At 35.2% G+C, this 72,089-nt stretch overlaps 1 protein-coding gene across 1 annotated transcript; it reads right to left on the bottom strand.

Annotated features, from left to right (window-relative positions):
• Positions 1-17,441: 17,441 nt before the first annotated feature.
• On the bottom strand, positions 17,442-70,788 carry GLRB (glycine receptor beta). Its single transcript, XM_045830687.1, has 10 exons — positions 70,681-70,788; positions 68,866-69,016; positions 50,599-50,705; positions 48,704-48,771; positions 33,166-33,395; positions 32,972-33,054; positions 31,323-31,463; positions 27,338-27,490; positions 24,972-25,264; positions 17,442-19,710 (listed from the first exon to the last, which is right to left on the bottom strand). The coding sequence occupies exons 2-10, from the start codon at positions 68,985-68,987 to the stop codon at positions 19,414-19,416; spliced, it is 1,494 nt and encodes a 497-aa protein (XP_045686643.1). The 5' UTR covers positions 68,988-69,016; positions 70,681-70,788; the 3' UTR covers positions 17,442-19,413.
• Between the last annotated feature and the right edge of the window lie 1,301 nt (positions 70,789-72,089).

Genomic DNA, 72,089 nt, shown 5'->3' with positions numbered 1-72,089 from the left:
TGGGGGTAATGAGAATCTGGATTAAGAGAATAATAGTACAGATAGGAAGAAAAGGTTAGTTTCAGAAAATATTTAAGATGGAAATTTAGTAGAACTTGTTTGTGAACTTGCATGAGACAAGGTAAAGGATACAGAGAAACAAAACCAATTCCCAGGGTACAAGACTGGGTGCCCGACAATGTCTTCTCATCTCAGAGTGAGATGAGAGCAATGGAAAGCAGATATGTAGGCAAGGTTATGTGTTCGCTTTTCGACGTGTTGGGTTCTCAGGGTCTGTGGGCCACAGCCACACAAGCTGCTGCATTGGCAATTGACATTGATTCTGACACTAAGACGATAGGCTTCCTCTAGATGTTACTTTTGAGAATCATCAGCCCTGGGAGGTTTCATGATAGCTACTATTTCCTGCAAAAGTCAGTTAACATGATAAAAGAAAAGAAAAAAAGAGAAGATATGCACACTTTGAAAATCCCAATTTCACTTTACAGTGATAAATGTCCAGTCATTATCCACTCATTGGAAGTGGTACAAGGCTGTCCTTGAGCGCGTGTCTCCTGAATAATTCCCATTTCACTCTCTTTAAAGTAGAACAAGAACTTAAGAATATTTGTGAAAAAATCTGAACAATAAGTTATTTTGAATAAAACAACTTACTTACTTGCATCTGATCCTTTCCAGAACACCCAACATGGTTTTTAACAATTCTCTTTTCACATGTTAATATTTTCTTCTTTTAAAATACACTTGACTCTCACTCAATGGGTAATAGCAAAACTTAGAAGGGCAGGCTGCTAGGACAAAGTATTCCTCCACTCTTGTTTTTCAAATAATATAAACAGGGACAAAAGGAAGAAAAAAGAAACAAATAGCATAAAACATAGCTACACACTTTGCAAATCTATAGATGGTTAAAAGACTTAAGTGGGTTAATCATAACCGCTTTCTTCAAACACTCCTTTCCTATCCACATTACTTCTGTCAGCACTTTAGTTAGAATTTTGTTTGGTGTATGTGACCCAGACCTTCATTTCTGCAGGATCTGAGTCCTTGATGTTCTTGTTTTTAGGCTTTTTGTAGTTTTCTTTTGACTGATTACTGGACAAGAGACTACTAAGAGGCCCTGTAGTGAATAGTGAACTTTCTCACTCCTTTACTGTCCTTCACATTTTCCCTCCCCCAGTCCAGCGTATCATTTCTATTTTATTGTGGGTGCTTCACTGCATGTACATGTTTATGGTTCAGTGGATCAGGTGATGGGAAGTTCAGGTTGTCAAATCATGTGGTATCCTCTGGACAGAAGCTTAGTATGTACCAGGTTCCATTGAAAGTCAGAAGCTAATTTTGAAATGGAAAACAGTTGCCAGAAAAGAGGAGCATGGTGTGACTTCAAACCCTAGGCACCTCTTCTGTGATTCCCTTACTGGAACCTGCCATTTTCTTCATGTTAGCATCTCTCTCTGCCCACCCACCCACCCCCCTTACCCCTGCCCCATGCTTCAAATACCATTGGGTTTGCTTGGTGTGAAGACTCAAATATCAGCTTGTGTTCCAGCCTGAAACTGCCATTATAGTTTGTTTCCTTTGGTCAAACTGGCTGCCTTATAGGTTAATATTAGCAAATGTGTCAGAACATCATGCCCAAATGTGGTACACATTGTTGCAAAATCCAAGATCTACCAAGAATTGCTTCTTTTTTTTTTTTTGCTTTGAAAAATGAAATAAATATATTGATTCATAGAGCTATAATTCCAGAGTTATAGTAGGATTTGGGTGACCCAATGACTCTGATTTTCTTTGATCAAATTTAGTCTAAGATTAATTCTTGTTATGTTTGCAGCAACTGGTGTTTGCTCCAGCTGGCTGCAGCATTCCAACGATAAGTTCTAAAGTTTGTCCTAATTGGCTTACTTAGGTCACATGGCCAGCTTTAATCTATGTGTATGTCCAGAGAAGAAGGAATGCAGTGTTGGGATCTGGGACCTACCACAAAAAGTAGGAGTTAATGAAATGTGTGGGTACTTTTAACAATGGAGAGGAAGGAGAATGTAATGCTGAGTCAAGAGATAAGCATGTCCACTAGAGTAGATAGAGGTGTATGAAAATAAGGGTAATTGCAACAAAGGAAAAATTCTATGACTTTATACATAAACATGCTTACTCTAATCCAGAAACTTTCAAATTCATTTGATCACATAGATATAATTTGCTATGACTATAGCTTTGTACTCATTTCAAAAGCTATTCTCTAAACTTTGTATAAATTCTGGTAACACTGTAAATTCACTTGGAATAACATCATTTGCAACTACATATACAACTTGAGAGAATTTCAAGGCCTTGAAAGTAGTTTGAAGCCCAAATAAACCCTGAATTGCACTGAATAGCCCCTCTGTTTTCAGAAGTTTTATAACATCATAAATATTTTTGTGTCTGATACTGCTAATGAGTTCCATAAAAGAATTTTTAGCCCACAAACATCCGAGTTCAGTACTCTCCTTTTGGTAACGGTAATTAGGTTTTTTTATGTGGCTGTGCAAAAATACATCATGGCTGGATAGCTAGTTTAAAAATGAAAGTAAACAAAATTTTATTACATTCTAACAAAAAGAGACAGATTTTTGTTTTTGTGATTCAGTTGGTTTTTGTTTGTTTGCTTCCTTCCACCCCAACATTAAAATAGCAGTAGTGTCTGACTGGGGTACAATCAATGGCAGATTTTTGTCACTCTATATTGGGTGTGGATGAAGGCATTAAAGTTGCAACCCCAAATGTTTTTCAGATGGCAACATTAAAGCAAAAGTTCCAGTTAGGGTACATTTTATTAAAGTACATTCACCTCAGGATGAATGTTACTTACTGAAATAAGAAACCTCAGATAAATCTCATCAACTATAATTAACTTTGGCAACTGAAGTTTTAAAAGTTAATTATAAATTAGCACAATCTTATAATTCATGATTAATTTTAGAAAAATACTTCTGTCAGATTTACACGAAAGCCTAATTCAGATGGGCCATTAACATTCCTTTCCATTGAAATGCATTACAGAGCATATCTTAATGTTGGGCAGTCCTGGTACCATTAGCGGCAAGATAATTTATAGAGATAAATAATTGATGCTTTGTTCCCCCTGTTATAAAATAATCTTAAAGAATGAGAACTATTTTCTTTCTTGTGCAAACCCCTTTTGAAATGTTTTGCTGGGCTTTGAGGCCTAGACACAGAAGGATGCCCTTGCCCTAGGGTCAAATATAATGGGCTTTGGATTAAATTGTCATAAATGGAAGGGTGTGTTTCTAAAGTAAGTAGAAAAGTTAAGGCTGAAATGTCTAAACTTCTAGACAGTTTCTTTAAGGTAAAGGATAGAGATGGATATTTTGTTTACTTTAGTTCTGATTATTATTATGAGAGTTGCAGAGAATGGAATTCTTCACAAAAACAGGGAAAAATATGAAAGGATTTAAGAGATCATAGAACAATGTGTGGCATGTGGGGGAAGACAGATGGAGAGTTCTAGGAACCATGGCCTTGGAATTTGGGCACAGGATTCTGTGTTCATGCTTCCATGGAAGGGGAGAGTGGCTCACATATGGAAATCAATCACTTGATGCACTGGAGATTATTATGCAGCTCCTTCTCCCATTTTCCAGTTTGTCCTGGAGCCTAGGAAAGGGAAGGGTCCCGTAAGTTATGACAAAACTGAATTTCTCACCACCCTAGTGCCGTGAAGCTATAGAGTCCAATTAAATTTAATTTAGCAAAATAAGGGTACTACAACTGTTCTTACACCTTTCTTACAATTGTGAGTGGAAATCATATCCTCTATTTGTTATTGTACTTTTGGTTAGTGCTACACCCATCAAAATTTTCTCTCAGTTTTCACATTTCCAAGTGTGAAAATAATCTCCATCTTCCAAATCTAAATAAAGGACAGAAAAATAACTACTTAGCTAAAATGGAGACATTAAAACCCCCTTTAATGTAGAAACAAAATAAGATGAAAACAGAACTTATTTATTGGGATAAAAACAATCACAGGCTCAAATAAGGGCTACCTTTAGCACACTTGGCTTCCAAGCAGCTCTTAGAGTTAACGAGAGAGTGAATTGGTAGGAACAAGGTACCTGACCTTCTCAAATAACATTTCCTGCAAATGCAGACATACACAGATTCCAGTTAAACTACTTGTTTTCCAACTATGATAAAAACATGATAAAAGAAAGCTAAGGTTAACCCAAATAAAATTTATACACCTCAAGTTTCTCCACAGATTAGAAAGAAAGAGGATTTGGATCTAAAGTAGTCATACATACCCGTGACATTCTCAAAATGCTGGCTTCATTTCCTATTTGGTGTATTGATTTCCAATAAGCTGTGATGTTTACAAAAATGTTATTTGAAAAATAAAATCTTGATTCTAAAATGAGATGTAAAGGACTGGAAACCATCTAACCCATCATCCCACTAGACAATTTCAAGACTAAATAATCAAGATTTGTTGTTCATATTCCTTTGGCAACTTATAACATAAGTTTAAAACATGGCTGGATTTTAAAAGCTGCTGTATAATTGTATTATATATAGGAGTGGTAATAATTTACTCCATCTGTCCTCCTAATACATTAAAAAGGAAAACATATTATATGCTGAAAGTTCTGAAATAGCCATCTTTATTGAGTTCTTACTGTGTGCCAGATACTACCTGTTTAAATGTTTTACCTCATTATTGTAACCCTAGTAGATTTAATGTTATTTTAACAAACTATAGGAATCATCCCTGAAAGTATAATCTGAGACATAATGTTATTTTAAAGATGAACAAGTTGGGTCCTGAAATTTAAGTCACACTAAACTAGAATGTGATCAACCAAGGATTGTTGATCACTCCTAAAGCTCGGTGTGGCCCACTATTCTATAATGGACATAAAATGATACTAGTGAGAAATAGGGTGTGATTCTCAATTTCTGAAGTATGTTTTCAATCTGCCACCCAGATGAGCCTTACACATGCTTCTTCCTACTTGTTTCATTCATCATTAACTTGTTCACCAATCATCTTCTGAGTCTTCTCCTGTGTGTCAGACAGTGGGTTTTGGGAAGTATAATAGTAAACAGGTCAGGTCAGATGTGGTCCCTGTTCTCATGAAATTTTTATTCAGTATTTTCTTTTTTTTAAAGCATTGTTATTATTTACTTTTTTTAAGATTTTATTTATTTTAGAGAGGGAAGGGAGGGAGATAGAGAGAGAGAGAGAGAGAGAGAAACATCAATGTGCAGTTGCTGGGGGTCATGGCCTGCAACCCAGGCATGTACCGTGGCTGGGAATCGAACCTGGGACACTTTGGTTCCCAGCCCGCGCTCAATCCACAGAGCTATGCCAGCCAGAGCTCAGTATTTTCTTATAATTAGGAAGAAAACAATAACAAGTTAATATACAAGCTTACAAAAAAGTTTCAGACTGTGGTAATTAACAAGAAAAACTAAACAGAGATACAAGCTCCCTTTTAAAAAATCCTGTCTACCCAGTATGCTAAATAGGAATTAAAGACAAACAGTAGATTATGAAGGATTAAACATGGTGAATCCTCTGATTCACTCCGTTTCCCCAATATGTATAGGCACAAAATCATCTTCCTTATGTAGGAGTCCTATTGGCTTTGAATCACAAAGTCAACCAGAAGGAAATCTGAGTTCCAATTGGCCTTGAGAAGAAACAAGCATTACATAGTTCCAGAGCGTGTTGTCACATGCAATCCCATTGGGCCCTTCGAACCCAACTGCTCATATTACATTAGAGGTACCTGAAGCCAGAATATGCACAGAGTAGACCCTTTTGCAAAATTTGAATAAGGCTACCCAGCTGAGGCCTCTTCAGCTTTGGATATGAGAACTACCTAACATAGCTGCTAATTCTAGCCTACCTGTAAGGACATTGCTTGTTTATTACTGGATATTAATCAAAACTTTGCCTACAACAGAAGGGGTCATATCAATCTAAGACTAGAAATTTCAATAAGCATTTTAATAGAGAGAACAACACAATCCAATTCAATCATAAAATGGAAATGGTACTTTAAGAGCAGCACAGGGGTGGGGGGAATTCAGCAGGATGTACCACATACACGAATAGACTGCCTCACTGCTCACAGATCTTATGGCCTTTGAGGAACACTTTCCCTCCAACATTATGTAGTCAGAACCTTGTTATCTCCACGCTGAGCAAAAGTAAGTTTCCTGGTCACTGGTGGGAATTCCCAATCTTAGGAAGTCCCCATTCCTAAAGCCATATTGATATTTGGAAATCAACCACTATATGCCCAGCAGAGGGTAAAACTTTGATGGGAAAAAGCAAGGGCAAGTTCACACAATAGGTAGAACTAAAAGATGTTTAATTAAAAGCAAGAGGAATTAGGCCCAAGTATTCTAAAGAGTATTTGAATAGTTATAGACTCAAGCTGTAGCCAAGACCTTTGCTCTGAGGTCAGGCAGGTGACCTACAGATGACTGAGCAAGAAAGAAAAATGGAGCAGTCAGTTATAAAATTCTCTTTGGGAAATTTAGATAAAGACAAAAATTGGGTCATGTATATGCCCACCAATGAAATACTGTTGCTATCTAAGGAGGGGATGGAAAAATGAAGGTAGGTTTCTTCCTAGCATACGAGTCCATGAATGTATGAGCACACAGGTGCTCAGGCCATGTACGTGTGCGCTGGGAGGTGTTATGTCCTCTGGCATCTGACGAAATAGTTAATGTAACAAGAACTGCCTAATGTCAGCGGAAAAGGAATCAATACCTACAATTCTGATTACCCTGGATGTCAACCACTAGTCATCGGGGCCTACAAACAGGTTTTAACTGGAACTGACATAGGTTCTACTCTCGGCATTTTCTTTCTTTTCTTCCTCTATTTTTGTTGATGTCCTTTTTTCAATAATTTTATTGTGAAAAACATACATAACACAGAGTTTACCATCTGTGGGAATAATTTTTATGTGTATCAGTTATATTAAATATATTCTCTTTTTAAAAGATTTTATTTATTTATTTTTAGAGAGGGAAGGGAGGGAGAAAGAGAGAGAGAAAAACATCAATGTGTGGTTGCTGGGGGTCATGTCCTGCAACCCAGGCATGTACCCTGACTGGGAATTGAACCTGCGACACTTTGGTTTGCAGCCGGAGCTCAATCCACTGAGCTACACCAGCCAGGGCTTATATTAAATATACTCTTAATGCTGTGCAACTATCATCACTATCATCTGCATAACTTGTTGTCTTGTAAAACTGAAACTCTCTACCTATTAAATGATAACTTCCGGTTTACCCCTCTCCCAGCTGCTGGTTACTGCTCTTCCACTATTCTGCTTTCTGTCGCTATGATTGTGACTCCTCTAAGTATCTCATATACATACACTCATTCAATATTTATTGCTTCGTGACCTGCTTATTTCACATAGCACAGTGTCCTCAAGGCTCATCTCTGTTGCCGCTTATATCACAATTTCCATCAAGGAAAGAATACTGTTAGCAATCCTGAGACTCTGCTTTCTGTGTTTTGTGATTACTGGTGTCATTGACAATATTAGCATAGCTTGATGCTAGGTAATTTTTAAAGTGAAAATTTAAAGAAGATTACAGGAGTTTTAGAAAGAGAGAATAAGAAAATGATGGTAAAGCTGTAATTTAAAAAAAACAATAAAAATTTCACTAAACTAAGAAAGACAGATCCCTCAATCTAGAAAAAAAGTATCTAGTAATAATTTAGACTATCAAGGAAAAAGAATATCCTAAAATTTGTTAATCTGTTAGTAAGAAAATGTAGATCACCTACAAAAAAACCCCACACTAGTATCAGGTACTTCATCAGAAACATTAGTGGGAAAAGAGCTTTAAATTTAAAATACTATGCACAGTTAAAGAGTCATTTAAAAATAAGGGAGAAATGTAGACATTTTCAGATGTATATGAACTTCTAAATGTTATCAGAGTATATTGTACCTTGATACAAAACTTCTAAATATATTAAAATAAGAAGAACAAAAGATAGGAATGGGACATAAAGAAAGAATAATAGACAAGTCAGTAAGAAAAATATATTGACAAATTTTCATAAGTACTGAATTCAACAATAAATATGTATGTTTTTAACAGCATACTAGAATGAAAATTTCAGGCAATAATAAGAGTTGAGAGATTAATGTTAAAAGGAGAAAATACTTGTGAATATTTTTTTCTTGTTCAGAGAATCATTGCAGATATTACATACATTTAGGTGCACTTAAAATTTTTACACTTACAGAATATAATATATATTTCTATTCAATAGATAAATAAATAGTATCAGTAAAACTTTATCAAAGCAACAGAGGTGGGGAAGAGGAGACAGAATGATAACGCACTACATAAAGTGGCAGAAGTATCTTCATATTTATCACTAAAAACAAGAAATATAAATCAGCCAAACATGCCTAATAATAGAGAAACTCAAATTATATTACACATTTTAAATGAGCTCAGAACCATAAATATCCCCTGCCCTACCCTCAAATAGCACAAGGCTGGATCTGTTTTATGGAAGTTCTAGAAAACTCAAAGAACCATTAATTATAGACTTTTAACATTTCTTCCAGAGTTTAGAAGTAAGCAGGAAGATATTGCATTCATTTTATGAGACTAGTGTAACCCTGATGCATAAACAGAACATGACGACATTAGAAAATGATATTATTGGCCAATCTCACTTAAAATGATGATTTTATATAACTCTTAAAAGACTGTATTAAATATAAAAGTGTTTAAAATAATATCACAGACAAAAGAGTTTACCCTAGGAATACCGGTATTATTTCAAATTACAATTTTTTTTACATTGTAACTACATAATAGCTTATAAGAGAAAAACAATATGATCATTTTAAAAATTGCAAACTGCAACAATGAGTATATTCAGCTTTTCTGCTTGTCATAATTTCTGAATGTTAAGTTCTGACTCTGCCACTTGTTGGAAGGACAATGGGAAGTGAGTCCTCTCATACAGTCTTGGGCCAGAATGGGAACTGGTACAGGCCCTTTGCAGAAAATTTTTTACATTATCCATTAATTTGTGTAATTGCACGGTGGTTCTAGAAATTGTTATCTATTACACAGAATCAATTTTACATAAATGCTAGGGTTGATACACAAGTATGTTTATTTCAGCTTAGACTGAAATAATGAAAAATGTGAAGTAACATACATATTCTGAGATGAAATATGATACATGCGTATGATTAAATAATTTGGTTATCTATGTGAATAGCTCTCAAATAACCTGCTGCTGTGAGTGATGCATATAGTTAGATATCACTTATGAAATTTAAAAACAGTAATGTTCATGAATTTTTTATAATAATATAAATTTTGGGCAGAGAAATACAAACTGATAATCACAGTTGCCTCCAGGTATAACTGCAGAGAATCAAGATAAAGACTTGTATGTGATGTTTATTTCAAGTCTATCTTTAAGGTTCTAATTTTTTAAAAATAAGACAAAATATTCATATGTTACTTATTGATAAAAAGAATAAAAATAAACAAAATTCGAACCAAATATGTCAGAATGTTAAAGTGATTTAATTCTGTGTTGGAATAGGGATAATTATTTTATTTCCTTTGACACTTTTTCTGATTTTTTTATTCCTACTTATATTTCTTTCTCTCTCTCACACACACATGTGCACACACATGTTTAAAAGAATAACATAGGAAGATAGTTCAAACTTCAAAAGAAAGGAGTTTTAGATAGTGCAATGGTGAGAATATTTGTGCCTCTAAAAATCCATATGGCAAAATCTTAATCCCAATGTGAGTGTATTAGGTGGTGGAGCCTTAGGGAGGTATAAGTGCTCTTACAAGAAGAGGCCAGGGAACTAGCTAGGTTTCTCCCCAGTATGTGAGGACACCACAAGAAGAAGGCCTTCAGTAACTCAGGAGGAGGGCACGCATCTAGTCCTGGCCGCGCTGGCATCAGCCTCCAGAACTGTGAGAAGTAAAGCTCCACTGTTTCAGTCTCCTAATCTATGGTAACATGTTATAGCAGCTCAAACTGACCAGGATGCATAGGTAGAGAAATAATGTTGGAGCATTATTAGGCAGCTAGAAAAATGTTAATCACAGTTCCGTACCCCATATGGAAGAATAAATATGGGCCACTTGAAATAGATACAGTTTCATATCTATTTCACAGTTTGATATTTAACTTAAACAGTTCACTTGAGAGCTCTGGTTGAGTACAAGCATGGCAGGGGAAGAATGAATACCTAACTGAGGATGTGAAGTTTTGTGTACAACAGTGAGGGCGTTCCAGAGGGCACAGAAGTAACAAACAGAAAGAAGGGAACCAGGGGAGGCTTGAAACATGGGAGTGGAAGAATGAAAAGACCAGAAGAGTTGGAATCTGACTGTGATCAAGGATGATGGCTCACGAATAGATACTAAGATGGGATATTCTGCAGGTGCCAAAACCCCCTGGAGGACAGGAGTGAGTTGGCCTATTTGGAAGGAGTTGGATTCGGCCTGTATTATGTGTAAATACAAAAGAACTAGATTATGTGACCAGAGAGGTGACTGGGTGTGTTTCTTCCTGGAACCATTTGGCATGTAGAAAACAGTTGTTCTTGATGTATAGACTGATGGGGTGAGAGAGGGTGTAGTTCATTTTATGAGGTGGGGTCAGAATAAACCTGGGATATGTACAAAAATGAGAGTGTTTCTCAATGAATAGCATACAAATAAATAAATGGAACAATCTGTTGAGACTAAGTTTTTCTCTGGGGGCCATCTGGTTCATATCAATTAGCACACACTTATTTTATTTGATCTTTAAATAGGCATTCTCTCAAAGAGCTCCTAATATAACCTTAATGTGAAACTGTTCCATATATACATAAAATAGGTACCCTAAAGAACTTCCAAAGTACAAAAAATATAGTATATCTTAATTGAAAATAAAGCATCAATTAATTTTATTATAATATATGTATGTGTATATATGCATGTGCATATGCAAATACACATACAAATATATATATTCATCTACACTTATTCACACACATTGTTTCATACATACACATTTATTTTAGTGCCTTCCTAAAATTATACTTGTCATGTGTCAAGTGTTTAACAAATATTTCTTTAATACATAGATACATATTATGACTATCATATAAAATATATATTAGTCTTAAGAAAAGTAGAATATGATTTTATTACCTACAGAGGTTGGTCACATACATTTTTAATATGAGTTTAGAATAAAACACATTATTATTTATACAGATCATGTTATTTGGAAATTCCGATTAATTCAGAATAACCATTCTGTTCGGCAGTTGGATTACCAATCTTCAGAGAATTAGAATATAATAAAATGTGCCACCACTATAATTCTACTGCACATAATAACTTAACATTCCTCAGTGTTAGAATTTCAGAATCACGCAGTGTCCCAGGATAATCAGTCCGGGCACTATCTTTTGTTAATACCAACTGTGCTGAATTGTGAGATGGAGCTCAATTTATACAGCACATCACATGTGTCTAGGAAAGTCTTCCTCTCCTTATTCCTTTTTAAAAGAAATGCTATTATTTACTCATTTTACTTTTTACAGAATAAATATAAAATACACCATATTTTTCAGACTATAAGATGCATCCCCCCAAATTTGGGATGAATAATGGTTGTTAATGCTGCTGTTGAATTCTGTTTACATTTACATTGGTGAAATATTATGTTATTTATGTTATTAAATATTTTACCACATTTTTTGCTTCAAATATCTTATTTTCCTCCTCTAAAACCTAGGTGTGTGATATGGTCCAAAATGTGGGCAACTCTTAAATATGTGGATTCTGAATTTTGGGCTTTAACATATTGCATTACCCAAACCTAATTTTTAAACTATGGATTTCCAAGTAAATACTGCAATAATTCTTTTTTTCACTTGAAGAGTATTTCAGTATGCAGTTTATAGTTCCTGTGAATATTCTGTCTTAACCTTAAATTATTTCATATTCTAAATGGATCTTGATGATGATGGATGCTGAGATACCTAAAGGTCATAAATAATATGTAACTGTTGTTAAAGTGTCAATGCATTTTTTAGCCTAACCCCCCAAATTAATTTAAAAGTTTTGAAAAGCTTAAATATAATTAAAAATAGTTTTAGTGCTGTAATAGTGTAGTAGTGGTAGTAAGAGGTAAAATGAGATGGTCATTATAATTTGTTGTATACTGACATGTTCTGGAAACTTTGCTGACCACTTTACATTTAATAATAGGTTAAATCCGCCCTGGCTGGCGTAGCTCAGTGGATTGAGCACGAGCTGGGAACTAAAGTGTCCCAGGTTCGATTCCCAGACAGGGTACATTCCTGGGTTGCAGGCCATAACCCCCAGCAACCGCACATTGATGTTTCTCTCTCTCTCTCTCTCTCTCTCTCTCTCTCTCTCTCTCTCTCTCCCCCTTCCCTCCCTAAAAATGGATGAATAAAATCTTAAAAAAAATTAGAAATTTAAAAAAAAAATAATAGGTTAAATCCTCACAGTCATGTTGTGAGATTGTTATTATTATCAGTGTAGAATCGGGGAAACTGAGGCTCACAGATGTCAAATAATTTGCCAAGACTTGCACAAGTAAATCCAGGACTTCAGCCTAGACTGTGTTTCCACGTCCTTGCTTACAATCACTATGAAGGACAGACTTACACAGTGTACTTGGTAACTCTGATATTATTTTTATCCCTTCTTTAAAATATAGGGTAGCTGAGCAAAGCATTTTTTGACAAGGTTTTCAAGTTGTAAATGGCAAACCCAAAACTATAACCTGGGTACTGTTATTCCAGTACCAGAGTCTTTCTACTACCCTCTTCTGCCTTCCTGCATGTTTACATGTAATACTGGCTTTTGCTTCCTTTTAGACGCTTAGATTATTTCTATTTAATGTATGCCCTACACATATTACTTACAAATCTTCACATTTATATCTGCACGCTTAAATCGATTCATCTAGAAATTTGAAAGTTTCTAAGATGCCAGTGGGTAGATTGGAAACTAGTGATATTGAATGAAAGGGCTTTTGACTGTGCAAATGAATGAACCAGAAAAGTGCAGCTGTGTTTAGAAAGAGGCTTTATAATAGTCCAAGGCAGAATTTATTAGGTATTCCCTCTTAATGAGTTCCATATAATATTTTCTCTGCTAATAAGTTAAAGATCATCTGTATAGCTGACAAGCCTATAGATTCTCACTTAGAGTTCTATTAGAAAATGCTTACATTTGTTAGTAAAGTGAGCTGATAAGATGCTACCATTATGTCTCTAATTCGTGTCCTAAGCAATAGTTTTCTCAGATCTAGATGGCATGAGATTGAAGTCCTCAAAGAGAAGCAGATGTATGTTTACTATTGGTCAATGCCATTTTCTTCCTGCTACATTTCCAACTCTCATAAACACTTAAAAGAACATCCATGAGAATATACAATAAACTGAGCTGAGCTTTTCAAAAGCTAAATTTATTTGCCCCTTCATCTCGTTTGCCATTTCACAACATGGTGTTTCTGTTCTGTGTCAACAATGACATAGGGCGAGGCAATGCTAATTGACTAATAAAACCCGTACTTGATGAGGTAATTGAAAAAGGACCTGTGGTTGGACTGCAATTCTTGCTGAACCAGGAGGGCTCTGCCCCCTCTTGGCTGCCTCACTGTGAATGATATTAATTGAACTGCAATTGCCTCAGGCTACAAATTGGGATTTACTGAAAATTGTTTCAAGTTATAAGATTACAATCAGATGGGATTTTTAGTTAAGAAACAAACACGAGGTAAAATACATGACATCATCAGCTAAGGAAAATGTGCTTTTCTGCTCATTATTTCCTCAGCAATGCTAACTGGGAAATAAAATTCAAACAGTGCTTTAACATTTTCTATTACAATGTTTCTGCTCTTTACAATTCATTATTTTTCTTTTAGTTAACATCTACCTTCAAAATTGTGTGCTGTATAATAAAATGACCTTTATTTAGCTTTATCAAAGTGTTTCTCACTCATTATTCTTTAAGACGGTTGTTTTTCTTTTAGATAAATGATAGATTCAGTTTGTGCTTTCTTATGCTTTTTAATGCATTATATTCTGATTTATATTATAGTGATTTGTATATTTAGCATATCTTTCCTTCTCATTCTATTGACTATTATTTAAGGGTGGAACTCATGTTTTATTCCTCTCTACACTTCTTGTCTAACACAAAACCTTTAATATATTAAATACTCAATAAGCATTTACTGATTTACATTTTTTTTTGGTTTAGTTTTCTACTCTTAGAAGGCTTAGCAAGAACTGTTTTGGGTGTGATACATGATATTCGATAAATTTAAGAATATTTGTGGGAGTAAGAATGCATTTATTTGTTGGACTACAGAAATTCCAACTTAAATGGAATTCATTCATTTTCTCTTTGTTCCTGCTGGTTAAAGGCAAAATAAAGTAACATGTAGGTGCATCTATGTCACACACGTGTGTGTATATAAGTAGAGAGAATGCACAATGTATTGAAACATCAAATACCAAGTTTATGCATATGTGTATTTATACACACTAAGGGCATTACCAACCTTGAGCATAACATCCATATTGCCTATTAACATTAATTATAAGAAAGTTTATAAAGTATTTTTACTTCATTGATGTGGCCAATCCTTTGAAAGAACTTGACATTAACCTCTGAAAATGTTAAGGCTAGCTTCATGAAAAGAAAGAAGTTAGTGAATGATAAATTATTGATATATTGTGCAAACACATGTATTTGATTTGAAAATATAATTAAAATAAATCTGCTGATATAAAACAAGGTGATAATATTTATCAAGAAAGCCTTGCTTAAAAATTATAAAAATATTTCAAATTATTTCTCATCTCAGTCTTGCAATTTTAAAACTTTATATTCACCTACTTATGTAAACTGAAACTTTCAGATGATGATAAATTCAGTTGTTTTTAGATGAGAAAGGAAGGAAGTTTTAATGTCTGGCTGTGATGTTGATGGCCTTAACAGAATTAGAAAATAAGAGAACCTACTGATTTATGAGAAGATAATTTTTATTTTAGAGACACTGAATTTGACATACTGATATCCAAGTTGATATACTGCAAAACTCCTAGAAAGGTATAGTGTTTCAAATACACAGATTGAAACTACCTTGTGGCTAAGTGACTAAATGCTTGAGATGATGATTATAAAGCAATAGTAGGTGGATGCTGATCATACTTCTTTGTTATGACCAGTGTCTAATTTGCCATTTGTAGTTATATATACACATTTAGTCCTAGGATAGCTACTTATATCTACTTAGGTATCAAAATTGGTCCTAAAAGGCTACAATATTATATTAAAGAAAATAATTCATTGAACAAATAAATTCTTACAATAATGAGGCCTGTTTCCCACTTGGTACATTTCCCACTCGAAACTCTACCTAAGTCAAACTCCCTAAAATAAGTAAGATTTGCAAGTATAAAGAAGATATATGCACATATAATTCTTATAAATAAAATAATTTAAATGGTTTACATCCTGTTGAAGACTTTTTCTTTTCTACCACAGTTCCATTAACATGTTGTTGCCTGAGTTCTCACAGTATATTCAAGTCCATCAAAAGGGTTGCTTGTAGCATTTTAAAAACTATTCAAATAACTAAGTTTTTATAACTATGAGGTGCTGAAGAACTAGAGGATTAGGTTACATCCCATTTTTTAAAAAATTAGTAATCAGTAAGAATGTGTTTATTACTTTTTAAAAAATAATTATTGAATTTGATGAGTTGACATTGGTTAATAAAATTGTTTAGGTTTTTAGTTGTACAATTCGATAAGACATCATCTGTATATTGTATTGAGAGTTAACCGCCCTCCCACCCACCAAGTCAAGTCTCCTTCCATCAAAAATTTTCCCCCTTTACCCTCTTCTACCTTTCCATAACCCCTCTCCCCTCTGGTCACCACCATACTTTTTTCTGTGTCTAGGAGTTATTTTCTTTGCTTAGTCCTTTCACCTTTTTCAACCAGCCTCCCAAACTTCTTCTCTCTGACAGCTGTCTATCCATACTCTGTACCTGTGAGTCTGTTTCTATTCTGTATATTAGATTCCACATGTAAGTGACTGGCTTATTTCATTTAGCATAATACTTTCCAGGTCCATTCATGTTGTTGCAAAAGGTAAGGTTTCCTTCTTTTTTTAGGGCGAAGTAGTATTCCATTGTACAAATGTACCACAGTTTTTTTATCCACTCATCTACTAATGGGCACTTGGGCTGCTTCCAAATCTTGGCTATTGCAAGGCTATCATTTCAAACTGAAGGTGAAATAGAGTTCCCCAGACAAAAACAAGCTAAAGAAGTTTGTTACCATCAAACCAGTATTAAAAGAAATGTTAAAGGGTCTTCTTTAAGAAGAAGAAGAAATAATAAAGAACACAGTTAAAGGAATAAAATGTCAATAATGACTTACCTATCAATAATTACTTTAAATGTAAATGGATTTCAGGGGTGTCCAACCTTTTGGTGTCTCTGGGCCACAATAGAAGAGCTGCCTTGGCCACACATTAAATACATTGCTACATGTAATCACAAAAAACATCTCAATGTTTTAAATAAATGTACAATTTTGCATTGGGCCGCATTCACAGCCATCCTAGGTTGCATACAGCCCACGGGCTGCAGCTTGAACACACCTGGGCCAAATGCTTCAATCAAAAGACATAGTGTAGTGAATATATAAGAAAACAAGACCTATATAAATGCTGTCTACAATTGTAGAAACCCACCTTAGATTGAAAGACACACACAAACTAAAAGTAAAGGGATGGTAAAAGGTATTTCATGAAAAAGAAAATGAAAAAAAAGCTGGGTTATCAATACGTATATCTGACAGAACAAATACTAAGAATGACACTACACAGTGATAAAGGGAACAATCCAACAAGAGTTTATAACCTTAGTAAACATTTATGTACTCAACATAGGAACACCTAAATATGTAAAGCAAATCTTGAGGGACATAAAAAGAGACACTGAAAGAAATACAGTCATAGTAGGGGATTTTAACACCCCATTGACTTCACTGGATAGATGTTACAGGCAGAAAATCAACACGGACACAGCAGCCTTAAATGACACACTGGATCAAATGGATTTAATTGATATATTCAGAGTGTTTCACCTCAAAGCAGCAGGATATACATTCTTTTCACATGCACATGGAAAGTTTTCTAGGATAGACCACATGTTAGGCCACAGAATGTCTCAATAAATTTAAAAAGATTGTATCATATCAAGCATTTTCTCTGATCACAATGCTATAAAACTAGAAATCAATCAGAAGAATGAAAACTGAAAAACACACAAAGATATGGAGACTAAATAACATGTTACTAAATAATGAGTGGGTTAACAATGAGATCAAGGAAGAAATCAAAAGATACTTTGAAGAAAATGAAAAGTAGGACACAACAACCCCAAATGAATGGGACAGAACAAAAACATTTCTCAGAGAGAAAATCACAGCACAACAGGCCCACCTCAAGAAACAAGAAGCTCAGATAAACAATCTAACTTTACACACAAAGGGACTGGACAAAGAACAAAAGACATAAATTCAAATGAGTAGAAGAAAGGAAGTAATAAAGATCAGAGCAGAAGTAAACAAAATAGAGCCTAAAAAAACAACACAAAATAGCAGTGAAACCAAGAGCTTGTTTTTTGAAAAGATTAACAATATTGAGAAGTCTTTAACCAAACTCATGAAGAGAATAGAGGACCCAAACAAGTAAAATCAGAAATGAAAGAGAAGTAACAACTGACACCAAAAAAATGAAAAGGATTGTAAAAAAATATTAAGAACAACTATATACTATCCTTTAAAAAGTAAAGTCTTCAGTAAAATAGCATTAAATTACATATTGAAATTTGCATAAACAATATTTAAATACATTTTATTATTGAACTGGCCATACAAATTTCAGCTGCAATAAAACTCTTCAAATAATGTAAATATATTTATTTGGTCTTATGTGTATGTTATGTGAATTACTGATAGCTCTAATTTCCACTATGGAATAATAAAAAAAGTACATTGGCTGTAATATTACTAGGAAATGGAAGTCTTAGAGACCGTAAAGTGCCTTTTTCAGGTTGGAACAAGATAAAAGTAACTAAATTTAAGTAGTCCAGACTTTCAGCAAGAAAGAAAATACAAATAGAACATAAACAAAGATATTTACTTAATCTTCAAATATGTTGTGACAAATCAAAGAATATTTAAATGCAGAAAGAAGAAATTCAGAAACATTTTAATTTTACTTAAAATATGTAAGCATTTTAATAAAATAAAAAAGTTAAAATACTTAAATTATTATGGGCTTTAACCCCCCTCCTGCAATACAAGTTACTTCTAGTAATAGGGTATTTTCCTTCTGGTTTCTTAAAAATGATGTGAAATCACATATCCTTTACTATATTTCTATTTAAAATATTTACCACTCTTTGTAAGGCACAATGATTGGGTATACTCTGTATCAACAAAGTAAAGTCCATGAAAATATATTTAGGTTTTATGTGGATTAAACATAATTTCTTTTTTATCAGAAATATTTAATCAATATATCTGTCCTTTATTTTCAGTTTATCAGAAGCCAGAATTCAGCATGCCTTTACATAAATCCAGATTTCTTTTTGTTTCAAAAAAATGATTGCTACATTTTATCATCTGGCATTTTGACAACACAGGCACTCTTTAAAATGAGTTGATTTTACAAATTAGTAAATTTTTGAACTTTATTTTTCCACAGAGCCCACATAATTATAGCCGATATACTTCTTCTTACAAAGTTTAAATGATATGTAATATAATTTTGCTTAATCTGTGATAATACCTACTAAAATTATACAAGAATAAGATGGCTTTCTCTGAAGGGTATGAGGAAGGGAATTTGAAATACCATGTTAGAATGGTGATCATAACAGGACTCAGCGTGCACGTGACTCTATCATCGGTATTATCTGAAGTGCTTGCAGTTTATGCTAACTGAAGAGAATTGTTTGAAGTTTATTTTATGCAGTATGCTTATCCTTCATTTGTTCCTAAAGCAATATGTTTGCTATACATATATACATCATTATTTAGCACATATGGAACAAGACCATGCTGCCATTCAACATGAAAGTACCACATGTTTTGTTTTGTTTTGTTTTACAATCAAATGGCATCCAAAATGCAATATATTGCTATGAAAATGCAAACATTTTCACAGGCTGGCATTTATGAATGAGGTTGGTCACAATGAAATGGGATTTTATTTTATACCAGTGGAAATGATTTATCATAAATATATAGACCAATATATAACATTGAAGAACAGGAAGCAGAATGGAAACAATGCTCTTGCATAAAGATCAATTCTCTTTGCTGCTGTTGGAATAACGGGTTTGGCAGGGGGAGGCTTCTTGTTGCTCTTTGCCTGAGATTTGCCAAGTCCATTGTTGACTTCAATGGGTTTTCCATAGCAGTCATAATTGGATAATTCAAAATCTCTGGGTAAGCTTCCAACAATGCTGAAGTCATTAGATCTCAGGTCAGACTTAGAAGTACAAACTTTTTTGCACCTTGTCTCACCAACCTGGAAGGAAAAATTAAACACAGAATGTGTCTAGAATTTTCTATTTATACCAAAAAAACACACATCTCTTCAAAAGGATGTTTTAAAAATCAGATATAATAGTCATCTGATGAAACCACCAGACTGCCTGAACCTTAAAGTCTAAAATGCGGCATATATAACAAGGCTTATGCCATGGAATGAACATTAAATAGGTTATTTTATATTAAGGTATCAAAATACAAAGAAATATTTATTTTAGGTGTTCCCAGGCTTGTGAGTCCTCAATTGAAAGACCAATAAGTATACATCCACTATTTAACCAAACCTCAGATCAGAGTCCTACGATACATGGCTTACAGAAACCTTCTGGTGCTTCTAACCTTTGACTTCCCTATGGACCCTATTTCCAAATAGGGTGGTTTTCAAATGACCAAGACACTTATCAAACCAATGAGATAGACTGTTGTCTCTAAACCACACTTACAAATAAGGACTAAAAGGTGGTCATAATTATCGTGAACTAAAGATTTGCTAGTGAAAGGCATTCCTAACGTCGGCCAAAGTTGAATAGCCAACCACTCGGATAATCAAAAGAAATTGTGTATGCTATAGAGATTAGTCTGTTAATAATCTGAGTTATTAAATTGGAATTCACTCCTAAATGCATACACATGACTTTGAGATATCATTCATAGATAAATGGATAGATAGATGATACATAGATAATTTCCAGACCTTCCATTTAAATTCCCCAATTTGAAATTTTATTTTTTTTAAGATTTTATTTATTTATTTTTAGAAAGGGAAGAGAGGGAGAAAGAGAGAAGGAGAAACATCAATGTGCGGTTGCTGGGGGTCATGGCCTGCAACCCAGGCATGTACCCTGACTTGGAATCGAACCTGCAACACTTTGGTTCACAGCCTGCGCTCAATCCACTGAGCTATGCCAGCCAGGGCTCCAATTTGAAATTTTAAAAGGCCACTTTCAGCAAGCAGTGTGTCATCCAAGTTCCCTCATCATGCACACACCCAGACTCACACATTCTCGCTCATAAGCCTTTCCTGTAAGTGTTCCAGACAGAAGACCCCACGTAAAGCTCCAGCTTTTCAGGGGTCTGTTTGAGGAATGTGTAATTCTCAACATGTGTCAATGAATTTCTGTATAGAGTATGTCATCACCCTGATTGGAAGAGAGGTTGAGAACAGACTCTACATACCAAATCTTTGTTTCATCCTCAATCTATCAAAGAACCTTCAAAGTCTGGGACACTGTGTGGGTATCTCAGTCTTTGTCTCTTTAGTATTCTCCACTCCAAAAGCATTAGATGCACTAACTCTGCTTTAGAATCCACTCATCAAAACAAAGAACTCTAGCTTTGGACTTAAGAAGCATGACTTCCTATTTTACATATAAAAGGTCAAATGCATTTACCACAGAAATGTGTCCACTATAAATCATATTTTATATGTAGCTTTAGGTGTGGTTTTAGTTGTAAATAACCAAACAAGAAGTCAAATTTACATGGTATTATAACTCATCACACACAAATACTTGAAATTTTCTAACCTGTTTTATTTACTTAAACAGATTCTTAGATTCTGCTAGCAATTTTAATGATGTTAGAATTTTATCTACCATATAATTTATTCAAATGTTGGTATAGAATGTTTATCTAGAGAGATTATTTAAATATAGTAAATATGTCAGTAAAAGAAGAATAATTTTGTCAATGAAAAAAATATTGTAAAAGCACTCCAAGAACTTCAATTTGGTTATACTAAATTTATGACCATTTATTTTATTAAAACCTTTTCCCGAGAGGTAGTTGAAGATTTCTGTAGTACAGTAGGATTGCATGTGTGTGTGTATGTGTGTATGTGTTGGTGGAGAGAATTTCTAACTGCTACGGAAGTGATTTTTAATGACATGACACAACTAAATAAAGTATAAGATTAAGTTTCTACTGGGAAGTCTTCAGGTCCCTTAAACAGCTCATGATTCATTAACTAATTGGCTGGGCTCACCTTGCCCCATTCATCAGAGATTTGATACAGACAACTTTCTTTCTTAGTTACTTTCTACACATAAGTATTGTATCATCTTTGTACATGAAAGCACAAAAGAGTTTATGATCTAAGTACTATTTTAAAGAATTATAATATCACATGAAGAGGGATTCAATACACTGCTTATAAATAAAACAGTAATTCTACTTAACATTTTTAAAAGTGATCTTGGTTATATTAATCTTTAATTTATGATTTCTCACTTTTTCTTCATATGAATATATGTCTCTTTCATATAAACTTGTCACTTCTCAAAATTGCTCGTAGCAAAAATGAAGTAGTATGATAATGAAATTGTCAAAAATGTTGAAAAGTAATGTTGAAATGCAGATAGAAAACCACCTAGTGCTACAAATTTTAACCTCTAAGATTTTCCTTCTAGTCCTTTTCAGTATGCATCTATATACATTTAAGAGCAATAACCTTATATGATATTTCTTGAACAGAAGACTTAGGCATGATTTCAATGTGATAGTGGTATTTCTACAGAAGGTAAAAATATGCTCAGAAGTTAATAAACTCTCTATATTATACTAACTTTAAATCAACCCTTAATTTTAAAACCATATTATTCCCATAAAGAAAGACCTGACTCATTCATGTGTGAACAGGAGCTTTTATGATTTAATTTATTCAAATCCATAGGCACAGATATTATTTTGTCTTTTACTCAAAATAACTGTTGTAAATGGCACATGCCACAAACTAGGTGTTGAGAAGATGACGATATGACAGCAGTGGGTCCTCAACCTTACTTATTGAATGAAAAAGAAATATGTGAGTAAACAAATTAGTAACCAAAGTATTGGAATGGCTGAGGAAGAACAAAATTTAGGGAGGGGAAACCCAGACAATTATAAATGTATAATAGTATATTTTTATATGTAGTCAAAATTATGAAAACTTCTTACTAAAAGCTAGGGTAAATTATCATTGATCTTTCTTAAATTTTTTAATCATTCCTTTCCTTAGCAAGAGCAACATTATTTTAAAATCAGCATTGTATTTTTTTCTACAACCCCAATTTTATTATGCTTACATTAATTAATACTGTATCTATCTAAAAATAAAGGACATATTATCTGATTGAAATTACTCAGCAAAAGCTTATATCCTGGAAGCGAAATATACTGAAACAAATATATTTTGAAACCAAAATTATAATCAATTTTTTCACAGGAAAACCACTAAATTAAAAAGGCAACATTTTTATATTTCTTTTTTATACTTTCTTTCATGTGTCAGTGTGTAACCATCTTACAAAGTTACCATGCTTACATATTTACTGTAAGTTTGATGTGACATTAAAGCTAAGTTATTTTTGGACATATATTCTCATTTTGAAGCCTGTCTGAGGGTACAACTATTACATAGTTACACAGTCTTAATTTTGGTAACTGCATTTTGACCTGTAAGAAATAAGAGTAATCTACATTTATTTCTGGATATTAAAATTTTTGGTCAATGTTTAAAATCCCTAAGCATCACTGTATGATTTTTATAGTAAAATGTCATTGCAATTTCAGAATCCAGACAGAATCCAATGTATTTCTATTAGCAACTGAAAACATAGAGATTTAAAATATAGAAGCTCTTAATTAGGTTGAATTTCTGTTCACTGGGTAATTATTGCAGTGCTTGAAAGGTGAATTTAAATAATTCAATTCAGTCTAATATTCTGGATCCTATTTCTTCTTTATATTTATGTTCATGAATAATCTTCATATGTTTTCCAGTACTCTGAAAATCTGGTTCTCTTGTGTCTCCTTCCCTCCATACCCCACTTCACAGAATATATTAAAATTCCAAGCTCATCCACACATTGGTGGTGTGTGTTGCTAGAGAACTGCTACAGTTATTGAGGTCCCGTCACACACCAGAGAATGGAGCTGAGTGTGGCACTACTGGAAATCTACAGAACACCTTTGCTTTCAGTCTCCTGATCTCATCCCCAGGGTTCAGGTTAGAGGGAGGGAGGATTAATTGGTTGGAAACATGAGGAAGTGGTAAAAGATTATGAGATGTAAATGGAGGGGCTCCATATGTCATATACAAGACTTCTTTAAAGGACGAGAGTTCTGCATTAATGAAAATTTTATACTTATTCCTCATAAAGTAGATCACAGTATTAAAGAGTTATAAGGTCTGAAGAACCCTCCTGCAAGTTTACAACTAAGAATTTGCAGAAGTCTTGGCTATAGGTTCTGAATATGAGTTTAATGTCTTAACAAAAAGAAAAAAGAAAATCCATAGGCAGCACCATATAGGAACTGTGCTTTTGTACCTGAAGATACATATGCCAAAAACTTGTTCAATTAAGTAAGAGGAGTGGTAGTGGTCAACAGACTAACAAGGTATGGGGCCAGGACACACACAGAGCAAGCAAGATTTTCCCAGGCTGTAGGATGCTATGGACCTACTAGTCTCTTGGGGAATTTACCATGCAAAGCTCAATAGAAATGATTGCCTCATTTATTAGTCCTCTTAACCAGAGGTCATCAACAGAGGCACTTCGGGGAGAGTGGACAGCTATCCCTAATCCGTGCAGCAGCCTGTTGCTCCGGTATTTATCAATACCTGAATTTATAAACATCACCCACTATCCTGAGAATTATGACCAAGAACAAGACAACATGAGGGGTTAAACCTGTCCAATTCTTCTCCAAGCACTCAATGTTGGGCAGGGTGGATCCATAACTATGGGCATAGCTTCCCTATGGGCCAGGCGTCCAAGGAGTAAGTAACCTGCCTGTCACGTTCTGTGTGAAACTCTCTAACCTGACAGAGAGTTTGTAGGGAATTAATCAAGAGCCTGCCCCTCTAAGCCTTCACTGTTGGCACAAGGTCAGTGCTTCCCTAAGAGTGCTCCAGCCTTTCCCTAAGGCTTATCAAATGAGACACAGTAAGGAGGTCTGTAGTTCTGGCAAGACCTCCACATTGGATGGTGTCCATCACAGCAGAAGGGTATCGTTAAGCTCAGTGAAAAGTCCTGAAGAAATTTGGTGTTGATTTTTTCCTTAATTAGTATGTGATCTAAGTGTTTTCTATTTGTTTTCCAAAAAGTATGCTGTGCTTAGTTCCTTTTCATCTATGAGAGAAAAATGAGTGAATACAAATTCTGTCAAGCCTTTACACCCACAGAAGGTATCTCTCCTGACACTACAGAGAGCCATGCCAGGGGAAATAATTTCGTTGGAGAATTTCATTCTTACCTGCAAAGTGCTAATGTGAACCGGAGTCCCTGTACCATTCACGGTGTTCTTTTTAGCCACATTTCCACCTTTTCCATCTGCTTGCTCAGCTTTAGCAATTCTGGCTTTTTCTGCTTCAACTCGTTTTGGGTTATTTAGCATCACCTGGACGACTGCATACTCCACAAGGGAAGCAAACCCAAAGAGCAGGCAAGCAATGAGCCAGACATCAAGAGCCTTCACGTAGGATACCTTGGGTAGTTCAGCAGCAAGCGTTGTGCACTCAGAGGCCAAGCTGAGTACTGAGAAGATGCCTACAGAAACAGCAGTGGGGATTAGAGTTGCTAATGAGCCCTGTGAAAAAATATCCTGCAATCATTACTCCTTGAGTAATCCCTCTCCAGTACCCTCCAAAGACCCATGGACAATTCATCAGGTCCCTTTAAAGCACAAAGAGTAGAAGACATAATATGTACATACCTTTTATGGAAGCATTATTAAAAGTTACTGGGGATGTTTGTAAGTTTGCAGCATTTTAAATAAAGAAGTATAAATTTAAACAGGTATAAAGCACATTTTGGAGCTGGTTTAAATATTAAAGCTATCTAAAATTATTCTATCATATCTCTGAGGAAGCCACACAGCTTATTTTATTTTTCAGCATTATTTTAGGCAGCTATAGAGTTGAATTTTATTCCATGAACAACTAAATCAGAACAAGAACATATAAAGCAATTTTCTGATAAGGGTCACAATTTAAAAATATAATAGAAAAGACAAAGTAGAGAATATCCCTGGTTATTTCAAGGAAAACAAATGATTCCAGTTTTCAAGGAAATAGTAAAATTCTGCTACATGCATTATTAACAGCACAAGGAAAGCTAGCTCCAAAGTACCTCTGGAAGCCTGTCATTTCAACTTACACAGGTGTGGGCAAAAGTCGGCTTACAGTTGTTCATATGGAAAAAGGCATACAGGTTATGACTATTACAATAGCTATACTAACTTGGAAGAATGTCACAGTAGCAAGAAATCCTACTTTTCCCACCCCTTACTGCATGAGAGTAAGATATTCCTAAAAAGCAAGAAAATATTGACTATTTTGAGAAATGCATAATGTTCTCAACAAGTCTAAAAATTTAAGTCTAGTTTTGGGTGTTTTATTTCCAGAACATTATACTTCATAGTTAATTCTCATTCTCTAAAACAGGGGTGTCAAACCCATTTTCACCAGTGGCCACATCAGCCTTTTGGTTGCCTTCAAAGGGCCGAATGTAATTTTAGGAGTGTATAAATGTGACTACTCCTTAACTAGGGGCAAGGAGCTCTATATTTGGCCCTTTGAAGGCAACCACAAGGCTGATGTGGCCACTGGTGAAAATGGGTTTGACACCCTGCTCTAAAAGAATTAATTTATCAGCTGTCAATGTCTTCAATACAGACACATAAAGCTTAGAATAAAATTTCCCACATTTTTTGGTTATTAAAATATAGATTTGGTCTTTGTGGTATTTATTAGATGTAAGCTACCATATTCAGACAAAGTTGTGATTTTCTTTGCTTCTTTCCCAGTTCCCTTCTTCCTAAAATCTGTATGTTATTTAATTTTTCCAATAAGTCAGGAGGGAGGTTGGCAGGAGGCCTTTCTGATGGAGAAAAAAATGAAATGAGACAACCAGTCAGTCACTGAGATGTCAGATATGTCACATTTTACCCATGTGAGTTCCAGGTGATGTTCAGAACACACACACACACACACACACACACACACACACACACACACGGTAATGAAAAATTTTAAAAACACTCCAAACAATCAAAACTTGTTACAGTGTCCTTATTTTGAAGTTTATTCACTTAACCTAGAAGAAGGATTCCTATAGCGACACGATTTTCAAGTCTGACTAAGGTGTTTCTATGTCACAGAGCATTACAAACAACAAATTGGAAAGTGTGGGTAACCAGCCCTTACCCTCTCCAGCCACTGCTGATGATACAGCACACTGTACCTGATGTTTAGGGAAATGATGCTTAGTCATTTTTAAAGGAATTATATTTTATATCCTCTGATTATAAGAGTATGAGAATATAAAATATTACTTGGATGATTTGCATTACAATGATTGTTTCTAAGCTTGTCACTATTAGCGATTTTAGAGTTTAGTTATCTGTGAATATCACAGAAAATACCCCAAGGACACAAAAAGAAAAAACTTAGTTTAATTACAGAGGACACAAATAATGAGAAAATCTAGTTTAGTGCCATGTTTTGAAGGAAGTAAAAAATAAGTGGAAGAAAAAGGTTGCTGATAATTCCCAAACTCATTATTTCAAAATACTTGATTGTATACTTGGTCATATAAAGAGACAAGTGTGGGGCACTTTACCCAGCGGCACTCGGGCAGCACTGGCGTCCGGGTTGATCCAGAAGGAAAGCCAGGACAGAACCACGATCAGCAGGGTCGGCGCATAGACGCCCATCATGTAAAACCCGACCTGTCTCCTGAGGGTGAAGATGACTTCCACACATGTGTAGTACCCTTTCCAAAACAAACATGGAAAGTATGAGGTTCTCACCCACATACAACATCAAAATCAATAAGGGACCTATAAGTCACTTTTATTTGAGGCAATTTCACAAAGTAAACTCAACCAAAAAAAAGTTGGTTTTTTCCCCTATAAATATATGACATTGATGTGATCTAAGAGGATGACATTATGGAATCGGGTTCACCTGACCTTACACAACTTCATTATGACATTGAGAAATAGATACCACATGTGGCTCCACTAGTGCCTGTCTTGGCTTTTATGCTTTTGTTCAGAGAATCTTCAATGGACTTGCTTGGAATTGTCATTACCCACGGCTACTCTCCAAGTCAATGGTCCAAAAAGGAACTCTGCAGGGAGCAGTGAATCAAAATGGGGCATGTCCAAAAGAAACACTCCTGGGCTGTGCATGACCATATTAATTTTTCAGTCACCTATACCACTTCTTATCTAGGAAGGATGGCAGTCTCCAATGAGTTACATGCATGTTTAAGCCTTAAAAAGTAACAAAGTATTGGAAGTAAACGTTAGCAAGAATAAGAAATGTGTTTTCATGTCCTGGATGGTATAGCTCAGTGGATTGATTGTGGGCTGTGAACCAAAGGGTTGCTGGTTCGATTCCCAGTCAGGGCACATGCCTGGGTTGCAGGCCAGGTCCCCAGTGGGGGCCATGTAAGAGGCAACCACACATTGATATTTCTCTCCTCTTTCTCCTTCCCTTCCCCTCTCTCAGAAAAATGAAGAAATAAAATATTTTTTAAAAATAAATGTGTTTTCATTTTATATAGATACAATATTACAAAGTGCAAGCACCTGAGGTTCTTCTCAATTCTCCCTTCCTCTGCTCCAGGCCCTCAAATGTCAATTTCGCTAGCCGAGACAAATGCAGAAATTGCTTTACAACATAATTCTAGAGCTGCCCTGTCCTCAGCTAGTCCCCAAACCTAATCACAAATTATGAGAAGCCTCATAATAGCCTTTGCTGACTTGAGACAGAAAATAAGTGACACAAACTTTGCCTAGCACTGGAATATATTCAGGTGTTTTTTTTTTTTAATGTTTTAAGCCTTTCAGTCAGCAATTTAAATACAATCTTTAATGCCTAAAGTACTTAATTTAAATAAAAATGTCATTTACCCTTCAACATATGTAGGGTTATATAAAATACCAAGAAGTTAAATATCTTCCATTGTGTTCAGCTTAAACTGTACATTATTACTTATAAATGTTGAGACAGATAACAATGAAAAAAATAATTCTAGGGAAAGGACAATATTACATTTAACTAGTTTATATTTTAAAAGTAATATGTATCTGTTATTCTTGGTTGGGAAGGCTGTATATACTTCTGACACTAGAATGATCTTTACATTTATTCATTAATAGTACCTAAGCATACTCACATACATTAGGGTTTTAATACATGCAAATAAAGATTGCCATTCACATCATCTTATCAAATAATTTAGATTAAGAATTTTCCAATGTGAATTATATTATTGCTACCTCTGTGAAATTAGAAACATATTAAAGCTAATATGTAAGAATACTAAATAGTTGATTTGACAGAAGCAAATTCTAATTATGCCAAATGTTTCCATATTATATCAAACAACTATAAATGCAGTGTTTTTTCTTTTTAAATTTTCTTTAAAAATAGGCAATTCATTTAAAGTTTACACAGGTTTTAAAAAGATACAAAAGTCAATATAATAAAAAATTTCCCTCCCTTTTCTGTTCCCAGCCACTCATCCTAACTTCCTGCCTGAACAAGCAAGAGCATATGTTTCTAACTAACAATCATATGCAAAATATCCAAAATACGATCTTTCATAAATTCAATATGCTGTGGTTAAGAAGCTCACGGTACTTTCTACATGTGGTTCTGAAGTACCTGGCTTTATAATAGCATCACTTGCTCAAGTTAAATTTATATTTACCAGTCGTGTGGAAAATAGAGAATGACACAATGTACTTATGTACGTAGGGGTAGCCTAAGTGGTCGCAAATGTGGTAACAATTTACTGCAGAGTTGTTCACTTGAAGACGAATATTTGCATTCGATCCCATCATGTTTAAATGACAGCCTAAATAACATGAGTCCTGTATTCTGAAGCAGGTTTCCACTGTGTCCCTTTATGAAGCCACCTCTGGGGGAACTTCCCAAGATTTGGATGCACTTGGCAATAAATACATGCTTGGATATTATTGTGATTTGCTCCATAAACTTTTATGAGAAACATTTCTTGATCTCTTTTGATCTTTTCCTGGTACTCTTACATTTATGAGAGGCAGGTGGGGAACTAATTGATAAAAATGTTCATTGGCAAATTTAATTTACTTTCTATTTCCTGTGGGATTTCATTTCATTATTATCTACTCAGGCTTCCAATTTAAGTATTTCTGTATACTTGTTTTCCCATGTATTTCTCTGCCTTTGCAATTTCTACAATTACAAAAAAACCCCAACTTTTAAAGAAGTTAAAGCCAATTTATTATTTATGATATTTCTGTACACAGTAAAGAAAATATTGGCCATTATTATATATATGTTATTCTCTAACTTGATTAAGCATTCCATATATTTTGAAAGTTCTATTTTTCTAAATACATTTCTAAATACTATCCAAGTACTACTTTATATTTTACTTATATTCCTGTAACTCAAGTAAATGTTAATAGAGCATATTTATTGAAACACAGTGCCAATTACTGTTAGGTTATCCATAAGGTTTTTTGTTACTATTTGCTATTTTTCTGTAACTCAAACAATTCTACAAAACCCTTTACTTAACATAAATCTTCATTAATCCCTCAAATCCTCTCTATCATAGCATGCCTTCTCCTTTCTTTCTCAGAACTAAAACAAACTATATTTATTTGTTTACTTGTTCACCACATCAGAGTGTGGATTTAAAAAGGGCACAGATCTATTTTATTGCTCATCCCCTGTGGAGTCCCCCAAGGGAGACTTTTAAATGGAGGGCTCAGAGGTGAGAAAATTAATACCCCCATAATTTTCAATGCTGCTACACAATTTTATGCTTATTACTTAAAATTAGAAATGAAAGTATCAATTTAAATGCATCTCCAGATGATTTTAAAACTTCGATAGGACATACTAATTTTTTTTTTCAAAACAGTATAGAGACTGTTTAGTTTGAAATGCTAACAATGTAATCTGGATGTAGGTAACTATTTTCAAAGTACAGTAGGACTGACTCCACAGGTTGTGGAGTGATGCCAGACTCCCTATCCCAAGACATCATTTAGAAAGAGTAGACTGTGGGCAAGTGTGTCTGCTTCATTATCCGAATGTGTGAAATAGAGATAATGAAAGTAATGAACTCAGAGGACTGCTGTGAGGATTAAGTTACAGAATTCTTGCAAAGCAGTTAGAACAATGCCTCACCTAGAACAAGACCACAAAAAGCTCTCTATTAAATATGTGTCTATACAACAATCTCAAATGACTTTTCCTAGCTTTCAGTTTTTTATTATTATTACTACTAGGTGAGTCGTAAGCATCGCTAAAACGTAGTCCTCATGCTTCCTTTGAGTGAGGACGTGAGAGGAAGTGGAATGCTGTGCCTAGTGCTGCGGCTGACCCTGATGTGCCTGGTAACTCATTCAGCCACCCTGCACCCGGGTTATTTTATGTCCACATCAAGAAGGTCCCTTTCGTATTTAAAAATCTGCATATCTATGATTCCTTCACTGAGTACTTGCATGGCCAATTTATAAGAGCCCAGTTTCTCCTTTCACAATACTAAATCTTTGAAATAGGACTTAGTGGTGTTTAATTTAAAGACCATTACTTACCAGTGCCTTTATAGTATTTTGTACAGTTACCATATTCAATATCCTCTTTTTTAATATCAAATTGAGGCAAGGCAATTTTTTCTAACTGAACAGGATCCCCTGACTGCCAGATAAATCGTAAATCATCAGTTGTGTAACCAACTATAAACAAAAACAAATAAAAATATTAGTTTAAAATATAATTATTATACTTTCTTAATATTTTAACAATTCAAATATTGAACAACAAAATGATATGAAAATGGAGACATATGAAATTGTTGTTAAACTGTAAAGAGGTGAAATCTATAGCCACTGATAAAAATGTCAGCACAAAAATTAAAGATAGTTGGCTTAAAGAAAGAACAAGTTAAAATAATCAGCATATTGCAAATAGTTAAAATCCTAGTGTGTCATATACAGTAGTACATTGTGTCAAAATTCTGAAATGTCATCAATAAAAAAAGTAATAAATAAGTGATACTAGCTTTCTAAATGTCTACATTTACAATTGTGCAATATACAACCTGGAAATTTTGTAAAGAAATACAAGCACCAAAACCTTTTTTAAAGAAGTCACTACACACTTCCCTAGAAGAGTTGCATTGCCACAGGAAAGCAATAGAACAGCCCCTCCAGTGGATGCCATCACGGGCCACTGAAGCACACGTTTGGGCGTACCTAATGTGGCTACAAGTCAAAGATCAAAGGGGTTTTACAGCATATAGTAACCTACTGTTCAATACTAAAATGCATATATTTTTAAAGAGATACTTTAGTTCTTCTGGCGATAGAAATGAATATAAGTGTATAGTTGGACTTTTTATAAAAATACACAGGCATACATATGTACAACACATATACTAACATGGACATAGACACACTGACACCTGCAAAATGTCATTTTATAGACAGAAAGCAGTAAATGCTGCTCAAATGTAAGACCCTGATTCTGTAATTAAAAAAAACAGCAAATAATCACTAAGTAACTCTAAAATACATCATCCAGCAAGCATATGCAAGAGATTTTACAAGGCTGCTGTTATTTACTCTTTGCAGAAATGGGTTATGGTATATTCATGTTAAAGATTCCTTATATTAGTGCTAAGTTTTTGAGTTTTATTTATTTTGAGTTTTATTTGCAAAAAGTAATAATCATATCAAATTAATGTTTTAGAGATAATCATTTTAATCAATACATTTAGTGCATATATTATAAAATAAAAACAATCATAGAAACAAAAAATATAATTTTATAAGAATAAATTTTATATGTCCAAAGAAAATAAATGCTTGGCAAGACTAGGTAGACTGAGAATATTTTTTAATTTTTTCAAATTTTCTGATCTAAAAATATGGTTTTAACATCAGAAAATTATTAGAAGAGCATTTTCTCCTTTACCTTACTATTTCAAATGAAGATGGCAATGGGAAGAAATTACAAGTGTACACCTGTATCAATTTAATTGAAATCAAAAACTAGGACCACAAGGATTTGTTTTATACAAATTAATATAGTAAAAGATTAACTACTATTTCCCTAAATAAATTATTCTAATGAGTTTTTGTAATCAAAATTTGTTATCTAAGGTATCAGTATTGTAGAATGCATTGCCTAGACGTTTTAAACATTTTGTTCCTACAAAATGTTTAGGGTCTCATTTACATACAGCTCTCAAGTTGCATTTTGCAACGTTGTGTATCCATGGGAAACAAGGTCAAGTCCAATGGGCACGAAAGAGTAATAGATAACCTGAAAGTAGAAACAGAGGTCGTATAAGTCATTTAATATATTTCTCTGTGATATACTGATTTTAAAAGGAAAATATAAGTGTTCGTGCAAATACTAAAGATAAAAGAGTACCTCATGCTGACAAGGACATCTCCATCCCGAAAAATAAAAAGGAGGATATTTTCCTGGGTTACATCATGAAAATTGGCACTTTTTTCATTTGCAAAAAATAAATCAGGTTTCCACAGACATTTGTACATTGTGGGATCCACTGTCAGTGCATCCGAGCCCCGAAAATCACTAGGGAGCTTCAGCCTGGGATCATTCCATTTTTGTCGCAGGAAGATGTTAACTCTATAGTCCTAGAAAAAAATATATGTGCAGAAATGTGTTTATTGCTAATTTTAAGAATGTATTCAGTGCCAGAATATAAAAGGCTTCAATGGTTAGCAGCAGAAATATTTTTTCTCTTCTAACATTAACCAGGATCAAAACAGCTTGGTCGTTAAGTATAAAGAGCTTTATCAGAAGTACAAAAAGAGCCTTGTGTCTATTTAACTACTCTCTATAGACATTTCCATAGCACTTGCTAGCTCAAATGTCAGAATATAACTTTACCAGTAATTGCTTGACCTTTATATAAATGCCAGTTATGCCAGTTGGTTAAGTGGTGTTATCATAAAAGCATGAGAACTGCTAAACATTACCATTATTCTTCCCCAAAAAGCATAGTAAAAATTTAGCTAAAAATAGATAAGAAGCCAAGGGAAAATATTTCTACTTGTCTTTTACTAAACAGCAAACTACAAAACTAATATACATGTACATTATATATCATAGAATATATTTCTGAGAAGGAAAAAATTGTCCTTGACTACTCATACATGTGAATGATTATAGAGAGAACATGAGATAATTTAATGAGATTTGGATTATGCAAAGCAGATGAGAGCACATGCAACATTTTATGTTATACGCAACTATAGCAGAAAAATGTTTTGCAATCTACTAAGTCATAGCTAATTATACTTCAGTTTTTTTGTCTATCTCCAAATGTTTTAATTTTAAAACATTGTAAAAATTAGGTTGTATAGATTTTAGAATATGTGAACATGTTTAATACCTTAGTACATTTTATATTTGTCAGTGAAATGGGGTTTTGGCATAAATTGGGTTGTTAGTAAATGGAGTCAAATGCAGACCTGAGGCATCAAGTTTAGGTCTTTTGATTTTCATTCTACACACTGAACTCAGAATGTGGACAAAAATGTTCTAGGTATAAACTGTATTGGGCTCCAGCTTCCTTATTTTTAACCACTTAAAATTCATAAGCTACTATTCTAGCTATCTGTAAACTTTTGCCATAATCAACAAATTATATTATAAATTTCAGCTCAAAATCCAAATAATTAAATAGTAAGAGATGATAGTTCTTTTATTAAATAAGACCTAATGTATTCCTATGTATGAAGAGTTACATCATATGTATACACATACTCAATATATGTATAAAATAGAGAATGAAGCATTAGCAATACGTAATGACTCTAGAAAAGACTGGGGAATTCACTCTCCCTTTCATGTGATCTTCAGACAATGTGTAGTAATTAGAGAAGATAAAGCACGAGAACAATAAATATTTACTGAATTACAGACAGTAAAGTAAGATTGGATTTACCTACACCTTAAAGCTACTCTAAACTTGATGTTTATAAAAACTTTAACAGATAATATGAATTGATTCTTACAAATCATATGCAAATGGTTTTGGAGTGCCAAAGTCAAAATAAATGAAAGATTATATAAGCTGACACTGGACCTATGTGTATCACTGGGAAAAAATAAAGTTAACATTTTCCAACCAAATGAACATGGAATCAGAGAGGGAGTAAAAGAAGCCTAAAACCCTAGAAAATGAAGACCTACAATTTGTACTACATAAACTTTTTTTCAAACTGTACACAAAACTTAACATTCCTAATAGAACTTCAGTGATTACATCATATCTGACTTTGATCTTTGATCGTGACAACTACAAAAATTAAGTTGATCCAAGACAAAGACCCATCTCCCTCCCATGGTGAGCCTTCCAGCAGGCACAGTGCTGCTTCCTGACAAAAGTTTGTATCCATTTCATGAAAACATGCACAGCCATCCACTTGCGAAGACTCATTAGGTTCTATCATTTTCTAATAAAATATCAACTATGCCACCTTAGCTAAGGAACAAATATGGTTGATACTCACTTGACATTACTTTGAGCACTCAACAGCAGTCAATTTCAAATTATTTGCTAAAAAGTTTTAGGTAATGATCTGCCAAAATTATTGGTGTTCTCAAATTATGCACACTAAGTGTTATTTTATCACCTCTAAATATTGTGCCTTATTAAGGAAAATCATCCAAATTGTATCTTTAAACTGTGATATTTAAAATATGCATTTGCAATATTATGATAAAATACTATATCTTTAACTTATTATCAAGGGTCAATATAAAAAATAACTACATGTGGTTGCCCATGTGTCTTGTATTAGGTTGTTATTAAAGCCATGGCCCCTTATTTTGGTCACTGACAAATTCTTTATTATTCAACTTTCATTTGTATGTATATGTATTACTAATATAATTATATTGGCATTTACCATTGTTAGGCATTTTATTGGCCTAAGTGCTTTACAAAAACACAACTATTCCTCAGTTTACTCTATGGAAAGTCTCACCTGATGCTCCTATATGCTTCCTATTGCTGGAAAGTAAGACTTAAGTATCTCATCACGCTTTTCTTTTTGTCTGGCACCTAAGGAACTGAAAGCTAATTCTTGTGGCCAAATGAATTCATTTACCTCTCAGATCCTAGTATGACTATCATTGTATGAATCCTGCACATTAAATACTATATATCATGTTGGCCAGAAAGTTTGTTTGTTTATTTTCCATACAATGGCTCTAGTGGCACTTAGTTGTCTTTAACTTTATTCAAAACAATTTTGCTAGATTGTATTGAGACAGCTATCATATCAGCATACATTTAAAAAATTTATCAGCCCTGGCTGGCATAGATCAGTGCATTGAGCACGGGCTGTAAACCAAAGCATCGCAGGTTCAATTCCCAGTCAGGGAACATGCCTGGATTGCAGGCCACGGCCCCCAGCAACTGCACACTGATGTTTCTCTCTCTCTCTCTCTCTCTTTCTCCCTCCCTTCCCTCTCTAAAAATAAATAAATAAAATCTTTTAAAAATTTTATCAAAATTGGTGAATTTTTGTGTAGCCATTTTAAGGTTGAAGATGAAAGAAAATAAATGACATTTTTGGTATATTATACTTTATTATTTCCAAGAATGGTTAAGATTGCAACTGAAATGCAAAAAGAGATTTGTGCAGTGTATGGAGAAGGTGCTGTGACTAATCAAATGTTTCAAAAGTAGTTTACAAAATTTTGTGCTGGAGATTTCTTGCTGGATGATGCTCTACAATTGGGTAAACCCATTGAAATTGATAGCAATCAAATCGAGACATTAATTGAGAACAATCAATGTTCTACCATGTGGGAGATAGCTGACATGCTCAAAAAATATCCAAATCAATAAAGTTATTGGCAAAAATGAAAAACATGTCATTTATTTATGGAAAAACCTATATAGACTGTTGACCAACACAATATTTTCTTGTGTTCTTTGTTATTATTTTTATACACCTCAAATCATTTCTAGAAATAGGGATGGGTGAAAAACGAAATGACAACTGAGAGGCTGTCAGTTGTAACACATGCACCACGCTGGTGTGGGTTTTGATGGGGGTCACTGTGCATTTATGAGAATAGGGTGTATATGAGAACTCTGTACTTTCTGTTCAAGTTTGTTGGAAACCTAAGACTGCTTTAAAACTAAAGTCTACTGTTAAATAGTGAAAGCAAAATATACTATAAACAAAACGAAAGGAAATAAACACAATGTTAACAAAAAGATATCCAAAAATTGGAAATAAGGCCAAAAGATTACTGTTTGCCCTCCCAATGTCCTATATCGTTCAGCAAGCCCACCTCTGGGTTGAACGTTCTTCAGGAAAATGTAACATTCTTTGACTTGTCATTTCCTCTGATTAAGGCCTAGACTCTGTAAAGTTATATAACTTATAGAAGATTGATAAATTATAAATGATGCAAATGATTTCTGTCAGGTATAAAGATATTCCCAAAGATTGTGCTTTAGTTGCCAGGTGGACCATTAATAAGTCTGTATCCAGTTTAGCAATCTAATTTCAGCATTCTTTCTTTCACTGCAGTGAGACTCAGGATTCTCCTGAATTCTCCATTGAATCAACTTTAGTATTCTTTTGGTTCCCTCACTAGCAAGTTGCATAAATCAATGAGATGTCCTACTATATGTTTTTAACTTTAAAAAAATTAAGCTTTATCCTCAAAAATTTAAACATAAAATAACCACATGATCCAGCAATTCCATGCCTAGGTATATACCTGAGAATTGAAAATGGAGATTCCATCAAATTCTTGTGCACTTATATTCATAGCAGCAATATTCACAATAGCCTAAAGGTCGAAACAACTCAAGTATTCTTCAACAGATAAATGCATACCCAAAGGTAGTATATACATATACATACAATAAAATATTATTCAGCCATAAAAAATGAAATTCTGATACATGTTACTGTTGGGAACTGCCCTGCTTGGTTTCAGAAGCTGTAACCCCCCCCATGGCTAAGGCTGAGTGAGCGACCTTCAGACCATAAGCCACTAAGGAAACAAAGGTTATCTCCCTGGCTGGAGCACCACTTCTGCAACTTTTACTTCACCCTGCCTGGCCCCCCATGCTTGATCGGTTAGCCAATGACAGGTAAGATTCCCCAAGGGGGGGAACAACCTAAGACAGGCATGATCATGGGGAGGCCCCAGGGAAGGACTTGGGGGACTATGGAAAAAGGGGGTGATGGACCCTCACCCTTCGGCTTTGACACAGCTTGAGTCCTCTGTCTGCAAGAAGTCTCCTAATCTCTTGGCTGCGTTACTTCCCCTGCCTGACTTAAGCCTGAAACAATGACAGAGGGCGATGCAACCCTGTGCTGGAAAGGGTGGGCTCCCCGGGTGTTCAGGCCTAAGAAAGAATACATAAAATCCTGTGAAACCTGCTCTACTAAGAATGCTCTCAATTAAATGATAAGGGTCTGAGCAGGAAATGAGTTTGTTTCCCAAAGTTTTGTAGCCCTTTAGCTAACAGACCCTGACTCAGAATAAGCCCTCATAGTTCTTTATATGCTATCCATTGTTTGGATAGCAAGGTCCTTACTGCCTGACAATGACTAATGAACTTTATCTGTATTCCTGTGCAAATTGAAACCCAATGAAAACCTGTCAAGGCAAGGATCGGGGCGCTCTCCTCTTGAGAAAGTGGCTAGGCACCTCTCCGAGGCGCTCTCTTTTTGAGAGGGTAGCTGTACCATCCCTTTTCCTCCACAGGACTCAGTAGTCCATGTGAATTTATCTCATATCTCATCCATAATGCCAGGGACACTGTGGGCCGGTGTCCGAGTCATGTTACAACATCAATGAACCTTGAAAACATTACCAAAAAAATCAAGACTGAGGAAGAGTTTGTCCAATATTCTACTTAGAGTACAGGGCCAAGAGAGAACAACCCTGGGCAAGGCAGACATTTAAAGAGCAAGCCAGTAGACTGAAAAAAAGAAGGAAACCCTGGGAATGTGATTTCACCAAAGCAAACGGGCAAAAGCTTTGAGATGGTCAACAGCAGCAAGAACTGCAGAGAGTCAAATATATTCAAACTAAATGGTCTGAACACTCTCTCCACAAATGGGGAAGCCATTTAAGGTTTTATCAATAACATTTTTGGTAGAATGTCATATGAAAAGCAGTAGTACAGAGGATTCAGAAGTGAGTAGAGGACAAAGTTTCCAACTAAAAAGATGGAGATGATAATAATAAACAGGGTTTTTATAAGGAGAAAATGAAATAATACAGTATGTAAAGTCCATGAACTGCCATATTAGGCGCTAAACAAGTGTTCCTTCTCATTAGGATATATCCTTTATTTTGTTCTTATTCTTTTATAGTGTTGGTAATAGTGATAAATATGCTTTTGCCTCAAGGAAATCCACATGTAGTTTAATTCATTTGGTTTGCTCTCTCCTGTGCAGTACAACCTAAAATTGTGTCCAATAGTAATCTACTCCTAGGTCACAAATCTTGAAACAGTGTTAAAATATGTTTTTTGAGAATCTCCTGAATTCCTCTTGTTTTTAGCACACTAGTATAAGCTTAATATAACACATTAGCTTTGAGTCTCTACTATAATCCTTTTAAAAATTTTATCTAGTAAATCCCCAGAATTATATTTCAGTGAGCATAACTGAAAAACTGGAAATTACTTACTTTGTTGTATCATTCTTGATCATTATGTCTCATTATTTCATTATGAAAGTGTCTCAAAGTTGCTTTTCTATTAGTTATATAGGTATATACTATTATTCAATACAAATACAATAGGTATATACTATTATTCATACAAGATATGATAGCAAGCCTACATATCTTTTAAGAATATATTAACATTTTATAACATAAATTAATAGTTTGGGTGGAACACTCATTAAAAGATACAAGCACATTAGTTGGTATGCTTTGATTAATGTTTTATGAGAGTTTCTAAATGATAGGTAGCTATTGGCATTTCAAATGTTCTTTATTAGATTATCTTTGAAATGTATTTATTTTCATTTTCAAGTACTCAATCACAATAATTATAGCTCTATCATTTATTTTGCAATGAACAAATTCCCATTAGGAAAAGACTTATTTTATCAATGGGAAATTACTTAATTGTGTTTAGAGAATTAGTATCAAATACTACTCATTGCTTATTCCGAATAGCACACTATTAGTCATTATCTGAAAAATGGATGGTCTCCAAAATGTTCAGTATCAATTAACACTCAAATTAAACTATTTCTTCAAGGCAATAAAACATTTCACAACAAGACATTGAAACTGATTATATTTCATTAATGATACTTTTAATATTGAGAACACTTTATTTGTATTCTGTATTGTTTTTAGGATAGCTCTTCCGGCTACTTGTAATTTTTTTATATAACTCTCACATATGCAAACTTTAACTCATTTGTTTTCTTTACATTATGATAAAAAAATTAGCATTCAGTGAACTAAAGGAGATCAGCTCTGATAGCATCTGGCAGCATTATAATTAAAGTTCTGTCAACGGAGCTGTTGTAAGCCTGGTTTCAAAAGAATTTGAATGTAGTGGTTTTCGAGGTTAGAATTTCCATGGAAGAGCTGCAAGATAACAACATATCAGTAAAAATTTCTGGATTATATTTAACAGTTTTTCTCAATATGTCATTTTAAGGCTTTTAGTTAAACATTATTGAACTATACCTTATGGATATTTAAGTTTTTCTAGACCTCTGCCAATATTCCATTTTTATTAGGAGTGCCTGCTTGGTGATGTGATGGTGTTGCACTGAGCTATACCCTCCATACGAGCAGCAGTCTGCTGAGTTGTCTATGTAAAAATCACCCAACATACTTCTAGTAAACACAGAAGTAAAGTAATGGCATCTGTGATATTTTGACAGGTTAGGATATTTGTCTAGCATTATTCACACCATTAATTTAATTTTTTCTATATCAGATGATAACAATGACAAATTACTGGAAGGAGAAAATAAAACTTGGATATTTTTCATTCTTCCTTATTGCCTAATATACTTTACTTGTGGTGTTTAATCAAGAATGCTTCTGAAATAATAAAGGTAGGAGGAAAAGTAAAGAGGAAAGTATAAATAACAAATAGTGTTATTCTTCATTTTAAGGCAGATATACTAAAAAAAGTAACTTTTATAAGGAAAGAAGACAGACATACCAAAAACATAGACTCTCTTTCAAATCTTTGTTATGATTTACTTTAAAGAATGAGAGTTTTCAGTAATCACTAATTACAAAACCACTTGTTATTTTGGCATTTCCATATACTGAAAAAGTTTATATATATATATATATATATATATATATATATATATATATATATATATTTGCATAAGTCTCCAGCAGCATTTGAGAGTTATTATATATAATCAGATAATCCTCCAACAGAATTGGAGAGAAAAAATTTAACAAGTATTCATCAGCATATGTATCAGTTTCATATTGCTGCTATAACAAAATTACCAAATACTGTCTTAAGACACCACAAATTATTATGTTATAGTTCTGAAGTTCAGATCATCAAAACCCATTTCACTGGGCTGAAGTCAAGGCATCCTCAGGGCTGGTTCTTTCTGGAGGCTCTGAGAAGAGAGTCCATTTCCTTGCTTTTTCATTCTCCAGAGGTCGGTCACCTTCATTCCTTGTGGTCCCTAGCTCATCTCATCCAACTTCATACTGTCTTCGTCGCATCTACTAATACTGACTCTGACCCTCCTGACCCTTGTGATGATTCTACACCCACCTGGACAATGAGGATAATCTCCCTCATCTAAGATCCTTAATTATATCACACAAACCCTCTTTTACCATGTTCCAATGGTAAACAGCACAGGTTCCAATAATTGGGGCATGGACATCTTTGGGGGACCATTACTTAGCCTACCACAGGGTACAAACCCTGAAAATAAATAATATGAGGAAAAATAAATATAAAACCACTTTTAGGCTGTGTATCTAAGATATAAAACAGAAAAAAATGAAACAAACACAGGGTGGAGCAATAGTAGGTTTACAGTTGTTCATATGGAAAATAATAGAGTAATTAATAAATAATACAGAAATAAACTCTGTGTGTCATGTACTCACAACTGTAAGTCTACTCTTGCCCCACCCTATATGTTTAATATTACTCTATAATAAATGAGATAATGCTGAAAAGTCAGTAACAAAAATATTAAAGTACAAAAAATACTAAAACTAGGACACGTTTTAAGGAAATAAATTTAAATGTCTATATTAGTTGATTTCAAATATGATTATTCTTTCTTGACAGACACAACTGTGTTGCTCAAAAAGAACTGAAGTCTATTATTAAAACAAACACAAAAGTAATGCAGCAGAACGGCACAGAAAGTCTGACAGGATCATGAGTTTCAGTGCAGTAATAATTTAATTTAATTACAAAGCATGCCTAAACCAAAGAGAGAGAATGGATTATAAAAATAAGCTTTTATTTCCATGAAAGAGCTCTTATGATTTCTGGTGAGATAAAGTGCCTGATTGTTATGAAGAACCATAATACTCATTCCTTCCCATGAGTGCAACAGTTCACATTTTCTTTTTTATTAAATTTATTGGGCTGTCACTGGTTAACAAAATTATACAGGTTTCAGGTGCACAACTCCACAACACGTCATTTGTACACCGCATTGTGTGTTTGCCCCCTTAGTCAAGTCTCTGTCTATCACCAATGACCCCCTCTGTACTCTCCTTCACCTCTCACCACCCCCTCCCCAGCAATCACCATACTGTCATAGTTCACGTTTCCAACTATGAAAAATCATACTGATTTAAGCCAAAGGTAAGAATTGAATGAAAAAATTAACAAATATGGGGTCTGGCACAAATAACACTCCCTTTTTATTACAAAATCTCTTATTACAAAATCATAAGCATGTAATTCTGTAATATAATATCACGGTCATATGACATTTTAGGTGAAATGTTCAAATTAAAACTATAAATTATCGCACCCATATTATTACCCTACCAACCACACTCAAGCAGGCGTTACTTCTGCCGGACTGTGTAATGAACATAACTGGAGAGTCGATGCCACCTAGCCTCTAACAAACCATTCTGCTTACTGTTTTTAATAGAATTTATTGGGGTGACATTGGCTAATAAATCCATACAGGTTTCAGATATACAACTCTATAACACATCATTTGAATACTGTATTCACCACCCAAAGTCAAGTCTCTGTCTACCACCATTTATCCCCCACTATTCCCTCTCCCACCTTTCCCCACCACCCTTTCCCTCTGTCAATCACCATACCATTGTCAGTGTCTGTTTTTTGTTTGTTGTTTGTTTAGCTTAAGTGCTTCACCTTTCTCGTTGGTCTCCTAACACACCTTTCCTCTGACAATTGTCAGTCTGTTCTACATGTCTGTGACTCTGTTTTAATTTTGTTTCTTAGTTTAGTCTTGGGGTTGTTTTTTTTTTTTCAGTAGATTCTGAAAAGAAGTGAAATTATGTGGTATTTGTCTTTCTCTGAGTGGCTTATTTCCCTTAGCATAATATTCTCTAGATCCATCAATGCTATCCCAAAAGGTAAGACTTATTTCTTTTTTATGGCCCCAGTTTTCCATTGTGTAAATATATCAGCTTTTATATCCACTCCTCTCCTGGCAGGCAGCTGGGTTGCTTCCATTTCTTGGTGATTGTGATTAATGCTGCAATGAACATGGGGATCCATATGTTCTTCTGAATTAGTGTTTTGGGCTTCTTCAGATATATTTGCAGAAGCGAAATCACTAGGTCATAATGCATTTCCATTTTTAATATTTTTGAGGAAATTCTATACTGTTTTCCACAATGACTACACCAATCTGCATTCCCACCAACAAGGTGCAAGTGTTCTCTTTTCTTCACATCCTTGCCAACATTTATTGTTTGTTGATTTATTGATAACAGCCATTCTGACAGATGTGAGGTGATAGCTCATTGTGGTTTTGATTTGCAACTCTCTGATGATTAACGATTTTGAGCATCTTATCATATGCCCATTGGCCATCTGTATTTCCTCTTTGGAGAAGAGTCTATTCAGGTCCTTTGCCAATTTTTTTTTAATTGGATTGTTTGGGGTTTTCTTTCTTTTTCTTGGTGTGAGTTTTATAAGATCTTTATAAGTTCTTGAAATTGACACTTTATCAGATGTGTTATTGGTGAACGTGTTCTGCCATTTAGTAGGCTACCTTTCATTTTGTTGATGGTTTCCTTTGCCGTGCAAAAGCTTTTTAGTTTGATATAGTTCCAGTTGTTTGTTTTTTCTTTTGCTTCCCTTGCCTGAGGCAGATACATCAGGAAAAAATATTGCTAGGAGAAATGTCTGAGATTTCATTGCCTATGTATTCTTCTACAATTTTTATGGTTTCACAACTTACATGTAAGTCTTCAGTCCATTTTTAATTCATTCTATTGTATGGTGTAAAGAGATGGTCTAGTTTCATTTTATTGCAGGTGTCTAATTTTCTCAACACCTTTGTTTGAATATACTGTGTTTACCAGATTGTATGTTTTTGCCTTTTTGGTCAAATATGAATTGACTGTAAAAATGTGTTTTTTATTTCTGAGCTCTCTACTCTGTTCCATTGATCTAGATACCTGTCTTTTTATGCCAATACCATGTTGTTCTGATCACTATGGACGTGTAGTACAATTTGATATCAGGTAGTGTAGTACCTCCAATTTTGTTCTTCTTTCTGAAGAGTACTGAGGTGATTTGGAGTCTTTTCTGGTTCCATATAAATTTTTTGAATATTTCTCCTATTCTTACTCTTTTGAATGCTGTTAATTCAGTTGTCACAACTAGTAACATGTAAATTGATAAAATTAGAAGTGACTGTTCTAGCAATTTCAAATTAAGATGATTATATTTATTTAACAATTTTGTTGATGTTACTGTTAATGTCAGTAAATACCACTCACAGTATTAATAATGATACCTTATAAAAATATAAAGTTGTAGGATGCAAATGAATAAATAGACATGAGAAAGAGAAACTATAAAACTCTGAAATTAATTGTTAAAACAGGATGAAGGCACATACTACCACAGAAGTGTGAAAAACCTAAGGAATATAAACATGGCTGAGTTTTCCTCTACTACACAATTATAATTTGTGAATAAATCTAAGATTACTTTTAGTTTAGCCATCAATAGTTAGCATTTGAATTTTTTTTAAAAAGCAAATAAGCAGGAAGGAATGTTTTCTGAGTAAAAATGGTTAAAATTTCCTGACAGCCGTGCCAATGCTTATAACCTTGATTGCTTCCTTGTTTGACAATCAGCTTCATACAATGGAAGAACAGGTTGTTCTCTCCCTTCAGAAGCTGCCCTGTGTCTGTCGGCTCCCTGCCTTGGAGCTATTCATGTTACCTCCACCCCCGAGCTATGAGTTCTACATTTTGCTTTCTGGAATAAACTGCCAGTTGAGCTAAGAAGGTTTGAACTGCAGAGAAAAGTGTTGGGCAATATTAAAACTTTCTAAATTGTAAGGCTTCCTTTATTTTAGCAGATCTTTATAGGAGAAATTTCTAGGGGACTCTTTATAAATGAAACCACAACTGTATAATGCAGCTACTAATAAATAGTTCATTTTCTTTAGGATGAGATTTTATTGTGAACTATTACATTAATTTGAAGGTGCATAAAAATCAAAGTCACCATTACTGAGAGTTACTATGCCAGGCAAAATATTTTATTGTGTTTTTTTTTTGCTTTATTTTTGTATTTGTTCCACTCTTTTTTAGGGTATAACATATCAAGTACACAACAGATTGTAGCACAAGCCTGTCTATTATCACAACTCACACACTGTGTACATGTTGTTTCCATGAACATATATCCAGTATTTAGACAAAACTATTGCTCCCTGTTTTCCAGAACTCTTGTTTGTGAGGTTTATTTTATTTTGTTTTTAAGAAATATTCTCTCTGGTTATTGCATAAAAGACAAGATATAGCAAATGCTGGCAAGAATGTGGAATAAAGGGAGCCATTGTATACTGTTGGTGGGAATGTAAACTGATACAATCACTACAGAAAACAGTATAGAGGTTCCTCAAGGAATTATAAGTAGAAGTACCATATGGTCCAGCAATCCCACCTGTGGCTATACAAAGAGAAAAATCATGATCTAGAATAGATATCTGTATTCCCATGTTCACTGCTGTATTATTTACAATAGCCAAAGTATGGAATCAACCTCTGTGTCCATCAACAGATGAATAGATCAAGAAAAATGTGTGTGGAGGTATGTGTGTATACACTGTATATATACAGTTTTATGAAGATGTTTTGTCTTAGATGCATTTTTCCTCCTTAGAAGACATCTTAGCGTTATCTATATATCTATAATAGCTTGTGCCTTTCCCAACCATTAAACAACTGTCAGCCCATTTGCTTATTAAAAGATTGAGCAAATCTATAAAATATGACCATCTCAAAGCCCTGGCTGGCGTAGCTCAGTGGATTGAGCGTGGGCTGCAAACCAAAGCATCGCAGGTTTGATTCCCAGTCAGGGCACATGCCTGGGTTGCAGGTCACGGCCCCCAGCAACCGCACATTGATGTTTCTCTCTCTCTCTCTTTCTCCCTCCCTTCCCTCTCTAAAAAGAAATAAATAAAATCTTTTAAAAATCTTAAAAAAATATGACCATCTCAAAAGACTTGCCTATAACATTCTGTTTTGTGGGGATGTAAGAAATAAACAGTACTAAAAGCGAAAAATAATAATTATGGTAAGTCTATATGTAAGTCTATATGATGAAGGCAGCTTCTAATATGAACCTTTATATCTGCACAACTCAAATCGGAAGGCAGCAAAAGAAACAGCAAATACAAATAATTTTGTTCTCTGGAGAGAGGTCTCTAAAATTAATACTCTACAATAATAACATTATCCAGTCTGTTATTTAACCAAACAAATATTCAACACGCATTTATTATTTAACATTTTTCTGCCAATTGTTGTATGGCTTCTTTGACTCACTTTGTGCTCAGCAAATAGCAGAATTTATTTGTTCATCTGTTCAATCAATTTTAGCTAGTATAAGAAATTGCATATTTTTCTGTTCAGTATTTATTCAGTGCCTATTGTCATCTGTATCTTACTGAAAATGAAGAAGTAGCATAAGTTATTCCTGACTTTAAGGATTTTATAGTTCATTAGAGAATAAAGTAAATACACACACAAAAGAAGCTATCATATTTAATTAACGAATAAGTAATAGAAATGGAAGCCTGGATTGAGAAGAAGGTACAAGTGAGTCTGAGAAGCCAGTAATCTGTCGAAAAGTTGTCCATTTTTTAACACCCCTTTCTCCCAGGTGTTTTCAACTTGATGTAATCAAGTAACTATTGATGAGACCTAGAGAAGTTTAGATTTCTCATATTGGGAAGGCAATTCAATATTTATTAAATGACAGATACATTAATGATACATACTAATCTATGACACAGGTAGCCTTTATGTAAATGGGAAAAATATCCTTGCATTAGTTGTCCTCAAATGCAAAAGAGGGTTGAGGGTGTTTCCTGCAGGCTGTGACATCTTGCCATGGTGTTTTAGGCTGAGTATAGGGGTGTCGTAAAAGATACAACAGAGTACGAAGTGCAGAGACCAAATAGCTCCCGTGAAAGTTTCACCTTGAGAAAACGAGCTCTCTTACTCTCTGCAAAGTGAAGTGCTTTGATAGATAGACTAATCATATGTTCAGTTAATGAGTGCTATACTTGTCTTGTGAGTGATATATGGTAATTTATATTATATTTCAGAGATGACTTCTACTGATCTGTACTGTATGTCTATGTCATTTAGGTGAACTAAATGAAATTGAATTTTGGACTTGATTCCAAATCTTTTAAAATACTTATCTAAAAATATTTACACATTGCTTAAGAAAATCAATTATTCAGGGGCTAAACACATGCTTCTATAAAAAATGACATTCTCATCAGAATCACAGATAAAAATAGGTGTTATAATTTAAATGCAGCATACAGTTCCTTTTGCAGCACACTACGCTCCTACTAGGAATAAAGGGATAGTTTTATTCATTCCTTCTCTAGTCTGAGATATTCCCTGAAAAACTGTACTGTACTCTGATCATTATCACTAGGCTTTCAACCCACACCTTATATTATTACTTAAAAAAGTATCTCAAAAATAAAAAAGAACCCATGTAATTCCCCCCAAAAGAAGTTGGGGGGAATTACATCATCTACCACTCAGAAACTCTACCCATGCCGTTCGGCTGGCTGTCTGTGTCTCAAAGCTGCCATTCCTCAGGGACAGCAGCTACTCCCGAAACCTTTCTTTTCTGTTCCTTCAAGGTAGCATCTTGATGGTCCCTTCTTCCCATTCCCCCTGTGCCTTTCCTTGCTCCTTCCCCCATTGCATAATATTTTCAGGGAGCTCCATGGCCATATTTCATGAGGATTGATTTTGCTTTTCACAGTCCTCTGCCCCACACATCACAAAATTAGTCCAACAGAGAAAGCAAAGATCCTCCTCAGGAAACTGCAATTAAAAACCTGTCAACACTCAGACGTTTCCAATGCTTACACATATGGGCATAGTGGGGAAAATTTGTTGTCCCAGAGTATTAATTGCATAAATCCTCTTTCCAGGTGGTATCCAATTAATTGTTCAGAGTGAGTATGGTAATTTTTCAAGTCCATAGGTTTTGACGCAGTATTAAGGCTAAATTTGAATTATAACATTACACAGCCACTGGAGTCACTAACTTCACCTTGGAGCTGGATTATTTTATACCAGCAAAGAGTATGCATTTTTTCCTTAGAGTTACTCATTGTTTTTCAGCTCTAATATTATTCCTCTCACTATGCTCTAGGTTAAATTTTGATAATTAAAAATATTAAATTAATTGTACTCTTACCATGGTGGTCTCTTGAATGGATCCAAAGCTGTTGATAAAAATGTTGACTACTACATCAACAGGAATACCTGTGAATAAAAATTAAGGATATATTTAGTGGCTGTAAAAGCTTGGTCAGAATCTTCATATTTCATGGTTTATGCATTTGATTGTTATCTTTTTTGCCCCAATCCTCGTGGATATAAAATTATAAATCAAAGGTCTTAGTATATCATGTTCACAATTACTGATAACCTATTTTTTAAAAATACGGATAATTACACAAATATAAAATGAGTTGTTGTATTTTGTTATTTTTCCAGAAATATTTATCTTTAAATTGTAAAGACTCTGAGAAAATACATTTACCTTTGAAAATAAATAGACAACCAAAATAGAAACAGAGGCATGAATACATGGAGTTATCTGACAACTGCCAGAGGGGAGGGGGAGGGGTGGGAGAGGTGAGAAGAGGCAAGGAATTAGTCAAAGAATATATAAGCTTAACTCATAGATGCAGGCAATAGTGTGGTGATGGCCAGAGGGAAGGAGGGACAAGGGTGGGGGAACTTCAGGTGGGCAAAGCGGGGCAGAATGAGGATACCTGTAATGGTGTAAAAAATAAAAATAAAGTAAAAAATAAATTTAGTTGATGCATGTAAATTATTCTTTACAAAATATCATTTTAAAATATGGTTTAAGTTTTTGAAATTTTATAATGATCTGGAATTCTTACTTGAATTGGTAAAGCAATCAATATTCAATAACTTGTATGTATACCTACTATATTTTTATTTCTAATTCATGCAAACTCAAAGTTAATTAGATGTATAACAGAGTCATTATACAGATTTTTGCCTGACCTTTTGGAAAATAATTTGAAAGTTCATGGAGTGAGAACTAAGGTATAATGTTGCAAATTTCTTTCTTGCCTTTTTTTTCTTTACTCATTGTGGGCTGCTGGTTGGGCTAACAAAGAGAATATGTGAATTTAGCCTTTCAGCCACATAACCACCGACTGATGAAAAACAGGTGGTGAATCAATATATGGTAGACATGTGACAATCCAGACCATGGCTGTTGTTGAAAGTAACTGAGTAGGTTCTGGTAATGAACAAAAATCCCTGTTTTTACAACATAGTTGTATAACTTCAGTTGACTAGAAGCAGCTGCAGACTTTTTTTTTTCTGTGAAGGAAAAAAAAATGAAGCTTTATAATGTTAATCTGATCGACAGTAATACCTGTCCTAGCTCTATAATCTTCTCAGGACTTTTATAGCAAGTATGGATTTTGTTCTTGAAAGCTATGGTAAACAGTAATATTTTGTTGGGGTAAAATCAGTCTATGTTGTAGAAAACACAGTCACTTGTTTTCACACAAGTTAACGTGTTTTTAAAAACCACATGGCCATCTTTTTTTTCCCCAGCAAAAGATTAGAGGGAATTTTTTTTATCAACGTGAAAGGCTAGAAAATGGTGAAAAAGAATCTAAATACACATCAGAACTGTTCTCTATCCCTGAATGAGTAGATGGTCACTTTCCTACGAAATGTAACTTCGGTGTCTGTGAATGAAAGCTAGTGCTGCAACCTGAGACTAAATTTTAAATCACCAAAGTTAAGAATACTAAGTACTCAGAAAACCTATGGTTAGTCTAAGGTTAGTCTATTAATTCATGATATTTCCTTTTAAAAAAAATTGAAAACCATATAAAACTACTAGAAGTAATGTTTGGCTTATTTTTGGAACATGTTTAACATTATATTGCTCTGAATTGAAGAACATTCTGGAAAAGTCACATATTAATTGGAAGTGTTATTGTATTAAATATCATAAATAAAGGCTTTCATGCAGATAGAATTCATTTTTTGAACTGCACAGAATAGAGCTATTTGCAGGCATGGAGGGGAACAAACCTTTGAAATTCGGTCTGATCCGGGGATCATAACTGACCAGCAGCCTATTCAAGATGTTGCTAGTGGAGTTGGCGGGGACACGGGCAAGGTCTTCTGCTGACTGCTGGCTATAATAGAAAAAAACAAAATGAAATCCTAGGAAGTATTTATTTTTTTGGAGACAAATACACAGTTATAGCATGGTGTTTCCAAATAGAAGTAAGTGAAAAGTAGGAGACATTGTCAGCAGCCCACACACACAAAAAATGTCATAAGAAATGAAAACCAACAAAAAATTACTTTAGCACTTAATTTTACCAGATGAATGGGACACTGTCCTGAATACTCCAAGTTACTTTCTTTTTAAAAAATTAAGCAGACATCTCACTTGTCCTGAAGCTACCTGCAATCAAAATCTAGACAAGCACAAAGGGAATGCAGACAATAAGAAGAGCAAAAACAAAGTTTTTGAATAATGTATTATATTTAACCTTCTACCCAAACAAAAGAGTATGTGAATATCATCAGATGGCCAGAGAGATAGTCTAAGAATTCAAAAGCAATCCTGCTGACATTTATAAAATGATGTTTCCCAAGAAATACACAACAAATGTTCTCAGTGAGTGAAATATGTTGGAAGGGGGTGTGAAAACAAATATACTAATAAAAGAAACCTCATTTAAAATGGAGTCGAGAAGCCCTGTAGGGGGAGCTCTCACACAAGTACCACTTCTTGCAGCCTACCAAACCAGGAGGAAGAAGGAAGATAATTATTTCAGCAAGGGAGTACATTTTTCATGGGGGAATTTTATCTCCTGCTTTTATGAAAAGGAAGGAGGATCTGTCCTTGCCCTAGCTGCAACACACTAACGCCCACTTGCAGCCTATGAAAAACCACCACAGCCTCTAACTCTTGTTCTCCAGTGAACAGTCTTCCCACGTTCCTCCTAAAGCTAATAAAAGCTGGCCTTCCCTTTATCTCTGTGGACTAGCCTATGGTTCACCGTAGCTTGCTTGTCCCAAATTAAAATTCTCTGTTATTCCCACATAAACTCAACTGCCAGTAAAATAACTGGCTATTTTTATTTTTGAGGTTGACATGGGAAATTGGTCAAAAGGAGTGTCTCTCTTACCAGATCAATTAAACAGGGAAAATACAGAGCTATAAGATAAAACTGTCTTTATTACATATATATTTGCTGTCAACTAAAGGAAAAACTGCCACATTTTTCTATTTCAATTAACTTTGAACAATGAACCTTGACTAAAATGGTAGTTGCTTGAGAATACTTAAAAACACACAAACTTCATTGGAAGCCAGTGGAAAATGTTTGGTTGTTTATGGTTTGTTTTACCACTCACAAAGTCTTATCATATAATCATTTTCCCAGTACAAAAAAAATCCATGAGAATCACAAAGAACATTAAAACTATATTTGGAGCATTTAACACTATCCATTCTGTATTAATATATAAAGGTGTCAATTTCAGAAATTATATTAATTTATATGAATCAAACTCAGATGTATTGGCTATAGCTTTGTTTTGAAATCCCAACTCTTATCTATCAGGCAATTCTGTTTTGGGTTAATTATTATACAACTTGCTGATAAGATACAATACTAAGGTGAGATATAACCAAAATTAAGAAATTTATGAAAAATCTAAAGTGTTGCAGATTATATAGCATTTTATTTTATCTTTTAAAAAAATCTTATAATGTTTTCTTTTTTAAGATTTATTTATTTATTTATTTTTAGAGAGAGGAGAAGGGAAAGAGAAACAGAGGGAGAGAAACATCAATGTGTGTTTGCCTCTCACACGGTCTCCACTGAGGACCTGACTCACACAATTCAGGCAGGTACTCTGACTGAGAACTGAACCAGCAACCCTTTGGTTTCACACGCCAGCGCTCAACACACTGAACCACACCAGCCAGGGCCATATAGCACTTTAAAATTGTTTCTTATGGTCTTATCAGCTTCAATACTACAGTTGCAAGGAGTTGGGGACTGGCAATAAGATTTTGTTTCATTTGAGAAATCAGCTGTCAGTCTGATGGGAACTCCTTTGTAAGTTACTATCCCCTTATCTCTTGCTGCTTCTAGAATTCTCTCCTTCATTTTAATCTTGGGTAATGTAATTATGATGTGCCTTGGCCTGTTCCTCCTTGGATCCAACTTCTTTGGGACTCTCTTGAGCTTCCTGGACTTTCTGGAAGTCTATTTCCTTTGCCAAATTGGGAAAGTTCTCCTTTATTATTTGTTCAAATAACTTTTCCATTTGTTGCTCTTCCTCTTTTCCTTCTGGTAGCCCTATAATTTGGATGTTGGAACATTTAAAGATGTCCAGGAGGTTCCTAAGCCTCTCCTCATTTTTTGAATTCTTAGTTTTCCATTCTTTTCTGATTGTATATTTTTTTCTTCCTTCTGGTCCACTCCAAGACCTTACAGGCAAAAAGGGGCTGACAAGAAGTATTCCAAATCATGAAAGGCAAGGACCTACATCCAAGATTGCTCTATCCAGCAAAGCTTTCATTTAGAATGGAAGGGCAGATAAAGTGCTTCTCAGATAAGGTCAAGTTAAAGGAGTTCATCATCACCAAGCCCTTATTATATGAAATGTTAAAGGGACTTATCTAAGAAAAAGAAGATAAAAAATAGGAACAATAAAAAGATAGCAAACTCACAGTTATTAACAACCACACCTAAAACAAAAGCAAACTAAGCAAACAACTAGAACAGGAACGGAACCACAGAAACGGAGATCACATGGAGGGTTAGCAACAGGGGAGTGGGAGGAGGAGAGAGGGGGAAAAGGTAAAGAGAATAAGTAGCATAGGTGGTAGGGGGAAAATAGACAGAGGGAGGGCAAAAATAGTATGGGAAATATAGAAGCTAAAGAACTTATGACACATGGACATGAACTAAAGGGGGGAATGTGGGTGGGAGGGGGTGTGTAGTGTGGAGGGGAGTGAAGGGGGGAAATGGGCCAACTATAATAGCATAATCAATAAAATATATTTAAAAAAGCAAAAAAAGATTTTGTTTCATTGTAGGTGAAATTATAACCTCTTTAAAGCCAGCTGTCATCCCTTATCAAAGATACAAAACTCCAAAGAGAATGAGGGGGTGGGGGAAAACTGGATATCAGGATGCAAATTGGCATTCAAACCCATTTACAAGGTTTCTCTTTCATGGGATGAAAAGAGAATTAATTATAAAATATACTTGTATTGGTTCAGTTAAGGAATGCTATTATTGTGCCTCTTGGTATGAAACCTTTCACAAGTATCTTCCTTCTAAGCAATGAAATGACCAGACAATATAAAGACATTTAATGCTAGTTTTTGTGATAGAGAGATTTCCAGCTGATTTTTTTCTTCCAGCTATTAAGCATGGCAGAATGTGCCTCCCTAAAATATATCTCTTTGGCATAAGGATTATTTTGAGTTAAAGACACTTGAAAAACAGCAAACACTAGGGGAAGCTTTCTCAAAACTCTCTCTATCTGCCTAAAAACAGGTCCTCCAAAATGAAGTCAATTGTCATAGATCCTCTTAGGGGAGTTTCATCAACTAAGAAAGACTGACTTTTATCACCATAGAGGAGACTAGAAATGGACATCACACCAGATAAACTTTGTCATAAACTATCATACCTCCTGTCTCTTTTCTAATAGCTCATTCATCTATTCTGTATACATATACATATACACGTGTGCACACACATAAACACATATATGCATGTGTGCACATAAGCATGCATATATGTATATGTACACACATACACATGTATATGTGCACACACATATATGCAGATATAGGTGTGTGGATACATGCAATACATGTATACACATATGTATGCATGTGTAATATATATGCATGTGTGTGCATGTATATATATTCTCCCTTAACTAGTCTACATTCCTCCTCCTCTCCACCTATTAAGATGATATATAAGCTCTCAAATCCCACTACTTTTTGGGTATTCACTTTTTGTGCTGTGATGCCCCTGTGTAAGATTAAAAATTAATGTTTGAATACTTTTACTCCTGTTAATCTGCGTGTTTCCAGTTTATTTACTAGGCCTGGCTATAAGCTGTAAGCTGTGTCAATCAAACCCATTTTTAGCTGTTCTAACTCATTACCAAATTTTGTCTTTCCTCCATTCATTGCTTCAGAATAAATCCCCCTTCTTGGAATACTATAACTTCCACTCTTTATTGTTCTCATCTAATCCCAACCCATCCTTCAATATTAACTCTCTAAAATCCAGCCTCAATCATCCTGCCTTACTGTAGTGAAGACAAACTGATAAATATACATTAGCAATACTCTGAAGCTTCTTTTCTTATCCACGTGTATATAACCAACAGGACTGGATACAGATGGTATGCTTCTTGAGGAAATCATGGCTTCTACATTTTTGTAACCCCCTGTACAGCTTACACAGTATCAAATACACATCGGTTCAAGCATTTCCATCTGCCAGGTCTTTAAGTAGACTTCATGCTCAGGATTGCTGTGTGCCTCACAGCAGTAGCAGTTACATTCATCATTTCCAGATGAAAAAGAGATTTCTTCCTGTGGTGTCCTTTCAGGAGAAAGGACTTATTTTTTGCCTCTCAGAAGCCTTCCAGCATTGGACATTGCTGAACCAATCACTGGCCAGGAGGAAGAAACAATCATGGTTGGCTCAGGTGATAGTCTGGTATGAAATAGATACTGGAGAACCAACCATCTTGTCCATTACAGTCTTTCATTTGATAATTACAAACACTTGCTCGGTTACATAAGAGAGATATTAGCCACACAGAGAGCTATTGTTCAGTGAAGCGAAAGAGAAAAGCCAGAGGGGTAGAAAAGTGAGCAGTAGGTGAGTAGATGGAGCACTCAAGTGCATGGTATATGCAGAAATGAAGGCACCGTAAGGTTAAGACAGTTTTCAAAAGTGGTAAAGTCAAGAATGAAACCTGATCTAGGTTCCTAATTCTGATTGGACAATACACCTGCTGTAATGGAAATGAAATACTATCTGTCTTCTTACTGCCATCCATCTATATATTGCTTTTTATTGCTTTAGGATAATAATATATGTTACATTACAATTAAGTTCTACCAGTTTTACTGATTTTAGAAATCATTAGTCTTGGAAAACCTAGATTTGCCCTTTTTACACCTTATCAGTATCACTCTTCTCTCTAAACATCTCCAAATGCTTATGTTTCTCCCAAAGCCAAATAAATAAATAAATACATAAATAAATAAATAAATGTTAACAAAAACTCAATGTTGACAGACAAACATCTCCTGAAATAAAAAAGAAAGCATATCAAATATGCTATAGGCCCTTTTATTCCTATTTGTGTCCATGTCTTTTCATGTCTCTGATGCAGGTAATGCTGATACAAGTATTTAAGCAACAGTTCACCCTTCCTTATATTAGCATTTTACAGACATTTTAAAATTTAAGTAAAATTCCATGTAGTTTATATTCATGAATTTAAGGATCTTTTCCCACCTTAAAATCATGTTTTTAGCTTAGTGAATACTAAAATAACTTTAAAGTCATCTCTACAGATTAAAAAAATACCTAAAGAGCCTAAATAACTATTCCACTTTCTTCCAAAGACTCAAAGCAATTTGCATGTAGCATATTTTCCTATATGTGCACTTGATATCATCTTATAATTTAGAAAAAGACCAGTATTATTCATACAAAGTAAGCAGGAATAAGAAGAGTTAAATGATTTCAATGTCTTTCACTATTAAAGTCTTTATATTCTGAATCTCAGTCCAATGTTTCATCCATCTGATTATGCCATTTTATTTCAAGAAATCTATCAACAATTATGATATTATTACAAAACAGGATTTATTTCATGGAAATGTGATATTAATTTAAGAAAATAACTTACTCTACTCAGGCAATGTGATCAAATGACTAGAGAAAATAATGTTTTATATCAAAAGCCTTTTTACAACCAGTCTTCTTTTGTTCACTTGCCTAAACTTGAACCAAAGTCATTACTAATATGCAAAGTTATGCAAGGAATGTATCAGGCTGTATAGCTGTATGATGTAATGTTTTCCAGTGCTAAAGGAAAAATCCAGAAATTTCTTTCCAAAGGGGAAAGCTCAATTTTCCATGTAGAACGTTCATATTTTTACATGACCCTTTAGTGACCGCGCTACACAGCTCCACTTCAGAACTGGTCTGTGTGAGTATAGTGTCCTAATCTCCTCCCTCCACCAGGAATCTGACTCGAAAGGGATTGTGGGATTATTTTTTCCCAAGAGCTATAAATGCTACAACAATGGTCAAAGGCCTTCTCGGGCCTGAATGCAGTATGGATATGTCCACAGGAGAGAATGAGGTGTGGGACCTGCAAAGCTTTCAGCCGGACAGGAACTGAACGAAGCAAGCCCTAAGCAGCGAGGAGCAAGCAAGGTAAACATATGTAAAATATATGGGTTGTGTTATTTCTCCTCTGTACTCTGGGGCAGTGATTCTTTACCTCCGTTTTAGGTTATAGACACCACTGAGAATCAAAAGCTATGTTCTTCCCCGAAAAAGTACAGGCAAAGTTTGCAGTGCTGAGGGTTCATGGACCTGTGCACCACAAGCTAACTCCTTCATGCAAACAAACGCCAGTATCCTTACCTAAGAGACAATTAAAAAAAAAGTCAGGTACCTTGTAGTGACAAAAGTAAGCTAAGAGGAGTGGGAAAAAAACAAGATGAAAATATGACAAAGGGACAAAGAAGCCAACTGAAAGAGTTCCCATGGCCAAATTTGAAATGATTCGAGCAATAACATAAAGTAGTATTAGATTATATTATCAACCATAAAATAAAATCCATAGATATATGCTTCTCCAAAATGCATACCCCCATTCTAATTATAAGAAAAACATCAGACAAATCCCAACTGAGTGATGTTTCACAAAGTGCCTGACCAGTATACCTCAAAGCTGTCAAGGGCATGAGAAACAAGGAAAGACTGAGACACTGTCACAGCCAAGAGGAGCCTGGGGAGCATAAAGACCAACATAATGAAATAAGTCCTGAACAGGGTTCTGGAACAGAAAGATAGAAGGACACTGAGTAAAAACTAAGGAAATCTGAATAATGTATGGACTTCAGTTAATGACAAGGTGTCAACATTGGTTTTTTCATTGTAAAACATATACCATACAAATATAAGATGTTAATAATAGGGGAAACAAAATGCAGGGTATTTGTGAATTGTGTACTCTTTGGGCAATTTTTCCATCAATCTAAAATTGTGCTAAAGTTAAAAAATATATTTAAGAAAAAGAAAAGAACAGATAGCCGAAGATCATAAGAGACCCCCTCACCAAAGATGAACAGATGGTAAATAAACACATGAAAAAATGTTCCAAGTTATAGGTCACCACAGAAATGCAACTTAACAATAATAAACTACTACAGGCCTATTAAAATGACCACAGTCCAGAATATTGACAACACGCACAAATGAAAATGAAGGGCCACAGGTGCTCTCATTCATTGCTGGTGAGAACGCAAAATGGTACAGCCACTTTGAAAGACCACTTGGTGATTTCTTACAAAACTACACATATTCTTACCATCTCATTCAGCAATCCTGTTCCTTGGTATTTACCCAAAGGAGATGAAAACAATGTTCACACACACACACACACACACATACACACACACCTGCACAGAAATGTTTGTAACAGATTTATTTGTGATTGCCAAAACCTAGAAGTAAACAAGATGTGCTTCAGTAGATGAATGGGTAAGTCAACTGTGGTGCATCCAGACAATGGAAGATTATTCAGCGTGAAGATGAATGTGCTAGCAAGCCATGAAAAGATACGGTGAAACAGAAATGCATATCACCAAGTGAAAGAAGACAATCTGAAAAGACTACATACTATATGATTCCAAATATATGGCATTCTGGAAAATGCAAAACTATAGAGACAGTAAAAAGAGCAGTGGTTACAAGGGATTGGAGGGGAAGGGGAGAGGAACAGGCAGAGCACAGAGGTTTTTAACGTAGTGAAAATACTCTTCTAGGTAATCAGACAGATAACTAGTCATATAAGGACACATATTTTATATATTCTGGTAACAAACTAAGTCAGTAGTTACTTATGAATCCAGATAATTGAGGGGGTTACATGTTTTATATTTTCCTAATTATAATTTATTACTGCCTCTCTTGATAGTCTCTCCATTTTTTCATTCTGTTTTTATACATTAAATTATGAACAGAAGGTTTATAAATACGGTGAGTGATACCTTTTACATGATTCATTGAGTTTAATTTGTTTATATTTATTTGAAAAGAATGTGTTTATGGGTATATGTGTATGTGTGTGGCAAAGTCTGTTATGTTATTATAGGCCAAGAATCATAATTAAAAACAGTGTTCCACAACATTCATTTTATTTATCCCCCGCCCCTGTTGGGCTTAAGGAACTTTTGGATCCTGTAGAAACATTTTCAAATCTTGTCTAACTTCAATTATGCAATTACATCATCCATGGCTCAAAGAAAAATGTTTTTCACAAAGTAGAAACATCTATTTGGAGAGATGCTGAAGTTTAGATAATAGCAATTTCCAAATCTCATTAAAGGCTATGATCTTTTTTTAACTTCATATCACATGTGAGATTACTTGTCCTATGAATACTATAAGTACCTTCTATTTATACAGTGTGTTTCTCAAACAGTGTAAAACACTATACATTCTCACTACTTTTCATCGGTTTGTTAATTTGGTACAAATCTGATGACCTAAGGAATTAAACCTCAATCCAAACCAAATGTCTACTGTTCAATTACTTTCCATACCATGCAGAAATAGCATTACAACCTGGTCCAACAGATGAAAATCCACAGCAGTATCTCTAACTCCGCTCTAACTGCAGCTGGAATAGTACTTACCGTTTCTCAATTTTCCATGTGTAGCACAAATATAAAATGTTTATCTTCTGGTCTAATAGGAATGGCAATAAGATAAACCAACACTAACATGCGTAATAAAGTTAAATGTGGGTATAATTGAAGAAATGCTTGTCAACAGACTGGTTGGTGTTCTATCCCCAGACAGACTGCGAGATTCCCACATGACATTGGGTAAATCACTTACCCTCTTTGAGTCTCGCGGTGTCCTCACCTTTAAATCAAAGGTTTAAATGAGGAGATCCCTCAGATCCCATTCAGTTGGTAACCTGGCTGTACCTGTTGCGGATGCTGTGGTGCTGCCTGCCCCAGATGGTCCCTTCAGAACTGAGGCTGTTGCCGGGAATGCTGCCTGCTTAGGGGTCTGAGCTGGGTCTCTTCTGGAGTAGCATTCAGCTCAAAGACGGGGTCTTGCCTTGGAAGCAACCCATGTCCAGAAACTGTTATTGGGGATATAAGGGGATCCCAAGCACTTTCTACAAATAGAGATGACTCAGAGGGCGCCCTAGCTCCAGGGCTTCCTCGGGCACTCACTGATGGATGCTTCAGGTGCAGCCATATCATTCCTGTGTTTCACCCTGCTTTCCTTGCCCACATAGATGTTCCAAAAGCAATTGCTCTCTGCATGTAGATCTTCATGTCAGAGTCTGTCTTAGAACTCTATCTACAACACCAAGTAAATAAGATTCTTTAAAGAACAAAACTTACGCAACTGTCAGTATGCTACGTATCTCTTTTACATTAGTTATTCCTGAAGTCCTTTAAAAAAGTTCTTAAGCTTTAACACATGCCACGTTCAGGCCCATGTGCTGGTTATGCATTAAAAAATCCAACACAGGTATTGGTTATTCTGATATAAAAGTGCTGTTTGAAACTGTGGGTTCAGATGAATTTGTCTAGTGATTCTAAGCTCTGGCTGTTCACTGAATTCACCTAAGATGTTCTGCAAACTTCTGATGCCAAGCTCCACTCCCTGCCTCCCTCCAGGTTTAATTAGTTTGGCATGAAGCTCAGGCATCAGAATTTTAAAAGCTCCTCAGAAGATTCTAGTGGTTAGACAGTCACTTGCCAGCAAAGAGAATTTACAGTGAGAAAAGCACATGGAATTAAAACAGGAGCAGATGGGAGGAAAAAAATAAGCCAACAATTAAGACAAAGAATGAACTAGCCCAAGAAGTAGGAGGAAATCCAGAAGTGTGTGTCAACAGAACTCAAGAAAAAAGAATATGTTATGCAAAGGTTGGTTAACAACCAAATGTCACAGAGAGGTTGAGTTGAGGACTGAAAATTCTCCGTGGGATTTAGCATAAAGGAGAGCTGTTTTTCAGCTGATTGAAAGACAGAAGTCAGATGGGAGTAGAAAGAATACTGAGTAGTAGGAAAGGAAATGGAACAAGAAAGTACATCTATTGAAAAGTTTGACTAGCAGTGACTTCAACAACATGGAATAGGAAACTCTGGACCCTCCTTTCCCCCATGGACACACTAACTCAACAGCAATGTCCAGGTCCATTCTCTTTGTCAGAAATGCAGAAACTAGGTGAGAGGCTTCTACACCCAACCAGGTGCAATGAAACCTGTAGGGAAAGTGGAGACACACTCTCAGCATAATCCCCAACCTCGGATCAGCACAACTCGATAGCATCCAGAGGCCATCCTCAGCTCCCTGCTTTGCCCTGAGGAGAAGCTTCATCCACATCTAACACCCCAGCTTTTCTGGATGCTGCTCTAGAGACTGCGTTCTGTCTCTCCTGTTTTGGAGCAGTGATGGGACCCAGTACATGCCAGTCCACTGTGAACTACAGAGAACCAAGCAGTTGTTGGAACTAGCAGAGTTCACAATAACTCCAAGCCTGCTCCGTCAGTGCATAACAGTTGGGCTGTAAACCCCAGTTCTTCCCTGTCTCTGCACACCCAAGGGCACCGAATTTGCAATAGCCACCTGTGTGTGAAAACAACCTAAATGCCCATTGACAGATGAATGGCTTTTAAAAAAATGTGGTATATTCATACATGGAATAGTATTTACCCTTAAAAAGGAAATCCTGCCACATGCAACAACTTGGATGAACTGTGAGAGCATTATTCCAAGTGAAATAAATCAGTTCACAGAAGCACAAATATTGCATTATTCTACTTCTCTGAGGCATCTAAAATAGTCAAAACCGTAGAAGCAGGGAATCCAACGGTGGTTGGTGGGAGTGAGGGGCATATGAGGAGCTGGTCATTAGCAGGTGAAGTTTGTTATGCAAAGACGGTAAGGCCTAGAGGTCTGCTGCACAGCACCGCACCTACAGAAAACAATGGTGTGACGTGCACTGAAAACTCGGTTACAGAGGCAGGTCTCATGTTAAGTATTCACACCACAAAACTATTTCTTAATTAAAAAAAAAATTAAATAAGTTTGCTTTTTTGGGAGGGGCTGAACCCAATAGATACTTCCTTGCACAGCTATTATTTGGAAGTAAAATGTAATTTCTTGGCTTTCTTCTGAGGAGATCCTGGCACATGAAGAGATAAAAAGGAAATGCCAGCAGGTTAAACTATCATTGGATAGAGCTCCTAAAAACTTCAACTTTAACAATTAATGAAATCTATTTTTAACCCCCACCCTGAAAAAATTAAGTTTGATTATACACGCTCTGGAAAAAGATTCAAGAGTGACTAGAGATAGATGTAGTTTCCAGAGACATGTTGCATCCTTCTTCATAGGAGTTTATAGTGTACAACCGAGTGCATTGCAAAGGATCCAGTTGTGAGAAAAAATTAATCCCAGTTTCAGATTCTACCCTCCCCCAAAGTAGGAGTCAATGAGATCTAAAGGAGGGGTGAAAAAAAGTAGCCTTGGCTGGGTGAGAACTCCTTCCCTCTAAGGAGGAGAAGGAACAGAGGGAGATGGCAATAGACGCAGGATCACGTGCCCTAGTGGAAAACTGAGTCAGACAGCTCCGTGTCCTCCTTAAAAGTTTCAAGCTACCAACCCAGAACATTGTGTTTTGTATGTCTGCCAAAATGTAAGAGTTCTCACATGAGCACCTAAAAGATAAAAAAAGAAATATGCTGTACCACATTTTAAAACAATTCAGAACCTTAAAGGCAACCAAAAATAATGTGACTGATTTTGAAATTTATTTTTAAAGGTATTATGATATCATATCTGGAATTTACCAAATGATTAATGACATGATTAATATCACTTGTCACCTGTATTTTGTTAGCATTGTTTCTCGAGGGGGAAATGTTCTTTTTGAATGTAAAATGTCAAGATTTAAAATTATTTTTCTTGCACAAAACTCATGCTTAAGTAGAACTACACATTCTGAATATACCACACCTATAATATTCAACAAATATTTAGTGAGTCATTCAACAAGTATTTAACAGATTCCTAACAGACCCAGACACCTTTTTTTAGGCTGTGGGAAAATACCAGCAAAACACACACACACACACACACAGAAACAATCGCTGCCAATGGAGCTCAGCCCCTGGTTCATGGAGTGATTGGCCACAGGGTAGGAATGAGAAAGTCCCTAGTTTCCATTCCTTAAAGAATACCATGCAGTGCTATGGTTTGTATTTGATGTGGTTTTAAATGGCCATTATCCAGGTCTAGCCATGTTTATGAAAAGGTGGTTATTCCAGTGTCATGGCGAATATCGTCACTCCTCATTAGTTTGTTTGCTTTGTCTTTTTCCCCATGTGTGATTGTTTGATTTACTTTCTAATTTCATGTTTGAATACAAATTAGAAACAACATTGAGTCTATACTATTGACATAATAGTATCCTGACATGTACTACTGAACAGTTGACATAAGTGGAACCATTATAAACTAGAGCGAGGGCAGCCGTTCCAGAGGAAGTGCTTACAAGTCTTGCTCCTTGAAGATTTGGAATGTTTGAAGCAGGAGAAATAACCTTTGCACTGGGCCAAGGCAACATGGTCTGATAAACAATTATTTGTAAAACTAACAGGAAAGCAGACATCCTAACCACAAAAACTGTTAATTATGGACATTCCCTCTGAAGCTAAAATCAGTAACCAGTCATGGATAGCTAAGGAGTAACTCAGTTTGTTAACACTGATGGGCATTTCTCTCCTCTATTCACACAATCAGTGTCTCACAAAAAGTCATTTCCTCTGCCATCAGGACACAACTTGGGTTTCTGCCTGAATCTGTGCCCCAGAATCACACTTTTGTGACCTCAAATACACAATGATGCCTCTCACGTTGGCATCTTATTTTTAGGCTAACAAAACTGTGTCAATAAAAATCCCAACATTTGTGTCTATATGTATGCAAATAGAGCAGCTGATTCTAAAACTCCTATGGAAATGCAGAGGACTTAGAATGACCAAGGTAATACTGAAGAACAAAGCTAGAGGACATGTACATGTTCTGCTTAGTAATAGGAAAGTGTATTGCTGACACAAGGTGAGCAGTATTAGACCCATGGGACAGAGCGAAGAACCAAGCAACTGATTTACAATAAAGGTGCAACTGCAATTTAGTCAAGTATGACCTTCAAACAATGGGCTGCTTTTTAAAATGAGTCCTGACCCTATCCTACATCATATACAAAAAATAAATATAAACAAACAAATAAATAAATTGACATGGATTACAGAGTTAAATGTGAAACATAAGACAGTAAAATGTCTAGGGGAAAAAAAGCAGATTATCTTCATGACCTTGGAGTAGAGAAATATTTCTTAAATAAAACACAAAAACATTTTAAAAGATTACTAAATAATTCAGACTCAGATTTCATTAAAAATAAGTACTTTAGTTCATCAAAAGACACTGTTAAGAAAGGAAAAACATATAACAACAATTGGAAAGAGATTTGCAGTATAAATTGCAAATATTTATATTATAAGTATTTTATATTTATACCCTATATTATACCCAATATTTATAAGTATTAATATACTTATACCCTATGATTCAGATAATACCCTATATTATACCCAATATTTATAAGTATTAATATACTTATACCCTATGATTCAGAAAATTTATTTCTTAATATATGGGTGTATATACTATCCTCAGTTTTGATGATTATTTCCTACGCACACTCTTATTTTAGTCATTGATAAAATGTTGAACACACATAAGGCCAAAATTTCACCAGGAAATATCACCCAGGTTGAAGATATCCCACTAATTACCCAGTTGTTAACTCATCTAATTTTAATATTGAGACCATATTTCCAAATATCATCCATTGGGATTATATAAGTTATTTTTAGGTACCTGAACCAATCCAGATATAACGACTTATAAGAGCCAAAGCCCTTTTTATTCACTCTTTAAACATATTTTTATATTGTGTGTGTGCTATGTTGATCTTTAGTGCTTGAGTCACTAAGACACTGCTCTCAAGCTTTCAATCTAGAGGGGAAAGCAGGCAATTACAACTGATGAGTACCATAGACTATTATAAACACGATAGGCAATTAAGGTACTATGGAGGCACAGAGTATGTTTATCTAAATGAGATTATCAGAATTTGGAAGTTTCCCAAAGGAGATAACAGGGTTTGAGTTGAGTCTGAGGTCATTAAAAGGCAGATGAAAATGTTAAATGTATGGGTGTGATGCTCTTAAGAAAGGTCTGGGCCAGACAAAGATGAAGGGATCAACAAGTACTGATATTTTTAGCTATAGACTTGGACAAGACCACAGAGGTGGGAGTTAACTAAAGATAGGAGGAGAACATTGGCATTCTCAGTTAAGGAGAGAATACTTCCAGAAGTATGAAAGAGCAAGTGTGTATGAGACTTGACTGATATGTGGGTCGGGTTGAGGTGGGGCCTGGGATGGAAAGGTAGTGCTGGAGGTGTCAGAGGCCAGTTCAGCAAGAACTGTGGGTGCGGCCAAGAAATCAAGACCTTACTTAGAGTAATATGGAGTCCCTTCAAGGACTCTAAGCATTAGAATGATTTGACTGTATTGAAAATTTAGAAAACACACTCTAGGGTCAATGTAGAATATGAATTGATGGAGGAAGAGAAGAAGTAGGGAGACAACGAGTTCAGTAAAAAGGATGAGGAGGAGTAAATAAAGCAGTGTCCACATGGGAATGAAAAGGAAAGACAAATTCCAATGACAGGAAAGACTCTGGATTGAGAAGTCTTGGGAACTACTGAATTTGAAAAGCTAAGATCGAAAGAGAAAGTCTAAGGTGATCCCCAGGATTTTGTTCCAATAGCAAGAAGAGTGATGCTATGATTTGCTGGAAAAGAAAAGACTGTATTGGGAGGGGTGGGAGGATTTATGAACTCAGGTTTCACCATTTTGAGTTGAGTCTGAGGTCAAGATGAGATAGCCAGGTAGAGCTGTTGGATCTAAGCTGTGGCACTGTTCAGAGATGCCTGTGCTGGACACAGAAATTTAGAAGTTAACAGTGACTAAATGGTAGCTACAGCCACAGATTTGGACAAAACCACTCAGGCAAAATGTATAAAATATCAGAGGAAAGACCAATAGATTAAGGTGAATGTCAGATTAAGGTATAAAATAGAAAGCCGTGTCCAAAGATTTAATCTGAAATATTTTTTCTAATTAAAGTTTATTTCTTATTTATTAGTATATATCAAATTTATAAAAATTTCTGAAAGCAAGTCGATCAGGTAGTTCATCAATGTGGTACTGTTGTTTCATTTAAATACCAAAAAATAATAGTAGCATATATTTATGATTTTATAACATCTCAAAACAATGTATTTAAAAAATAGTAAAGACCCAGGAAAAGTTTATGATATGATTCAAGCTCAACACCAAAATTATACCCTAAAATATTAAGGACTCCGAGTCCTTTATTTCTTCTATATTTTAAAACATTTTCCCTTTATATTCACTTTTTGAAGGAAATATTGTTAGAATAGTAAAGTGAGACATTTTTCTCAAGTTTGCCACACTCAAAAAATACAACACATATGTTTACACAATGCTGTTGCTTCATAAACTACTTTAAAAATTAAGTTCAAATAAATCAAAGTGTCACTGGATAAGAATTTCACCATATTGAGAAGTTTTAATGATAGTCGATACCTAATTTCTGAGTTTTGTAATATTAAATATTCCTCCTAGTCAAGATATTTTTTGCTTAATTAACTTAACACCAGCTGGGCAAGCTGTATTACCCTTTAAGATACAAATACTTTGCATACCCTTTCACAGAACATTATTAGACCTGAGTGAGACTCTCAAGCTGGATGTTCAAAGAAACTTAATGTAATAGATCCAATCATAGCCAGAGAAAACTCTAGTCTTCTTAAGTTCACAATTCAGCATTAATAAAATCAAAATCCTTAATGAAATGCTCAAACCAAAAAATGTATATCTAATTCTCTAAGGTACATCTACTTTTTGTAAGTCAGAGTTTTGGCAGTATCACCATGGTAACTATTAAGATTTATCTAGTCTCATAATTATAAAAATAGACAAAATTTTAGAATATAGTAGAAAATTTCAAAGATAAAATTGCAATTAATTACATATTTAAAATACCGTGGTAAGGCATACCAGGTATATGTAGGGCCTTCCATGTGAAGACTTCCATATTTACCAAAACAGGACCTTTATTGTTTCACTCTTTATCTACTAGATTAACTTTAAAAATCTGTCTTAACTATAAACAAGATACATATATACAGGCAGTTTATATATAAGGCAATTTTAATAATGTAATTCTGTAAAGGGGTATAATGTCTTCAAAGACTCTTGTGAGATATATGGTGGTTATGAGGCTTGCTGATGCCATGTTCAGAACTCTTTGGTTTATGATGTTTAATGGAGCATGAGGAAGAAGACAAGAGCCTTATAAGCTTCCTCCTATTAAAAAAACTGATCAAAGATAGCTTGACCCCACACACAGAATCACCATGACTACAAGACATACACAACAGTTTGTCAATATGTCAACACTCCTCAAATAAAAGGTTAATCTAGAGACTATCTAAAACATGAGAATGTGCCCTTTCGCTTGGGAAGAGTAAGGCCTGAAAATTTCCAGTTCCCTAAAATGTTAATCTCCTGGTTGTGTCACAGAAACTCTAACAGTGAAGAATAATAATCATTTCAAATGATGGTTATTACTGAGCCTGACCCTATCAGACACGTCCTATCCAGTTGGCCAGATGGCCAAGGAGAGGCACTTGAATATGACGGAGGGCTATCCCATCACACACCCAGATATCTGGACCACACATCAGACTGGTAGCACTGGAATAAGCAGGCCCATTAAAGCTGAAAATCAGGAGGTATTTCCTAATAGAGAGCCTAGTCTAATGCAGGACTTGATGTGGCTCATGATGCTGTCTCTAGACTGTTAGTCTCACATACTCACACACTCCAAAATACCAATTGTTATATCCTTTACAAAACATGCTTCCCAAAATGTACCTTAGTATCTGTTATAGAACACTTTAAAAACTATGATAATCTATGTTTAAATGATGGTGTTGCTGAGATAATATTACCGGGGATCAACATGGCATTTAAGAAATCTTAATTTAAAAATGACCTGCAACAGCACAATAATTTTTATCACACATCACTGGATATGTTGCATGATCACCTAAAAGCACATTATATTTTGTGGACATTATTAATGTGCTGTTCAACTGCTCTATTGGACATTATTTGCTGTTACTCAGCAGTTATATTAACCTTTCCCATTAAAACAAAAAGGGTACAAACTTCAAAACTTTTTTTTTTTTTTTGCTGTCCCACACTGGGTTGTTGATTTGGATTTAGACTTTATTTTTACATGTAAGTTCAAACTTTATGGAATTTTTTTAAAAAATATTCTAATTTCCTAGTATAAATCCTTTACCAAAAAACTAATCCACCATGTGAATTTTCTTGTTCCATCCATCAGTGTAAACTATATAGACTTTAAAATCATAGTTTAGCTATCTCATTTCTTTAACAAATATTTTTTAGGAATATTTTTTAAACACCAACTTCTGAAATGGTACATATTTAGAACATGCAGTCTCAGTATCCAATTAAAGTTGCACATTTAGGGTAAGAAGAAGGTAGTAACATTTTTTCTCCTGTTATAAAAGATATATAAAAATGTATAAGCTCGGGGCATAGACAAAACTTTATAAAACTTTACCTTTAACACTGGGAGTTAGCTTTCACATTCTAAACCTCCCTGTAGCCTATCACCTTCTACTCATGAAACAAATGAGTGCATATTCGGATATGAAAAGCTCTGCTGATATATGTTTCAATAAACCACCTTACTTGAATAAAAAATGCAATAACATTTCTCCATATGAGAATATAAGACTTGAAGAACGTACGATGGGCATAGATACTGCTTCTTTTTCCCCTTCCCCTTCTTTGAGGACTTCTCTTTAGAATAGGCTTCTTCAACCCACAAGGAAATTAAAATAAAAAAGGCAATCGCCAATAAAAACTTCATCTTGAAACGTTAAATTTCAGAATTTGGATCTACAAGAAAAAACAAGAAAACATTTACATTTATGAAGCAAATCTTTAACTATAAGACTTTTTAAGGAATGTGATTTTTACTACCCAATGGACATCTGTACATCAAATTCTCATTGCTCGTTCCTATGCTGCTATACTTTACTATATATTTTGTGATGATTTAGCAGTAAAAGTTAGTTTAAATAATGGTAGGAAAGAAAAACCTAATGAGGTATAAAAGATAACCATGTGATATGCTGGACTCTAGAATTACATAAAATTGTAAATTGATATTGATTTGCATAATATATTGATCTATGTTTAGAAAGATATCTGGAAGGATGTTTAACACAGTGATAAAATGGTTATCACTCATGTTATCACATTTGGACTAATTTTTGTTTTAAAATTTTTATATTGTTTCAATTTTGCATGTGTATTTTCCATGAACAATAAAACTAAATAAAGGGAAGATAATTTTAAGTATTAAAAATTGACAGGTAAAAGAAAAAAATTAGCATGAAAGAGTTTCACACTCTAAATTCATTGTGTTTTTATTTATACACAATAAATTTCTAAGTTATTTTTTACCCCCAAAAAGATGAATATAGATTTAAATGAGCTTTTTGTCTTTCCTACTTGCTTGATACTAATGTTGATTATCATAAGATGATTTCTTACTCCAGAAATTCTAGTAACATTATATAAAATAAAATAGCAAGTACGATCAGACTCGTCCAAATAATCTTCTTAGTTATATTTTAATAACATTTTCCATGCTGAAATGAAAATTATATTCTTCCTAGAATCTGATGCATCAAAAACAGAAAGAGAGAAAAAAAAAACTTTAAACCTCCGCTAATCCTGGAATATTTAAAGCTCTTCTGCGTCCTTCATTTTCAAACCATAAATTGTTTCTCCTTCATTGTTTTCTGCAGAGAGAGGGACCTATCATATCTTGCAACAGTAACTTAATGCCCATCTGACCCTTATAAATTTGCTTCCCTTATGTCATGATTTTCATCTCCTTTTCTCCAGGAATGATTTTCTCACACTTATGTTTACACCCTAAAGCAAGCCAGGTCCTTTATAATGAAGAAAACAGGAGCTGCTTATCAGGCCAACAGCAATAGCGGAAGGCTCTCTTCTGTCAATTTACAGCATTGGACGCTCCCTTCCCCCATCTTACGGTGGCAACTGCCTCCAGATACCTTTGCCCACAGCAGCAGGTACTTCTCCCACCTTCACACCCTTCCCCAAGAAAATACAAGGGCGGTCCTAACAGTTTGAAGGGGCAGAGAGAAATTCAACATCATGCTCAGTCTTCACCGCCGACCTTTCAAAGGGGACAGCTGCAATGACTGAAGGATCTTCACAAACAACGCCAGGAGCTCTCCCCGCCAAATTTGCGGTTTTTAATGATGCCCGGCCCTTAGCAGCCCTCCATCCCGAGAGCGTCTGCGGATGCCACCGCATCGGTGACCCGGCTGCAGCTACCCTGCGCCCCTGTCCCCGCTCAGGGGAGTGCTCGCCCCCTTTCCCTGCACGCCGCAGTGCTCCTCGTGCCCCCAGCACCCCAGCCTTGACCCTGTCTTTCCGCTGAGGCATTTATTCCTGTCCGCAGGCAACCGCCCACCTCCGTCCTCCCCAGCCCTTCCCTCCTTAGTCGAGCCCCGGACACGTACCCCAGGCGCCCCCGCCTGCAGCCGCCAGGCCAGGACGAGGCGGCACAGGCCCCAGACGGCGGTGGCTGCTGGGGGTGCGGCGGGCGCAGAGCAGGGGCAGCTGCGTCCCCCCGGCCGCGCCACCGCCGAGCTCCGCTGACGCGCCTGCTCCGGTCGCGGAGCCTGCGCTGTGGCGCGCCGCTGCCGGGTGTCCGAAACTGCGGCCAGGACGGCCGCGGGGACAGCGGGACCCCGTCCCGGGGAGCTAGGGATAGAGGGACAGAGGAACGCGGGAGGGGAGGGGAGGGGAAGAGGTATCCTGACCCGACGTGTAGGCACGTCACAGCACCTTTGCCTGTGGACACTGGGAAGGCTTTTGAGCAGAAGAAATGTTGTCTCCCCTTTTAGGGGACTACAGACAATGAACACAGGGGGTCAGGTAAGGACAGTGTTGGCTCAGGAGAAAAACGCCCTTTCAATGACCTCGAATCCTTTAGGGTCACCTTGTAACCAATATTAACAACAACAAAAATAAACAACAAATAATAGAACAAATGACCTTCTTGGACCAAAGAGGGCAAACTACAGTTTCTTTAAACTCACCATTTGCCTAGACTACTGGCATCTAACTTAATCTCTGAGCTTTATTTCTAACCTCTAAAAGTCTGACCTTTCTAAGCAACCTTAAATTAGTCACTCATTTGGCCCTCCCAACATCCATTCTTAGGCAAGATTTAAGTCTTCGTTCTCATTTTGCAGATGAAGAAAATGAAGCTCAAATGTGTTTGTTACAGGATATATACTTGGTGTTACATATGTTGAATGTAATTTATCAGAAACTCACAGTCTGATTTTACACGTCTTAGCCGTATGATTTCAGCTTTCTCTAGCAAAGTGTTCATTGTCCTTGTTGTCTACAAAGTGGTCCTTCACTTGGCTATGTAGCTCTTGGACAACTGGCAGCTTTGCTGTTATCTCTTGACTGTGTACCTAATTGATTTTTTTTTTTAAATCAAGAAAGCATTGGTTCAGGTGAGCATCACTTAGCACTGTGCTCTGAACCTACAGATGTATACATTTTTCAATCCATATCATATGGGGAGAAGGAGCATTCATTGTATACAGTAATTGCCTGCCTCTTCTCACCAGAAGCAGGAGACACAGATGGATGTTTGGTAGACATGATGAAGTGTGTAAACACAAAACATGAGATGGCAACACAGTGCACAGTTGAGTATTGGTTGTTTACTCTCGTGGCTGACTGGGAGCAGCTGCTCATTGCCACTGTCCACCATCACATGTGGGTACCACATGACATATTGCCACCCTGGAAAAGATCAAAATTCAAAATTCTAAGTACACTTGCTACTGAATGCATATTGCTTTTACATCATTTAAGATGAAAAGTCAGAAGTCAAACCATCATAAAT

This window comes from Phyllostomus hastatus, unplaced genomic scaffold, assembly GCF_019186645.2.
Source record: "Phyllostomus hastatus isolate PE091 unplaced genomic scaffold, TTU_PhHast_1.1 phas_contig_159, whole genome shotgun sequence".
NCBI classification, from domain to species: Eukaryota; Metazoa; Chordata; class Mammalia; order Chiroptera; family Phyllostomidae; genus Phyllostomus; species Phyllostomus hastatus.
This window is presented reverse-complemented; position numbering and strand designations above follow the sequence as displayed.

Excerpts from the sequence above, each read along its gene's own strand:
- GLRB (XM_045830687.1), bottom strand. The coding sequence starts at position 68,987 with ATGAAGTTTTTATTGGCGATTGCCTTTTTTATTTTAATTTCCTTGTGG. Across the intron at positions 33,055-33,165 it reads GATGTCCTTGTCAGCATGAG|GTTATCTATTACTCTTTCGT; the intron begins GTACTCTTTTAT and ends TTCTACTTTCAG. Across the intron at positions 25,265-27,337 it reads TGCTGCCCGAGTGCCGCTGG|GCATCTTCTCAGTACTCAGC; the intron begins GTAAAGTGCCCC and ends CTGTTTCTGTAG.